At 41.4% G+C, this 72089-nt stretch overlaps 4 protein-coding genes across 4 annotated transcripts in view; 2 read left to right on the top strand and 2 right to left on the bottom strand.

The window, feature by feature from the left end:
* Positions 1-21352, top strand: part of ambra1b (autophagy/beclin-1 regulator 1b) — a 23691-nt gene extending 2339 nt beyond the window's left edge. The window contains 23 exon segments of the mRNA XM_054619735.1: positions 889-1095; positions 2332-2390; positions 2628-2811; positions 4036-4208; positions 6035-6101; positions 6179-6344; positions 6563-6838; positions 6841-6897; positions 6939-7066; positions 7069-7215; positions 7218-7696; positions 7929-8015; positions 8367-8552; positions 8922-9002; positions 9806-9906; positions 10552-10662; positions 11132-11320; positions 11469-11623; positions 12854-12993; positions 13890-13994; positions 15228-15415; positions 18070-18204; positions 19902-21352. Of these exon segments, the coding sequence (XP_054475710.1) occupies positions 964-1095; positions 2332-2390; positions 2628-2811; positions 4036-4208; positions 6035-6101; positions 6179-6344; positions 6563-6838; positions 6841-6897; positions 6939-7066; positions 7069-7215; positions 7218-7696; positions 7929-8015; positions 8367-8552; positions 8922-9002; positions 9806-9906; positions 10552-10662; positions 11132-11320; positions 11469-11623; positions 12854-12993; positions 13890-13994; positions 15228-15415; positions 18070-18204; positions 19902-20341 (3786 nt within the window). The 5' untranslated portion in view covers positions 889-963 and the 3' untranslated portion in view covers positions 20342-21352.
* A 5374-nt stretch (positions 21353-26726) lies between these two features.
* Positions 26727-28052, top strand: chrm4b (cholinergic receptor, muscarinic 4b). The gene has a single exon (XM_054620518.1). The coding sequence runs from the start codon at positions 26727-26729 to the stop codon at positions 28050-28052; it is 1326 nt and encodes a 441-aa protein (XP_054476493.1).
* Positions 28053-32609: 4557 nt separating this feature from the next.
* Positions 32610-36481, bottom strand: mdkb (midkine b). Its single transcript, XM_054620736.1, has 4 exons — positions 36400-36481; positions 34899-35069; positions 32986-33144; positions 32610-32817 (listed from the first exon to the last, which is right to left on the bottom strand). Exons 1-4 carry the CDS (start codon positions 36479-36481, stop codon positions 32798-32800), a joined length of 432 nt encoding a protein of 143 aa, XP_054476711.1. The 3' UTR covers positions 32610-32797.
* Positions 36482-42041: 5560 nt separating this feature from the next.
* dgkzb (diacylglycerol kinase, zeta b) lies at positions 42042-63493 on the bottom strand. Its single transcript, XM_054619731.1, has 34 exons — positions 62463-63493; positions 60911-61019; positions 60673-60768; positions 60379-60456; positions 60233-60289; positions 59142-59210; positions 58983-59054; positions 58597-58713; positions 57614-57688; positions 57206-57307; positions 56320-56402; positions 56168-56228; positions 55889-56002; positions 55332-55472; positions 55170-55248; positions 53974-54029; positions 53796-53858; positions 53149-53222; positions 52913-53024; positions 52327-52526; positions 51837-51937; positions 51625-51687; positions 51581-51593; positions 50896-50978; positions 50769-50809; positions 50486-50679; positions 50198-50290; positions 49212-49280; positions 49036-49070; positions 48735-48778; positions 48501-48621; positions 46274-46310; positions 46080-46179; positions 42042-43077 (listed from the first exon to the last, which is right to left on the bottom strand). Exons 1-34 carry the CDS (start codon positions 63485-63487, stop codon positions 42961-42963), a joined length of 3894 nt encoding a protein of 1297 aa, XP_054475706.1. The 5' UTR covers positions 63488-63493; the 3' UTR covers positions 42042-42960.
* Between the last annotated feature and the right edge of the window lie 8596 nt (positions 63494-72089).

Raw genomic sequence — 72089 nt, 5'->3', positions numbered from 1 at the left:
CTTAGATTGTTGTTAGATTGTTTCTGTGCCTTATTTCAGATGTGAGTCAAAAGCTTTGTGCTTTTATCTCGCAATGAACTACATTTCCCAGCATCACAGCGTTTCCCTCTGTTTTTGTTTGTGTCGGGTTAATTAACCCTCTGAACCTAAAGCAGTTTTGGGTGCTTTTTGTCTCCCGTCACATTTCACTCTCTGTGGTCTCGTTTGTCTCTGTAATATAAAGTTCTGCTCCTCTCTGGAAACAGAACAATCATGACTAGAAGTAGAAAGAACTCAAACATGTCTTTAGTGCAGAATAACACAGTTATAATGACATAAATCATGAAAAAGAAACACTAATTTATTTGATTCCCAATGTTGGAACAATAAATGGAGGCTCTACATGTTATAAATATTTATCTATTTACATTTCTACAGCCTCTCCTCTCCTCTCCTCTCCTCTCCTCTCCTCTCCTCTCCTCTCCTCCTCTCTCCTCTCTCTTCTCCTCTCCTCTCTGCTCTGTGTTCAGCAGCCTAAAGTTCAGTCACAGTTTCACAGATTTGTTGTCACATGACTGTTGGTCTCAGATGAATCAATCATGTCTTCATAGTTTCACTGAGGAGCTCAGAATTTAATGGTTTTTTTTACAGAATCTGGTTAAAGTGAACTGTTTATTTGTTTGTTTTTGATAAAATATCACAATTTGAAGCTTTGTTTTGGCTGCTTTTTCTGACGGAAGCGTTCGTCACACATGATGTGATGAAAATCTGACGATGATAACAGTGTTTACATCTTCTGGATGTGATAAACGGTGTAGTTTTGGCGATTGTTTTTGGGGTTCAGAGGGTTAGACAACGTGACCTGAGCTCATGACACTGAAGTTTTCCCTCTGATCATCTCCCCCTCAGCCTAGACTCTGCATGGCGACGGACTGGCAGCAGAGGGAGTGAGCAGCCAATCAGCCAAAGGCCGGCGGTAGCAACATGGTGTCCCGACAGAGGAACTCGGTGCGGATCCTGTCGAGCCGGGAGCGAGGCTCCCAGAGCTTCGGCTCCCAGAGGCTCCTCCAGCTGCTGGTGGAGGAGAAAGTCCGCTGGATGAAATGGCAGAGTCAGGTATGAAACACCAGCAGAGAGGCTTCTGGGTACTGATGCAGCACTCATTCAGGGATTCATTCATGTCTGTGTAAAAGACATTCTACAAAAGTCAGGACGGTCAGATTATTGTAAAAGATTGAACATGTTCCACCTTCTATGATCGTTGTATTCCCTCAGTCTACATCTGTAAGGCACAAATAAATTAAGATAATTTTAATAAACTAGGAAACAGTGTGAAAAACCCATTTTAAGATGTTGTTTAAGGAGACTTTTCTTATTCGGTCTATAAAACTATTCATCCTTTCTGCTTTAAATGGAGCATGAGAGCAACTGAACATGTTGTCATTAATGACAACAATATATTACAATATTACAGTCTGGAGAGAATAAAACCCCTTTCACCTCTGACCCTCTGATAAAGAAAAAATGTAATAAATGTGAAGAAGAGCAGCTGAGGAGGGATCCCTCTCTCTGGACGGACAGACAGGAAATAGATGTCTGTCCAGTAGGGACAGTCAGGATGATATCGTTATGAAAAGATTATGAACATGTGTTAAGAATGGAGGTCTGAGATGCACAAAGTCCTCTGTCCACTCTGGAAAGAAGACAGACTGAGAATAAAACAGAGAGAGAGACAGACAGAGACAGACAGACAGTGAGTGAGAGACAGACTCCTGGAGGACAGAGATCCATATCCAAACATCTGTATAGAGAGAGAGAGAGACAGACAGACCTAGAGAGAGACAGTGAGAGAGAGAAAGAGACTTAGTATAGTGACTTAGGTATCATTATAATATAGTATAGTGACTTAGGTATCGTGATAATATAGTATAGTGACTTAGGTATCATTATAATATAGTATAGTGACTTAGGTATCATTATAATATAGTATAGTGACTTAGGTATCGTGATAATATAGTATAGTGACTTAGGTAGTGACGTATTGAGGTATCGTGATAATATAGTATAGTGACTTAGGTATCGTGATAATAACGTATCATGACTTGGGTATCGTGATAATATCGTATGGTTGGTCCTCTGTTGATTCCCAGCCCTATCTGTGTATATTTTGGTTTTCCACCATGGTGATACTTTTTACTGCAACTGCTGCACCAGAACTTCCCTCAGGACAAATCAAGTTTCATCTTCTCTTAACGTCGTGTTGAGAGGTGTTGGCTGTTCTTTTTTTTTCTTTATTACTTTATCGTTTTGAATCCACTAAACTTATAAAAAAACGGTTTGTGTCCCTGACAGAAAGTGGAGCTGCCGGACAGCCCTCGGTCTACGTTCCTGCTGGCATTCAGCCCCGACAGGTGAGAGCTTCCACCCACACTCTGAAAGTAGAGGATATCTCACAAACCTCTTTATCAAAGTATTTATTTTGTCTGGAATGCCGTCTGTTTGTAGTAAAAGCACAGTGAGTATTTTAGTTCCGTCTGTTTTTAGCACCTTTTAGCTCCAACAGAGAAAAGCTTGTTTTTAATGATGAATTGTTTTTTCTGAGACATTCCTTTAATGAAAGCACTGTGAACTCCCTCTGCATCTCACAGAACCCTGATGGCTTCCACTCATGTCAACCATAACATTTACATAACGGAGGTGAAGACTGGAAAGTGCCTACATTCCCTGGTGGGCCACCGTAGAACCCCCTGGTGTGTGACCTTTCACCCCACCATCCCCGGCCTGGTGGCCTCCGGGTGCCTTGATGGAGAAGTCCGTATCTGGGACCTTCATGTGAGTATCTCTCTCTGAAGTGGACTAACCTCTGTGTTTACTGGACCACAGTACTGCTTCCCTGCTGGGAGGATCAACATGATGTAGATCAGGTTATGTTTCCTTTCATGCAGGCTGTATTTTATCCTGATGAAATGGGCCAAACTGTGTCCGTAGAGATTTAAAAGGAGCAGCTTCTCTGATAATCAATTAATGTTAAACTCGTTAACATTTTATGATTCACTTGTTTCTTTTCTTGGTTTTGTATTTCAGTAAACTAGAAAATCATAAGACTGTTGGTCAAGACTTTAGAGGACATCAACTGGGACTCTGTGATGTTGTGATGATGTGATTTTAACCATTTTAGGGACCAAATGATTAACCAGAAAATGAGTCAATAATAAAAATAGTCTGTTAATTAGTTGCAGCTCTAGAGATTTGTTGCCACGAGCCTCACGTTGCCCATCACTACTATTTAAGACAGTTTGGTCACTTTGTCTCACTGCGTTCAAAAGATACAAAACTACTTAAACAAAATAAAGTAATTAATACCAATTTAAGGATTCAGTCAATTCTGAAGCTCAGATAATAACGCTGTTTACCCTCTGAAACTCAAAACCGGCCAGCCTGATTGAAAAGCATGTTTTCCTTTAAACAAACTGCAAAACTACACCGTTTACAACAGCCAGGTTATCCTCAGATTCTCATCTTTCTGATGGTCCTTAAACACATCATGTGTAACAAACGCTTCAGACATAAAAAAAAAAAAAGCAAAAATGAAGCTCAAGATTTTGATATTTCATCAGAAATATATATATATATACTAAATACCATTTAAAATTTCGCCCCAAATAAACTGTTTGTTTTAACCAGATTCTGTTAAAAACATTAAATTCTGAGCCCCTCAGTGAAACTATGAAGCCATGATTGATTCATCTGAGACCAACTGTCATGTGACAACAAATCTGTGAAACTTTAACTGAACTTCAGTCTGCTGTGTGAATAGTTCAATAATTATAGCTAATTTCCAAAATTGATAACACTTGTTGAAACCTGGAAACATTTGGGAAAAGTAATGTTAGAGTTCTCTGTGCTTCTAGATGATTGTTCTGTTTCCACAGAGGATCAGGACTTTTCTATTACAGTGATAATCAAGTCCACAGAGAAAAACGCCCCTAAAGCTGGTTGTGGTTCGGAGGGTGAAAACAAACACCTATTGATTATCTGTACGTGTTCTGTCTGCAGGGCGGCAGTGAGAACTGGTTCACAGAGAGCAACGTGGCCATAGCGTCGCTGGCCTTCCACCCGACCGCTCAGCTCCTCCTCATCGCCACCAACAACGAGCTGCACTTCTGGGACTGGAGCCGGCCGGAGCCCTTCGCCGTGGTGAAGACGGGCAGCGACACGGAGAGAGTCCGGTGGGTTGGGCAGAACCGCTATGGTGTCGGTGACGTTAAGAGTTAGAGAGATTGATGAGAGAGAGGGGAACGCACTGAGCCTAACACGTTCCTCCAAATTAAAATAAACTATATTACAGATGAGATTAAACCAAAAACAGATTTCAATGTCACAACATTTTTTGTATATCAAGAGTTGCGTATCTGATAGTGATGGGGAAAAAATCCCAGTATGGTGACTTAAGCATTGGGATAATCCTATATAGTTACTTAAGTATCGTGATAATATTGTATTGTCACTTAAGTGGCGTGATAATATTGTATATAGTTACTTAAGTATCGTGATAATATCGTATAGTGACTTAGGTATCGTAATAATATCGTATAATGACTTCAGTATCGTGATAATATCGTATAATGACTTCAATATTATGATAATATCGTATAGTGACTTCAGTATCGTGATAATATCGTATAATGACTTCAATATTATGATAATATCGTATAGTGACTTCAGTATCGTGATAATATCGTATAATGACTTCAATATTATGATAATATCGTATAATGACTTCAATATTATGATAATATCGTATAGTGACTTAGGTATCGTAATAATATCGTATAATGACTTCAGTATCGTGATAATATCGTATAATGACTTCAGTATCGTGATAATATCGTATAATGACTTCAATATTATGATAATATCGTATAATGACTTCAATATTATGATAATATCGTATAGTGACTTCAGTATCGTGATAATATCGTATAGTGACTTGATAATATCGTATAGTGACTTCAGTATCGTGATAATATCGTATAGTGACTTCAGTATCGTGATAATATCGTATAGTGACTTCAGTATCGTGATAATATCGTATAGTGACTTAAGTATCGTGATAATATCGTATAGTGACTTCAGTATCGTGATAATATCGTATAATGACTTCAGTATCGTGATAATATCGTATAATGACTTCAATATTATGATAATATCGTATAATGACTTCAATATTATGATAATATCGTATAGTGACTTCAGTATCGTGATAATATCGTATAGTGACTTCAATAGTGATAATATGATAATGACTTCAGTATCGTGATAATATCGTATAGTGACTTCAGTATCGTGATAATATCGTATAGTGACTTCAGTATCGTGATAATATCGTATAGTGACTTCAGTATCGTGATAATATCGTATTGTTACTTAAGTATCGTGATAATATTGTATAGTGACTTCAGTATCGTGATAATATCGTATAGTGACTTCAGTATCGTGATAATATCGTATTGTTACTTAAGTATCGTGATAATATTGTATAGTTACTTAAGTATCGTGATAATATCGTATAGTGACTTAAGTATCGTAATATTATCATAAAGTCCCACCCTAATGCCCTGAAACACAGAGCAGCTCAAACTTCAAACCTCAAAATATCTTCATTCAGCCAGCTCATTAACTCAAACAAACCATGTCACAATGGAATTTTTTTCAGAGAGAACCAGGCCTTTATTTCAAATTTTCACCATAAAAGTGACCCAGCCTTTTGTTTGTAGGAAGGCTTTTAATGTGAAAAACTAAAGCAGTTGTTGACTTATGCTGACTACAGCTCCACAGTTAAATCTTTTTATTTCTGTTGAAATAGAAAGTGTTCTGAGTAGAGCGGTGAGTATGAATCTGTTGTTGTGCTGATGAGTAAGGTCTGTGATAATCTGTTGTTTGTTACAGATTACTGTATCACAGCTGGTCTTTATGTGTTTCTTCTGGTCACTATTACTTAAATATTGTTTCGAAGTCTGAGCACAGTCATTTATTTGTACCCATGTCCTTCCAGGCTGGTGAGGTTTGACCCTCTTGGTCACAATCTACTGACGGCCATCGTGAATCCGTCCAACCAGCAGGTGAGCCCCGTCGACGTTGTTTCTGTAGTGACTTGTGGTTGAGTGGCGTTCTCAGAGCCGTTGTTGCTGTCTTTCAGAACGACGAGGACTCGGAGGTTCCCATGGACAGCGTGGAGATGCCTCACTTCCGTCAGCGCTCCTTCCTGCCGTCCCAGCCGGTCCGCCGCACGCCCATCCTCCACAACTTCCTCCATATCCTGTCGTCTCGCTCCCCGGGCGCTCAGACGGGAGGCGAGCCGCCGCGCCCGCTGGGTGAAAACGGAGGCAACGTGGGAGAATCTCCCAGCATGCCTCTGGCCCAGTACCCTGGCCCCGAACGCGGGCCTCCCTTCCCGGGCTGCACTCAGCACCTGGGCATGGTGTGTCTGTGTAGTCGCTGCTCCGTCAATCGGAACCCTTCCCTGGCGGCCGATCCGACCCCGTCTGACCCCAGGGTGTCCGACGCCCCCAGCCCTCCCCAGCTTCCACCTTCTCCTCGGCCCGTACGGAGCCCCGGCAGCCCTCGGAGCGGCCCTCCGCCTTTACCTCAGTCTACTACAGCGCCGGCACTTCTCTGAACCCCCCTGCACCGAGCGCCGTGGAGCCGCTCTCCACCTCCAGGCCAGGACCCGACTGGACACGCAACCTTCTTAGTATGCGTGAAGGTGGGGTGGGTCCAGGTATGCTGCCTCCCAGGACCTCCTCCTCCTCCATCAGCCTGCTCTCAGTGCTCCGTCAGCAGGACGGCTCCTCTAACTCCCCGTCTACACCTCCGCCTCCGAGGGACGGGGTTTCCCCAACAAGGAGAGCCGGGGAGCCGAGACGCTGCCGGTACGAGCAGCGGACACCACCCGTTCTGGGACGGCTCTCGCAGCAACACGGCCTCCTTCCGCAACGTGCTGCAGTGCAACCTGAGCCGCTACTTCATGGAGTTTGACCGCATGCAGGACCTGGAGCCGCCACTGGGGGCGGCATGGCCGATGGAGGTCAGGAGCCGAGCCAAGAGCTGTTGAATAATAACATGGACCCAGATAGAGCTGGGCCTTCCTCCTCCTCCACCTCCACCCCTACTATCATCCACTACCAGCCTCCTCTCCCTCCTCCTCCCGCCCCCCACAACCTGGAGAACAATGTTCCTCCCCGGCCTCCCGAGGTCATCTGAACCGCTGCCGGGCCTGCCACAACCTGTTGACCTTCAACCATGACTCTCAGCGCTGGGAGCGAACTAACCAGGCCTCCTCCACCTCTGCCTCTACTCTGGAGCCCTCCTCTTCTTCCTCATCCACCTTTCCTTCATCTTCTTCTTCCCCTTGGCAGCCGGAGGAGGGCAGGAGGCCACTAGAAGCCCAACCCCAGGAGACTAGGGCGCCTCCGGAGCCCAGCGAGCAGCCCCCTACCCCCGGAGGTGGAGTTGGAGGAGCAGGAGCTGTGCCCTTCCCGATCGCCCCGACCCCCACCCAGACCGGAGAGCAGACCGTGGGCTTGGTGTACAACCAGGACACGGCGCAGTGGGAGAGGGTGTACCGGCAGGCCGCTGCCGGCAGAACAGCAGAGCCACCGGAGGCCTTAAGCCAAGAAATGCCTGTTGACCCCCCCGACGAGGACTCCCTGAGGAGGTAGGATCTTTGTGTCTTTCAGGAGCTGATAACAGAAAACCTACAGTCATGAGATTATCTGTGTGATCAGTAGATGATTATATCGGCTTTGGGTTAATCTTAGTTTAGGGGTGAGTTTCTCTGTTGAACATTTACTTTAAGCCACAGAGTAAGTTTGATATGAACACTTATCCAAATAGTTCTGTTCAGTAAGTATCTCTAATAACACCTGTCTTCTGTTTCTCTCATCCAGGCGACTGTTGGAATCATCTCTGTTATCGCTGTCTCGCTACGACATGTCGGGGTCAAGAGACCACCCCATTTACCCTGATCCTGCCAGGTAGACTGATACACCCCATTTACCCTGATCCAGACAGGTAGACTGATACACCCCATTTACCCTGATCCAGACAGGTAGACTGATACACCCCATTTACCCTGATCCAGACAGGTAGACTGATACACCCCATTTACCCTGATCCAGACAGGTAGACATTGACCCTGATCCACACCCCATTTACCCTGATCCAGACAGGTAGACTGATACATTTACCCAGGTAGACTTTACCCTGATCCAGACAGGTAGACTGATACACCCCATTTACCCTGATCCAGACAGGTAGACTGATACACCCCATTTACCCTGATCCAGACAGGTAGACTGACACACTTCATTTCCTTCATTGTCCAGGCTCTCTCCAGCTGCTTACTACGCCCAGAGGATGATCCAGTACCTGTCGAGGAGGGACAGTATTCGCCAGCGTTCGCTTCGCTACCAGCAGAACCGCCTTCGGGCCATGTCGTCTTCATCGGACAGTCCTGCCAGTAACCCGTCCAGCACCATGGACAACAGCGATGTGGACTTTGAGGAGCTGGAGTAAGTTTTATTTTTTTTCCTGTCGTTAAAATGGGTCAAACTATTTTTTATTACATGAAGCGTGACGACAAACTGCAGACATCACACCGTTGTATTTATACTGCTGTAACGTTACATGCTGCTCCATCGCCTGTGATCTTATTAGTAGTCCTGATCCGAGTCCTTCAACTCTGGACATATGCCGGTACAGAGTCTAATACCCAATATTAAGATTATGTATCTGACAAATACCAGCGGTAGATCCTAACATTGACGATTTCTCATGAGCTGTTTGATAGAAATACTTCCCATCACATATCCTGTCCTCTGTATGGACCAGGTCTAATGGTTTTGTTCTTCTGTGTGTCATTAACCGTTTTCTCCTTCCAGTGATAACGGAGACCGAGCAAGGCACCGGACTCCACGGAACGCCAGGATGTCGGCTCCGTCTCTGGGTCGCTTCGTCCCGCGGTGAGTCGGCTCTAATCCCAACCACCCCCTCCTTCTGAACTCCGTCACTGATGAGTTTTAGAAGATGAACTTTATATTTCCTGGATGAAGTTTTAGTTTTTGATGGTTTCCGTGTGCAGAATGTGGAAAACAGAAATTATGACCTGTTTCCAGTCCAGGAGTGTTTTTAAAGGAACAGTGTGTCAGATTTAGTGACATCTAGTGGTGAGGTTGTAGATAGCAACAACATGACCCTCTGCTCAGAGAACTACGGTGGCCTACAGGTAGGGAAAGGTATGTTTAGTTAGTACAACTAGAAGCTATTGTGATCAATACTCTGCTTTACATGACGAGATAATTATTTTTAAAAACAATACATTCAGAAAAGGATACTCAATATTGTTTATAGAGCAGCAACAGTTATGTTTACAACAACAAAGTCACTTTATAAAGTCATTAATAATCTCACTGGAAACAAATCTAACATGTCAATAAAATAATCCGATTGATTTAGGTTTCACTTTCGTTTACATGTTCACAGATGTATTGGTAAAGATTTGGCTTTTTATTTGCAAATATTTTATTGCACATAGAGTAACGAGCGTAGTCGCTGTCAACTCGAGTAAACTCGAGACTCCGTGGAAGACGACCTGCTCCCTACAGAGATGTGTTTTTCTAAGCTAACGAAAACACTACGATTCTTAGTTTCGGTTGTTTATACTCTGATAAAAACATATTTATGAATATTATGTTTCACTGCTGCCGATTAATCCCATAAATGTTACAAACTGTTCCTTTAAACCTTTCGTCCTGTCGTCCTCCAGGCGTTTCCTCCTCCCTGAGTACCTGCCCTACGCCGGCATCTTCCATGAGAGAGGGCAGCCCGGCCTGGCAACACACTCCTCCGTCAACAGAGTGCTCGCTGGTAAACAAACAAACACACACGCTTTGTTACCAAAATCACCTATTTAGGTTTTAAATCACCAGCAGCTGAATTAATCCAGTAAATACGGTTTGGTGCATGTTTACCTGTCAGCTTAAAGCTGCATTCTCTCTCCTGTCCATCAGGGGGCGACTCCTCTGGTTGTATAGAAGTCTATGAGAAAATGACTCTACTTCTCTCTTGATTTATTCCCTCAGTAAACATTGTAAACATGAGTTTATGGTCTCAATCTCTAGTTTCAAGTCTTCTTCAATACAGCATGATGTTCATTTAGTAAATGATGCTCCATTTAGAGTCAGACAGACCATAAAGCAGGGGATGCTTTAGGGCGGGGCTACACACTGATTGACAGGTCGACACCAGAGACGTATACGCCGTCTCTACGCCACTCATCCTCAGTCCATATATGGTCACTTCCTGTTCACTGGCTGCAAATAAAAACCAAGATGGCGCCAAACTCCATGCTTCAAAACGTCCACAAACCAATGAGAGACGTCACCATGATGTTCAGTCCATGTGGAAATGATCTGTAACTCCTGCATGTTAATTAGATTTGATCAGCTGTTCATCTGAACTCCTTTAGCTCTTACTCCTCCCCAGTGTTCAGCATTGACTGTTGTTTTTCAGGAGCGTCCATCGGGGACGGTCAGTCTGCGGTGGCCAGCAACATTGCCAACACCACCTATCGTCTGCAGTGGTGGGACTTCACCAAGTTTGATCTGCCGGAGATCAGCAACGGTACGACAGCGACTCCTTCACTGTGATCATTATTATGAGTTACACTCGTTGTCTGTTTGATTCTTCACAGTTCATTTTGTTTGTTCGTCCTCTGGTGTTTCAGAGAATAAAGCAGATCATTGAGTATAAATGCCTCCATGCTCTGAGCTTGCACGCCGTCTGCGGAGGCTTCACGCTACGGCGCCAAAACACGAGTATAAATCTTTAGAGTCTGAATCAGCGGGGCAACAGGTAGACTTTGTTGATGGGCCCAACGGGGGCGGGAAGAAACAGTTTCTGTGGTTTGAGGTTTGGGTTCTGATGGCCAGAGGAAAGAGGAGACCGACAACATCTGTAGCACGATGTTCTCCATCGGTCGACTTTAAACGTGATGATAAAGTTATAAAATGCTCAAAAACTCAGGAAACCCTCTCACAAGAAGCCTCTGCTCTCTCATGATGAATCATGTTTTTATTCGTCTCCTCTGCAGCTTCGGTCAACGTCCTGGTGCCAAACTGTAAAATCTACAACGACGCGAGTTGTGACATCTCAGCGGACGGCCAGCTGCTGGCGGTCTTCATTCCCAGCAGCCAGCGGGGTTTCCCAGACGAGGGCATCCTGGCCATCTACTCTCTGGCTCCACACAATCTGGGAGAGATGCTCTACACCAAGAGATTCGGTACGGAGTCCCACACCAGGAGTCAGAGGACACCAGTGTTGCACCACGCTGATCTCCCTGATGGAGCCTGATGGTGCAGATGTTCAGTCTGTGGGTGAAGCTTCCTGTCAGTAACAGTAATGATGGTTTGTTGTGTTTCCATGGACAGGTCCCAATGCTATCTCTGTTAGCTTGTCTCCGATGGGCTGCTACGTGATGGTGGGCCTGGCCTCTCGCAGGATCCTGCTGCATCCCACCACCGACCACATGGTGGCGCAAGTCTTCCGCCTGCAGCAGCCCCACGGAGGAGAGACCTCCATCAGGGTGAGACACATCCACCAGTACTGACTGTATATGACAGCAGACACATGCAGTGATAGAACCACTGATACACCTGAATCTAACACCATGAGTCATCATCTGAAGACGGCTCTGATCTTTGAGCGTTCACTTTTCACTTTTCTCACTCATTGCACATTCAACTTGTTTTCTCTTTTAAGGGAAATCTTCAGTATCTTTCTACATGGACCATATTTATGTTTTTGTGTCTATGTAACAAAGCTTTAAAGAACGATTGAGTGAGTGAGTGAGTGAGTGAGTGAGTGAGTGAGTGAGTGAGTGAGTGAGTGATAGTTGGAGAGAGGAGCTCTGGTTGTTGTCAACAGAAAGAGTACTTTAACCTCTGAACCCCAAAACTTGCAGGCAGGATTGATAAGCATGTTTTCTTTAAATATTCGGCTCCAAAACTACAGCGTTCATCACAGCCACAAACTGTAAAAAATGTTATTATGGTCAGATTTTCATCTTTCGGACCGTCCTTGAACACCTCATGTTTGATGAACACTTCGTCAGAAAAAGCAACCGAAACGACGATTAAAATTGTGATATTTCATCTAAAACATTTTATTCTACTTGTCTCATTTAAAATCTCTCCACACATAAACAGTTTAATTTAACCAGATTCTGTAAACGCATTAAATTCTGAGCTCCTCAGTGAAACTATGAAGACATGATTGATTCATCTGAGACCAACAGTCATGTGACAACAAATCTGTGAAACTTTGACTGAACTTCTGATGAACACGGAGAGGAGAGGAGAGGAGAGGAGAGGCTGTAGAAATGTAAATAGTTCAATAAATAAAAACACTTGGAGCTTCCATTTTTTTCCAACATTGATAACACTGTGAATATATAGATTCCATTGTTTTCCATTTTTGTAAAATGTATTTAAACTTGCCTTTTATTATTTTTTTAATGATTTACATTATTATAACACAGAATACTGTGTTATTCTGCACTAAGGACATGTTTGGTTCTCTACTTCTAGTCATGATGGTTCTGTTTCCATAGAGGAGCAGGACTTTATATTACAGAGACAATAAAGAACACAGAGAGTAAAATGTGTCAGGAGACAAAAACACCATGAAACTTGTTTAGGGTTCAGAGGGTTGAATGTCTGAAAGTTGAGATGATCTTCTACAACGTGGATGAGACTCCAGACTTCAGAGTGAGAGTTAAATATGAGTGTGTTAAATATGGTCCCGTGTGTTTCAGATGGTGTTCAACGTGGTTTACCCGATGGCTCCAGACCAGCGGCGTCACGTCAGCATCAACTCTGCCCGCTGGCTGCCGGATCCAGGGATGGGTCTGGCCTACGGGACCAACAAGGGAGACCTGGTGATCTGCAGGCCCGTGTGAGTCCTCTGAACTCCTCACACAGACCTGATGCTGCTGTCACACATTTAAATAAATGTTTTAAACATCAAACACTCAGATCTGTACGACGATATCTGAGTATTTATGAGGATCCACGTCACAGATATGTAAAGAATCATGACTCTGATTAACAAATCTCAGTGAGTCACATTGTTACAGATGCAGTTTTTGTTCAGTGCAATAAGTGATTGAAAAAACAATGAAATGTAAAATAAAAAGCTAATATTCCATATAACTTCTAGTACATAAGACACCTGCATGATTTAGAGATTAAAACAGTGACATCACATCAGCCGTGTCCAGTTTGTTCTACAGTTCCTCTTCATCCTGCATGTGTTCAGTGCTGATGGTCACCTCATGAAGAACATATGACCCGTCACAACCAAACACTGCTCTTAGATATCATAACTCATCAGAACAAACTCTCTGCCTCCTGTGAGGACGGAGCTTCCTGAAGTTTGTTTTTGGTCGTATGTCTAAAAGCAGCATCAGAGTGGCCGGTTAGGACTAATGTTCTACTTAGAGAAGTCAAATGAATACACATGTAGCTGAGTCATCAATGACCTGATTGGATTTACTCTCTGTGTGTCCTCTGTTGGACACTCACTCAGAGACAAAGCTCTGTGGGTGAATGAGACTGAGAGCAGCCGTCTCCCTGCTGTTGGTCGGGTTTCCCTTCCTCCTCCTCAGAGAGTCTCTCTGATGTGATTATGCTGATGGTCGTTCTGAACAGGAAGACCCTGATCGGAGAAGATCAATTAGTGCTTTAACGAGGTCGTTGCCTGTGTGATTCCACGAAGACCGCCCTCCTCTGCTTTTAAGACCTCCTGATGGAGGTGGACTAATGAGTGTGTGTGTGTGTGTGTGTGTGTAGGTTCTACCGTAGCGACGGTGAGAGCCCTGCAGAGTCAAGCAGCGAGCCTTTGTTCTCCGTCAACAACAGTGGAACCAGCCGGACCCGAGGTTCTGACCGACCCGGGTGAGAACGAGACCCAACAGCAGATGTCGTGTTTTAAGATGTTTATGTTCCACATTTACAGATCACATGGTTCTTCGTTGACGTCCAGAATCCTGTTGCAGAAAAAACACTTCAGTTTGAATCTCAGGATGATTTAGGAAGAAATGAGCTGGAATACAATAATCCTTTATTGGAGCCACAGTTCAACAAGAGACATCAGTAGAAAACTAAACAAGTTCATAAAACAGTCAAACAGTAGAGGTATAATAAATAAGTACATCTTTAAAATACAGTATAATCCAATATAGTGGTTGGATACAGATTTTCACATATAAAGTGTTTATATTTCTCATACACTGATATTAATGCTGATGTTCCACATGGATGAATGAGGGAGTTTTCTATACGTCTTATTTATTTGTATATGTTTTATTTATCTAGTACCATAAGGAACCATTGAGCTCCACAGGTTTGCTCTTAGCTTCTGAAACATTAATATATTATGTGTTGCTCAAAGGTCCTTAGGAACCATTTACATCAGAAAACCTTAAGGGACTCGTACCGGTCTCTTTAAGGTGAACTAGTCAGCGGAACATAAGTGGAGGGCTGAATGGATGGTGATGAAGAGGAGGCGATGACGAGGATGAATAACACCATCTCCACAGACTGAGAGTCAGAGAGTTTAGATCTCCACTAAACTTAAAACCATCTCCACAGACTGAGAGTCAGAGAGTTTAGATCTCCACTAAACTTAAAACCATTTAATCAGAGAGTTTCCACTAAACTTAAACTGATCAATTGAAAGGATTACGTCAGAGAGTTTAGATCCACTAAACTTAAAACCATCTCCACAGACTGAGAGTCAGAGAGTTTAATCTCCACTAAACTTAAACTGATCAATTGAAAGGATTACGTTTAATCTGATTATTTGTTTTCTCGTTCCATATTCTTTAAGGGGGACGACGTTCTCATGTTGTCCAGTTTCCTTCTTTTTGTATTCTCTAACTAGCAAATGCTAAAATAACCCTGAAGTAACGTTGACCTCTGAACCCTCTGAACCCTAAACCGTTTACCTCCAGAAGCTGTAAGGACGTCACTAACAAGTTTGAGCTTCTGTTGGTTTATGAAACGGGCTGTGTTCTCGTTATGTGGATATTTGAGCTGAGTGATATTTGATATCTTAGATTATAAAAGCTCCTCATCTTAAAGTGTTGTTATTTGTGCTCTAACCCACAAACTGTGGTTCTGTTCTAGTCCCAATCGCTCCGGCTGGAGGCTGGACAGAGACATGGGTCTGATGAACGCCATCGGTCTTCAGCCCCGACACCCGACCCCGTCAGTGACATCACAAGGAACCCAGACGCCCATCATCCAGCTGCAGAACGCCGAGACCCAAACAGAGAGGGACCTATCGGAGCCCAGCGCCCCGCCACCTGCAGCCAGTACTGATCCACTATAATACCTCTTTATTATAGTACTCTATTATAGTACTCTATTATAGTATTCTATTATAGTACTCTATTATAGTACTCTATTATAGTACTCTATTATAGTACTCTATTATAGTACTCTATTATAGTACTCTATTATAGTATTCTCTATTATAGTACTCTATTATAGTCTATTATAGTACTCTATTATAGTACTCTATTATAGTATTCTATTATAGTACTATTATAGTACTCTATTATAGTACTCTATTATAGTACTCTATTATAGTATTCTATTATAGTACTCTATTATAGTACTCTATTATAGTATTCTATTATAGTACTCTATTATAGTATTCTATTATAGTACTCTATTATAGTACTCTATTATAGTACTCTATTATAGTACTCTATTATAGTACTCTATTATAGTACTCTATTATAGTCTATTATAGTACTCTATTATAGTACTCTATTATAGTACTCTATTATAGTACTCTATTATAGTACTCTATTATAGTATTCTATTATAGTACTCTATTATAGTACTTTATTATAGTACTCTATTATAGTACTCTATTATAGTATTCTATTATAGTACTCTATTATAGTACTCTATTATAGTACTCTATTATAGTACTCTATTATAGTACTCTATTATAGTACTCTATTATAGTACTCTATTATAGTATTCTATTATAGTACTATTCTATTATAGTACTCTATTATAGTACTCTATTATAGTACTCTATTATAGTACTCTATTATATTCTATTATATATTCTATTATAGTACTCTATTATAGTATTCTATTATAGTACTTCTATTATAGTACTCTATTATAGTACTCTCTATTATAGTACTCTATTATAGTATTCTATTATAGTACTTCTATTATAGTACTCTATTATAGTACTTTATTATAGTACTCTATTATAGTACTCTATTATAGTACTCTATTATAGTATTATAATACTCTATTATAGTACTTCTATTATAGTACTTATTATAGTACTCTATTATAGTACTCTATTATAGTATTCTATTATAGTACTCTATTATAGTACTCTATTATAGTACTCTATTATAGTACTCTATTACTCTATTATAGTACTATTATAGTCTATTATAGTATATTATCTATTATAGTACTCTATTATAGTACTCTATTATAGTACTTTATTATAGTACTCTATTATAGTACTCTATTATAGTATTCTATTATAGTATAGTACTCTATTATAGTACTCTATTATAGTACTCTATTATAGTATATTATAGTACTCTATTATAGTATTTATTATAGTACTCTATTATAGTACTCTATTATAGTACTCTATTATAGTACTCTATTATAGTACTTTATTATAGTACTCTATTATAGTACTCTATTATAGTACTATTATAGTCTATTATAGTACTCTATTATAGTACTCTCTATTATAGTATTCTATTATAGTATTCTATTATAGTATTCTATTATTATATTATAGTATTCTATTATAGTATTCTCTATTATATAATACTTTATTAGTATTCTATTAAGTACTCTTTATTATAGTACTTTATTATAACACTCTATTAGAATACTTCATTATAATACTTTTTTATAATACTCTATTAGAATACTTCTATTAATACTTTATTAGAATACTCTATTAGAATACTTTATTATAATACTCTATTAGAATACTTTATTATAATACTCTATTAGAATACTTTATATTATAATACTCTATTAGAATACTTTATTATAATACTCTATTACTTTATTATAATACTCTATTAGAATACTTTATTATAATACTCTATTAGAATACTTTATTATAGACTTTATTATGATCCTTTATTAGAATCCTTTATTATAATCCTTTATTATAATACTTTATTATAATACTTTATTAGAATACTTTATTAGAATCCTTTATTATTTACTTTATTATGATCCTTTATCTTATCTTATCTCTTATCTTATCTTATTAGAATCCTTTATTATAATACTTTATTATAGTACTTTATTAGAATACTTTATTAGAATCCTTTATTATAATACTTTATTATAGTACTTTATTAGAATAATTTATTAGAATACTTTATTGTAGTACTTTATTAGAATACTTCATTAGAATCCTTTATTAGAATCCTTTATTATCTAGGGCCTCATTCATAACGTTCACATTCTAAAAACCAGAGTTTCTCTACTCTAATATTATTAGTATTATCCTATAGAATCACATTACAGTAGTGTCTGTGACTCCAAACATTTCCAATAAATCCAAAGCGTTTAAAAGGCATTTATTGAAAAAAGATAGATGTGATGATTTCTAGAATTCCCAACATGTTTTCATCCAACGGAATATTCTGCTTCAAGCCTCAAAAACAACTTTCTGACTGAAGTCATTAACTGTTTTCGAGAGTCTGCACCTGCATTCCAGCAGCAATCTAACAGCACCATACATTACATTTATATAACCACAGTAAGGACTAAATCTATTCCTCCTCGCCTATTTTAAAGGTGATGTCACTGATGTAAATACATGACATCAGTACAGCCCTACTAAAAGTATTATTAGTTTATTCAACACTTAATCTATTGTAGTTTACTAGGCAGTGTTTTCAGACTGACGTTTCCTCTAAAGGACCTCCACCCGTCCCTCTCTCCTCAGATGTTCCTCATGAGACTCCGTCCACCAGCCGAGCAGCTCCCGGGCAGCCGGAGGCGTCTCAGAGCAGCAGAGCGGCGGACGGCGTTCCGGGTGAAGCAGCGTCGGCGGAGGCCAACACCTCGACAGCTAGCACTGGTACTGCTCCACTGTCTGCTCCTCAGCCACACTGAGGGTTTCTCCTCTTTTACTTCACTACACAATACGTTTACTCCTGAGCATGAAGGTGAAACACGTTTTGTTTCACTGTCGTGTGTTTTCAGGAGAAGTGTCCTGGTTTTATCTCATTATTTAGCTTTGCTCTCACTTCTCTCTGTGAATAAAACTGTTGTTGGCCTCAGATGATCAGAGTAGCCTTCAGTAGAGGCTGATGTCCAGAGGTTTGTGCTGACGCCTCGGGGCTCGTTTCTTCACTGAGCTGTCTGATCGCTTTCCTGCGTTCAACCTAATTAATGCTCAGTTACCGATCTCCACTTTCTTTGATTAGAAATTCATAAAGGGCTTTTTCTACTCTTTCTTCCCGTGGCGCTCTGCTGTAGTCTCCGACTTCTCCAAAACAATAATGAATCTTAACCCAACCTGATGAATCTCTTTTGTATATTTCTCTGGTTTACAACAGAAACATTTGTGTACAGTTTTGTAGACTGACGGCGTTTATTCTCGGCCACTTTTCAAGTAAACTCAGATCAAGTGTTTAATATACTGATAATACTTTTGTTTATACTGATAAGTAGGGCTGTACCGATGTCATTTATTTACATTCAATGTCATCTCCCTTTAAAAAACGGGGGGAATAGATTTAGTTCTTACTGTGGTTATATAAATGTGATCTATGGTGCTGTTAGATTGCTGCTGGACTGCACCTTTAATACCGCTGCTGCTTCTTTGTCTGCAGCAAAAACATTTTATGACCTCAGTAAAAATGTTGTTTTTGAGCATTAAAACCAACTAATATTGATTGAAGAGGAATATTCCGTTGGATAAAAACATGTTGTGAATTTGTTCAATAAATGTTGACATTTTGAATTTACAGAGCTCTGGTGTTATTTGAAATGTTTGGATATATATAATATATATATATATATATAATATATATAATATAATAACTATTAGTGTATGAATGTCAAAGTTATGAATGAGGCTTCCAACTATTCGGTACAGCCCTAAAGCAGTAAAGACCTAATTAACTATATATATATATATATATATATATATATATATATATATATAACTGATAACAAAGTTGTTTCTACAAAAGCACAAAGCCGGTTTTAAACTCTTCTCCAGATGTTTTGCATGTGGATTGTGAAGAAGAAAACGTTAAATCAAAAATCGTCTCATTCTCATCGTATTCTGATTTAAGATCCAGATTCTAAGCCCCTCCCCCTTTAAACTGTGGTTGTTGAAATTGAAAGGGAAAGTAGTGATTTATGTCTTCAGAGACACCAGACTATTCACAAAAACATTTCACCTCTCAGAACTCTTCTGATGCCGCCATCAGTCAGTTAGTTTGGCACAAAGATCACAGAGCAGTTTAAGATAAGATAAGATGATCCTTTATTATCTTATCTTATTAAGATTCTTTATAATCACTCAGACAAACTGATGACATGTTTAGAGTCGGTGAGACTTCCACCTCCAGAAGAAACGCTCCCCTCAGTCTCTCAGTGATCCAGTGATGTGTGTTTACATCCATCAGCTGATCACAGATCAGTCTCTGTTAGTGGATACAGGTGGAGTAAAGGTGGAGCATGATGGGAGTTGTATTTCATGATTATCTGTGTGACTCCTGAACCCTGTGAGTAACCATGAGGTCTTGACTCTTGTTGGTCCAGGAGAGTCTCCAGAGTTCGGCTCGGGTGAAGACGCTCTGGCTCGGATCCGCCGGCTGATAGCGGAGGGCGGTATGACGGCGGTGGTGCAGCGGGAGCAGAGCACCACCATGGCGTCCATGGGCGGCTTCGGCAACAACATCATCGTCAGCCACCGCATCCACCGCGGCTCCCAGACCGGCGCGGGGGCCTCCAGGCCGCCGGTGGATCCCTGCATGACGGGCCCCTCCACCTCAGGGCCGCTGCTCCTCACCCAGACCTACGCCCCCCAGCCCTCCGGCCTCTCTCTGGTGGACTTGGACGACGACTCCCTGCCGGGCCCCTCCTCCTCCTCCATGCTGCTGTCTTCCCCCTCCTCCTCCTCCTCCTCCTCCCACAGCCCCCTCCCCGGCGGTGGGGGGGGCTCCTCCAACAGTTACCCCGGCGACCCGTACAGCAGGTAGTCCTCCTGTTGGTCCAGAGGAGCCGAGCTGCTCCTCAAAGCCTTATCTCTCAGACATGGGTGCTGCTTTGACTCTGCACAGGGTCTCCCGCCTGGAACAGAAGGGACTCAAGAAACCCCCCCCCATCCCATCAGTGGCGTCGGCGTGCGCTTCCTCTGACCTTCTACAAACTGGAGCTGAACCGCCATCATTCCTCGCCACAAAGGGCTTCTACTTGAACGGAGTCAGCGGAGCTCCTCTCTGAAGTATCAGCATGATGGAGGAGCAGGTTCATCAAAGTGCCATGTCTGTGGGGGGGGGCTTCACACACACACACACACACACACACACACACACATTTACTCCAACGTTCTGCATTCGGTGCCATGTGTCGTTGACTTTGATGTGAATAGTGATTGAAGTGTTTCAACAGTGAGTTCAGCACTACTTTATTTTGTACCGCGTGATATTATGATGTTAAAGAAGAAGAGATGGAGGCTGGACTCCATCAGGACTCCATCAGGACTCTATATGGACTCTGAATCCTTAATCATGACTGCATCCTGACTAAATCCTGACCCGTGATCCTGACCCCTGACTCTAAGTCCTGGGGGGCTGTGAGACGAGCGTCTGCTGACTGAACTGAATCGACTGCATGTCTTAGTAAAACGCTGCAGTTCATGAAACGAACACGCCGAACATGTTCCTCTTCTGAAGGCTGAAGAGGAGACGAACACTTCCTGTTTGAGGAGAGACTCTTGATGCTGCTCCAACCCCCCCACCCACAGACAACAACAAACACCAACCCTGTTGCACTAAAGTGTGTGTTTGTTGGAGAGGCCGACAGGAAGTTAATCTCCTGAGTGAGCAGCTAAATATCTACGACGGGACCATCGTAGGAAAACATATTAATTATTAAGGAGAAAGGACTCTACACCTACTGGATAAAAGATGTACAGTTACCAGAAAAAACTCAAATGTTGTTGCAGGTTTAAGTCACAGGCTTAGAGACAGAGTGTGTGTTGGGGGGGGGGGGGGCACGTTGCTTTTTTAACATGTATTTGTAAATGGTCGACAAAAATGTAAAATATAAGTGTGGAAGTGAACTCGACTGTTTGTGGATTAAAGATGGCCGCTGTAAACGGGTCAATTCTGACTGTGTGTGTGGCAGTGTGTATGGGGGGGGGGGGGGGGGGGTGTTCCCTTCAGGAACTTGAACCTGAACATCCAGAAGGTTTCAGATTAAACGTCTCTGGAGTTTAGACATGGTTAGTCAGAGGACCAATCAGAGAGCAGCTCTCAGTCCTTGCGATCATGTGACTCGTCGGTCAGATCTGACACCGTTCATATCTGGTGAACGCTCTGATCAATATTTATTTATTCCTTTATCGTTGAGCGGAAACGTGAAAATATTGAAGCTTTAGAGGAAGAGGAGACAGAGGAGGATGTCAGAATGTATTGACCGGTCTAAGAGCCAGAGCTCAGTCTGGGTTGTTGGGGTCCTGTGGTGGAGATGCCCTCTGATTGGTGTCTCCACACTAAGCCCCACCCCTCCTGACTCCACCCGCCTCCCTTCAGACTCCTGCAGGAGAGAACCTTGAATCAAGCGCTCTGTTCCTCTCCAACGCTCTGCTGCTCTATATCTTATCACACACACACACACACACACACACACACACACACACACACACACACACACACACACACACACCTGCAGAGGGTCATGGACTGTGTGTGTGTGTGTGTGTGTGGTGGGGGGGTAAAGGACCTATGAAGAGGAGGAGGATACCTGGAGGAGGATACCTGGAGCTGTGCAGAGACTGTTTGATGACTGTTTATTTAATGTTTGTTTGGGCAGCTGAGATCATGTGACATCATGTGACATCATGTGACATCATGTGACCTGTAGACGGCGGCGGATGAAACAAACAAACAGAACTCCTCGTGGTGTTTCTACTTGACTAATGAACATTTAAAAACAAAGTGTTGCTGATCTGGAGTCTGTTTTGTGTGTTTGTTTGGCTATCGGGGGGGTGATGAACTGATCACGGATCAATAACGGAGGTGCAGCTGTGTCAGCAGGCGGTTCTTGAAGCTGATCCTCTGCTTTGACTTTTACACGTGATGTCATTAAAGAGCTTTGAGAGCTTCTGTGTGTTTCATCAGTAATCTGACCAATAACACGCTCAGGAGACACAATCCTTCATCAGCTCTTTGAGTTTAGGAAGTTGTGTTGAACATCAAATATGTTTTTTAACGTTCTCTTTTTATAAAATACCTTCAGACTCTAAGAACGTGCTAAACACACTGGATCCTACATTTCCCATGATGCAGCTGTGTAACATGAGGACTGAAGTTCCTCTCCATGAGGCGTTCACATTATTTTGTCCACCCTCTCTGCTTTGACGCCGTCTGCTGAATGTTGTGTTCAGTTTGTGTTCATAAAGTTTATACAAACGTCCAAACTGTGCTGCACACACTCAGTCCTGAATCTTCATAACTCCCACTTTATGAACAAGACCTTGAACACAACATCTTCAGCCTAAAAGGTTGGGAGGTCATTAAAGGTCATTAAAGGAGACAAAGCTGCTGATCAACAGTCTGATCTGATCTGAGATCTGATCTAAGATCTTAGATCAGATCTTAGATCTGATCTGATCTAAGATCTGATCTGAGGTCTGATCTGAGATCTGATCTAAGGTCTGATCTGATCTGAGGTCTGATCTGATCTGAGATCTGATCTAAGGTCTGATCTGATCTGAGGTCTGATCTGATCTAAGGTCTGATCTGATCTGAGGTCTGATCTGATCTGAGGTCTGTTCTCAGCAGCAGGAGGAGCGTCGTCTCTTAATGAGAAGGAAACGATATAAACTGCTGCTGACGACTGAAGGAGGAGACGGAGCTGAGGAGGTGAAGAGAGAACAGACACAGCAGGTCCAAGACCATCTGGTCCAAGATCATCTGGTCCAAGATCATCTGGTCCAAGACCATCTGGTCCTGAATCTCTGGTAAGTCAAACCAAACTCACTTTCTGCTGTTTTTTCTCGCTTCATATTTTTAGGATAGTTATGTTTTCTCTTTGAATGTTCAGAATGTAGAATGTTCTTTAACGTCAGAGTAGATGTTGTGTGATGAACATTCAGGTCCTTTAGTTTTGGGGTTTCCTGACTGATGTTTGAGGACCTGAAGGCGTCGTAGAATATAAGTTTAAACATATTTATTTATCATCTACAATTTCAAGTGAAAATCTTTGATTTCAGCTCCTCAAACGTTTCCTCTACAGGATGTAAAAATAAAAGTATATGATTAAAATACAGCAGAGGATAAACCAGGAATAAAATAAATATAATACTGCAACTGACAATTATTTGAATCATCCATGAATCATGATTAATCGGTAGTCAATAAAACACCAGAAAACTCTTCATATGTTCAGAAAACAGAATCAGTTTATTTATTAATTAAACAAGAAACAGAACTTTGGAAACAACTATTTATGACAAAATGTTAAAACAGTTGGTTCTCAGACATCTCAGATGTTCTGTTTTATTTGTGTTTTCTTTTCAGTAATCTGAATATTCTGTTTTTTACCATTGGTCGGATTAAACGAGACGTTTAAAGACATCGCATATGTTTCCCTACATTCTGTGAAACTGTGACTTCCTGGCGTTTATGAGGCGATGATCTGAGGCTCCAGCCGTCTGGAGGAGATCCTCCTGATCTGTTTATCTCTGAGTTACTGTCCTGCTTTTTATTGCTGTCCCTGAACACAACTCATCAACACACTGTGGCTGTGACTCCTTATTAGGAGGCAAAGAAAAGAAATACCTCTTTAAAGAAACTTAATACTTACCAATACTTCAGTATTTTAGAAGACAGAGTTGGTGAGAAGTTATCGTTCTTAATGCGCTGTAATCCTCACTTTATAGATTTAACTCTGTTGAATCTTTTTATAAACTTCAGTTTGTATTTGTTGAAAAATCTACTTTTTAGCAAAAATGGTTAAATTGTTTATGAAACCGAGAAAAAAAAGAAAAGAAAAAAGTATTAGAATCAAGAGGGATTTTTCTTGATTATATCTTTGTATAAACATAAATAACAAAAGATAAAATGTAATATATCTTATATATATACATATATATATATATATATATATATATATATATATATATATATATATATATATATATATATATATATATATATATAACAGTCAATGATTATGAAAGGTCCTCCCTTATCTCCAAATATACAAACATGTCAATCAAATATTTCTACATTAAAACAAGTCTGTAATTGATGTTTACTGAATCTTGTTTCTGTTTTTTACCATAAAATGAGCTTGTTTGGTAATATATAATATATAATATTCAACATATATAATATTCAACATATATAATATTCAACATATATATTATTCAACATATATAATATTCAACATATATAATATTATATATATTATTCAACATATATATTATTCAACATATATATTATTATATATAATATTCAACATATATATTATTCAACATATATAATATTCAACATATATATTATTCAACATATATAATATTCAACATATATAATATTCAACATATATATTATTCAACATATATAATATTCAACATATATAATATTCAACATATATATATTATATATTATTCAACATATATAATATTCAACATATATAATATTCAACATATATAATATTCAACATATATATTATTCAACATATATATTATTCAACATATATAATATTCAACATATATATTATTCAACATATATAATATTCAACATATATATTATTCAACATATATATTATTCAACATATATAATATTCAACATATATATTATTCAACATATATAATATTCAACATATATATTATTCAACATATATAATATTCAACATATATAATATTCAACATATATATTATTCAACATATATAATATTCAACATATATATTATTCAACATATATAATATTCAACATATATATTATTCAACATATATAATATTCAACATATATAATATTCAACATAAATATTATTCAACATATATAATATTCAACAATATATATATAATATTCAACATATATAATATTCAACATATATAATATTCAACATATATATATTCAACATATATAATATTCAACATATATATTATTCAACATATATAATATTCAACATATATATTATTCAACATATATAATATTCAACATATATATTATTCAACATATATAATATTCAACATATATATTATTCAACATATATAATATTCAACATATAATATTCAACATATATTATTCAACATATATAATATTCAACATATATAATATTCAACATATATATTATTCAACATATATAATATTCAACATATATATTATTCAACATATATATTATTCAACATATATAATATTCAACATATATAATATTCAACATAAATATTATTCAACATATATAATATTCAACATATATATTATTCAACATATATATTATTCAACATATATAATATTCAACATATATATTATTCAACATATATAATATTCAACATTCAATATCTTCTGCTAAATAATGACAAAAGCAAACTAACCCCTAACCCGAATGAATCAAAAGTATGAGACGCTGAATCTGAAACACTGAGGCCCTCTCAAAGCTGGAGATGGACTAGTTAGCTAGTTAGCTAGTTAGCATGTCCCTCTCTAGAGCTGGAGATGGACTAGTTAGCTAGTTAGCATGTCCCTCTCTAGAGCTGGAGATGGACTAGTTAGCTAGTTAGCTAGTTAGCATGTCCCTCTCTAGAGCTGGAGATGGACTAGTTAGCTAGTTAGCATGTCCCTCTCTAGAGTTGGAGATGGACTAGTTAGCTAGTTAACTAGTTAGCATGTCCCTCTCTAGAGCTGGCTCGTTAGCTAGCTAGTCTCTGGCTCTCCTACGTTATTCCTCTCTGAAACAGTCTCCTAGCGACGGGTCGTAGACTCAGAGCTGCTGCTGTCACCAGACTGCTGTTGGGCTAATTTTCTGTAACCAGCGTAACATGAAAATATGCTGGAATTAGCAAGGTAGCTAGCTAACTAGCCAGCCGCTAAATGAGTAAAGTTACAAAACAACTCAGCGCTCGTCACAGCGTAGGAAAGCACATTGCTATCAACAATGAGTGACAACTTTGTTCAAACGTAACCAGTGTAGCATCAAAGCATGGTGGTATTAGCAAGCTAGCTAAGTAGCCTGCGGTCCACCAGTTAGCTTGGTAATTCCCACATGCTTTGATGCTACACTGGTTAAAGAAGCATTAACTGCTCATGGTGGACAGTTTTCAAAAATCAGAACCAGAGATATTCGCTCTTAATCTTGTGTCTACATTTCCCACAATGCAACTGGAGCTGTGCGTGTGTTTGCGTGTTTTTAGGGAACATGGGAGGAGCAACTGAACCCGCCCTGAACGCCTCCCTTTGGCTCCGCCCCTGCGCCAACGCCTCCTGTCGGCTTCCAGTCAGAGGGGCGTGTCCGTACAGCACGGCTCAGCTGGTCCTCGTCGCCATGGTAACCGTCTCCCTCAGCGTCGTCACCGTCCTGGGCAACGCCCTGGTGATCCTGTCCATCAAGGTGAACCGACACCTGCGCACCGTCAACAACTACTTCCTGTTGAGCCTGGCGGTGGCCGACCTGATCGTGGGCCTGCTGTCCATGAACCTGTACACGCTCTACCTGCTGCGGGGCCGCTGGCCGCTGGGCGCCGCCCTCTGCGACATGTGGCTCGTGGTGGACTACGTGGTGAGCAGCGCCTCCGTCCTGAACCTGCTGATCATCTGCTTGGACCGGTACTTCTGCATGACGCGGCCGCTCAGCTACCCGGCGTGGCGGACGGGCGGGATGGCCGGCGCGATGATCGGCGCCGCCTGGCTGCTGTCCTTCGTCCTCTGGGCGCCGGCCATCCTCTGCTGGCAGACGGTCGGAGGGAAACGCGTCGTCCCCGACGGCGAGTGTTACACTCAGCTCCTCGCCAGCCCGGCCGTCACTCTGGGCACCACGCTGCCGTCGTTCTACCTGCCGGCGCTCGTCATGGTCGGTCTGTACGGCCGTCTGTCCGCCGCCAGCCGCGATCGACTGAGCGCGCTCCAGTGGGATCAGGGCACGCTCAGGACCTCCAGTCCGTCCATAAAGGACTTCCTCTTAAAGCGGCGGAGCTCGGTGACCCGACGGAGCTCGGTGACCCATGACCCGGCCTCAGACCTGTCTCAGAACCAATCAGAGTCCAGCACTCAGAAGTCCAGGAAGAACCGGAAGTGGTCCAGAAGTGCAGAGGCCACCTCGGAGCCTCAGCAGCATCGCACCCGGTCCGCCACCCGCCACGCCGGGGACGAAGACGACACCAAGATCGAGACCGACTCCTCGTCCAACACTGACCCCCACAGGACGGCGTCTGCGGCCTTCTCCACCTGCCCAAGCTTCAGGTCTCAGGAGAGACGGAGACGGAGAGTGATGGCGAGGGAGAGAAGGGTCACCAAGACCATCCTGGCCATCCTGCTGGCCTTCATCATCACCTGGATGCCGTACAACGTCCTGGCCATCGTGGCGGCCTTCTGTCACGTCTGCATCCCCGGCGTACTGTGGAACACCGGCTACTGGCTCTGCTACGTCAACAGCGCCATCAACCCCGCCTGCTACGCCCTCTGTAACGTGACCTTCAGGAAGACCTTCTGCAGCCTGCTGCGCTGCCGAGGCAGGAAGCTGCGATGAGAACGCCGCGAGGCAGCAGCTCGGACTCACGGAGGACGTTGATGCAGTCCTCTGGTCACATGACACCAGACCTGAGGAGTGTTTCTCAGCTGCTGGTTCCAGAAGTTTTCTCTTAATGATCTCCTCGCTGATCCTCAACACCACACAGGAGTCTGATGGATCCTGACCATCAGTTTTATTTCTTACACCTCAGGAGCTCACTGTCGTTATGCAACACGAGGATGCACAACGACGTTCAGCCCGTTTGTGACACAACAAACACATGAGGAACAAAACAAAACAAAAACAGAAGAACTTTTCTTCTGAATTTAGAATTTGCATCATAAGGAATGTAAACAGTAGAAACAAAAACGGTTCTCTGAGCCGACATCTGAACATTAAAAACTCAACATGACGAAAACATCGTCCATGAACTGTGACTGTGTTTGAGCACCATGATGTAAACACAGTCCTGCTGTCATGAACAGCTGATCCGGGATGAACGATGGATCCAGGTCTCTGTGAAGATCATCAGACAGCCAGGGGCATGCTGGGTAGTTGAGTAGCATCAGGTCCTAGCTGGGTTCGCTTAGCTTCCAGCAGCATGTAGATGCATTACCTTTTGACTTTTTAATGAAAGCACCGTATATTTTCTAACTGACGTTACACTTTTCTTTTCAAAGAGACTTTTGTGATCAGACATACAGCGGGTAAAATAAGTATTGAACACGTCACCATTTTTTCCATGCCTTTTTGCACCTCCCTTTCTTCATGTGTTCAATACTTTTTCCCTGTGCCATTCCATTTTATTACACATAACTTAATTTCTGAACTTATTTGTTTGGTTTTCTTTGTATGTATGGGTTACTTGGGTTGTTACCGACATCTGGTGAAAATTCCATGTCAATAGCACCTTTAGAAATATATTTACTGAGAAAAATGGTGACATGTTCAATACTTATTTTACCCGCTGTATATTTTCTGGTCCAATGAGGAGCTGTAAAAGGCAGATGAACATATTTCATATCCTAATAATAATTTTCACAATAAAAGTCCCTATTATTTTGTTATCCTTCTCTCTCCTATCCCCCGATACTGCTACTGATCTTCTCCTCTCCACCCTTTCCTCCTCTTTGGACAACCTCTGTCCCTTCACCTCCAGGCCTGCACGCCCAACTCCTCCTGCCCCATGGCTGTGGGACTCAGTGCGTACTGATAGGCGGAGCCTAAGAGCGGCGGAGCGTAAATGGAGAACTCTTTGAAACCCCCACCCCCTCCTCCTACTTCCTCCCTTCTCCCTGATGATTTCGCCAACTTCTTTGACAAGAAGGTAAACGATATCAGATCCTCCTTCTCTCAGCCCCCCTCTCCCTGTCCACCCTCTCCCTCTCTACCCTCTCCAGCTCTTCCCCCTCAGCTCCCCCTTCCCTCTCCACACCCAATCTTACCCTATTTTGCTCCCCTCTCCCCTAACGAGGTCCTCGACCTTGTTACATCTAACCGCCCCACCACGTGCTCCCTTGACCCGATCCCCTCCCCTCTTCTTCAGTCTATTGCCACCGAACTCCTTCCTTTCCTCACCCACCTCATCAACACATCTCTCGTCTCGGGATGCTTTCCCTCGGCTTTCAAGACTGCCAGAGTCACCCCCCTTCTGAAAAAACCATCACTTGACCCCTCTGATGTCAAGAACTTCAGACCGGTTTCTCTTCTACCCTTTCTATCCAAAACACTTGAACGCGCTGTCTCTAAACAACTGTCTTCCTACCTCCACCAGAACAACCTCTTGGACCCCCACCAGTCCGGGTTCAAGGTGGGTCACTTGTCAGAGACGGCCCTCCTTGCGGTGACAGAGTCGCTTCATGCTGCGAGAGCGAACTCTCTCACCTCTGTCCTGATTCTCCTGGACCTGTCAGCGGCGTTTGACACGGTGAACCACCAGATCCTCCTCTCCACCCTCGAGGGGATGGCCGTCTCAGGGTCTGCACTCTCCCTGCTTGCATCCTACCTGACAGGCCGATCCTACCAGGTGACATGGAGGGGGGCCGTGTCGGAACCATGCATGCTGACTACGGGGGTTCCACAAGGTTCAGTTCTGGGCCCCCTTCTCTTCTCGCTCTACACAACATCTCTGGGTTCTGTTATTCGCTCACATGACTTCTCTTACCATTGTTATGCCGATGACACCCAGCTGGTCTTGTCATTTCCTCCCGGTGACACCCAAGTGGAGGCACGCATTGCTGCGTGCTTGGCTGACATCTCAAAGTGGATGGCGACACACCACCTGAAGCTGAACCTGGACAAAACCGAGCTACTGTTCCTCCCGGGGAAGGGTTGCCCCGCTGAGACCTGTCCATCACCATTGATGATGCCGTGGTGACGCCAACTGGGACTGTGAGGAATCTGGGTGTGACCCTGGACGACCAACTGTCGTTCTCAGCAAACATTGCATCGGTCACACGCTCCTGCAGATTCCTCCTCTACAACATCAGGAGGATTCTCCCCTTCCTCCCTGAGGAGACGGTGCAGGTGCTCTACAGGCTCTGGTCATCTCCCGCCTGGACTACTGCAACTCACTACTTGAGCCCCGGCGTCGGCCATCAGACCTCTGGAGCTCGTCCAGAAAGCTGCAGCTCGTCTGGTGTTCAATGACCCAAGTTCTCCCACACAACTTCCCTTCTCCGTTCTCTACACTGCTCCCTGTAGGAGCATCCAGTTACAGACTCTGGTGCCTACAGGGCAGTGAGAGGAACAGCTCCTTCCTATCTCCAGGCCATGAAGCCCTACACCCCCCCCCACCACTCCTCTCTGCTGCCTCGGGGTGACTGGTCCCTGCGGCTGATCCACCCGGTCACAGCTTCTTTCTGTCCTGACCCCTCAGTGGAGGAATGAACTCCCCACTGACCTCAGGACAGCAGAGTCACTGCCCATCTTTCGGCGCAGGCTTAAAACTCAACTCTTCAAGAAGTACTACCCTGAGCCTTCCTCGTAGCACTTATTGAATTCGTATTCATTTACTGCACTTATCCTATTCGTAGTAGTTTGTAGCACTTATTGTATTCATATTAGTTTGTTGCAATTATTGTTTTCATAGTAATTTGCCTCTGCACTATACTTTTGCTCTGGTTTATGCTTTAAGATGCTTGTTTAAGAAAGGAGATGCACTGATGACTTCTGGTGACTAGTAGTTCTCTTGAATACCTATGTTGAATACACTTCCTGTAAGTCGCTTTGGATAAAAGCGTCTGCTAAATGACTGTAATGTAATGTAATGTAATGTTATTTAGAAGCTTTTATTTTGAATAAATGTGGTGTTGTCTCAGCTGAGCTCCTGGTTCTCCTCCTCTCCCCTGATTTCCTCTGTATGGAGCTACTTTGTTGGAGAAGACGATGGAGGACGTTTGATAGACGGTCCTGGTTGTGTCCTCATGACATCATGACGTCCTCATGACATCATGACGTCTCATGACGTCCATCAGAGACGTAAAGAGACAGAGCGGACGGTGATCATCAGTGAAACGAGTTCAGACTGACAGTCAGTTTAACACGCAGAGTTTGTTTTTGTGTCTAAATGTTCTTCATCTTTTGTCAGCTGCTCAGAATCATGAACGTCATGAAGGATGTGGATGTTTTATTCTGAAACTGGAGGACTTCCTGTGTGTTTAAGGCTGTTTAAAGAAGAATGTCTGTTTGTCTCTGTGATCAATACTGCTGATCGGTTTGATGTGTATAGTTTCAGTGATTACAGCTGATAGGTGTTCAGAGTGTCTGATCAATAATACTGATTAAATCCTGTATCAACAGTTTATGATGTGTGAAGCTTTTCCTGTTTTGTACGGAAACTGAATTTATTCTTTTTATCATCTGCGGATCAATTCACTGCTTTCTGTTTCAGTAGTCTTCATTTAACACTTTCTGTCAGGACATGACAACTTGTAGAAAACTGGTTACCATGGAAACTAGTGCCATCTCAACAGGAACTAACATGCAGTAAAACATCCAAAAATAAATAAAAGTCATAGTATAGTATGTCATAAAAAAATCATAGTTTAGTATGTCATAAAAATACAATAAAAAATCATGGTATAGTATGTCATAAAAAACAAAATAAAAAGTCATAGTATGGTATGTCATATAAACTGAAAAAAACCTCATAAAATTCTACTGGTTGTCATGGCAACTAGTTGTACCATGATACAACTAGTTGTAGAGATACAATACTGGATCTACAAACATGTAACCATGGTAACAGTTTTATCTGAAGCACTAAATGAATATTGATGGAGAACAAAGAGGAGACTCTTCACCAGAACAATGTACAGTATTTATTTTGTTCATTTATACAAGTCTTTTCTTGCAATGTCAACAATCTATAGTTCAAAAAAATAGATTTCATAGAGGATTTTTTTTTTTGCCATCACAGATTCATTAAAAGGTTTTCTAATAATTTTACAAATTTTAAAGGTTCTGAATCAAAAGGAGAGATTTGAGAACGGATGGATGTTAACTCAACATCAGCTACTGTAAAAAAGATTTAGGACTAAATTTACTGTTCAAACAAACTATGAGCTACAAGGACAGAAATATTATTATTATTATTATTATTATTATTATTATTATTATTATATTCTAGTGGAGAATTCTTTAATCCAAATAAACACAAAAACATCAAAAGAGAATAAACAGTCAAAGGTTGGTTGTTGAGGAGTCTCGTTTTATTTTGAGTTGTTTCTGAAGAAGACGAGTTCTTCTTCTTCTTCTGTCCTTCAGTTTGACTTCTTCCCTCCTGGAGACGGAAACAGAGAACGAGGGGTTAATTTATGCAGACGAGTCGATCTGAAATCAATCATAATTTAATTTAATTTAATTTAATTTAATTTAATTTAATTTAATTTAATTTAATTTAATTTAATTTAATTTAATTGATGGATGCTAAAGGGCCGTCAGCTCTCACCCGTGGTCTTCTTGGCTTTGGGGCTGCAGGGTTTGGACACCTTGACGCTGGTCTGACAGTCGGCGTTGAACAGCGCCCTCTTCAGGGTTCCTGAGCGGCTCTTGGTGTTTGTGTCGGCGTCGCAGGATCCCCACGGGCCGAACTTATACTTACAGTCACCTGACGGAGGAAACATAATGTATTATATATATATACATTTCTTTATGTTATATTATATGTCAGACAGGTGGACATGTTATACCTGTGGTTTATTAAAGACGAGCTAGAAAACATTCTGCAGCGTTATGAGGATGAACTTTGACCCAAACTGAAGATTGACTCACTCATAAAAGATGAGTCAGCTTTAAATTATTATTTATGAGCACAAAGCAATGACTTTAAATGAGTTCATCCTGAAATAAATAACTAACGTATTGAGTGTTATGTGTTTAAATGTGTCTCTAGAGGAGTTTGTCTTCAATCATTTGTATTTTTGAGGAGCAGAACACGCAGCGATCATTAAAATGTTTTGTTTATATTTAATATTCTTTTAGATTCATGATTTTATTTAGTTTATTTGTTTTCAGTCTCATCTAAAGCTTAAATTACTTTGATTGTATCCCAAACTAATCAATAACTGTTGATGAATTCTTTATGGGTTCAAAGAGTCAACAGCGTTTCTATTCATCATCAGAAGATAAACTTTATGGACTTATTGAACTAAATATCTCCTAAACAAGCTTATTAAAATATTTCCCGTTAGACTTCTTGTCATTATTAATATTAATTATTAATATAATATCTACAGAACATCCTCCTGGTCGTCAGTGTTTTGGATCAGAAGTTTGGTTCAGTTTCAGGTGTTTAAACTTCTGATTTCTGATTTCTGTCTCTATATTTATTGATGAGCTGTTTGCATTGATTGGTTTCTGTCGGTGCTTCTTCTCTGCTCTGTGCAGCACTTGGGTTTTAAATGTTCTTCATCAATACATTTGATTGACTGATTCATTGAAATATGTTTTTGTGATTAACTTATTTTTTAAAACCTTTCAAAATATACTAAACATGATCTCTTTCCTCTCTTTCCTCCTGAAGAAGTATTATTTTAATAGTATTATTTTGAAGTACTATTTTATTTACTGTAGATATTAACAGATATTTAATAGAATATATTATTCCTCCTCCGTCCTGTAGAGGGCAGTGTTCAGTGTTACAGTGACAGCATTCAAGCTGTGACTCTCTTCTCTTATTGCTGTTATTGATTAATTGACTAATTGATTAATGAACTCGTGTTTTCAGCTGTTTTGTCAGCTGACTTTAAACATATTTGATTTTAACTCTTTATTTGTTTCATTTGCTCAAATCAGATAAATGTAGTAAAGAGTACATGATCCAAAAACACTCAAATGAAGTACAAGTACCTCATATTAGTAGAGTTTTACATGATGATTAAAACAGTGTGTGTGTGTGTGTGTGTGTGTGTGTGTGTGTGTGTGTGTGTGTGTGTGTGTGTGTGTGTGTGTGTGTGTGTGTGTGTGTGTGTGTGTGTGTGTGTATATGTGTGTGTGTATGTGTGTGTGTGTGTGTGTGTGTGTGTGTGTGTGTGTGTATGTGTGTGTGTGTGTGTGTGTGTGTGTGTGTGTGTGTGTGTGTGTGTGTGTGTGTGTGTGTGTGTGTGTGTATATGTGTGTGTGTGTGTGTGTGTATATGTGTGTGTGTGTGTGTGTGTGTGTGTGTGTGTGTGTGTGTGTGTGTATGTGTGTGTGTGTGTGTATATGTGTGTATGTGTGTGTGTATGTGTGTGTGTGTGTGTGTGTGTGTGTGTGTGTGTGTGTGTGTGTGTGTGTGTGTGTGTGTGTGTGTGTGTGTGTGTGTGTGTGTGTGTGTGTGTGTGTGTGTGTGTGTGTGTGTGTGTGTGTGTGTGTGAGTCTCACTGATGTCCTTCTTCCAGTTACAGGGGATCTTGCAGTGGATCTGGTCCGTGTGGCCCTTACAGGTGGCGTCTCTCAGTCCGTCTCCACAGTCTCCGTGCTCGGGGACACATTTCCCGTAGTGAGTTTCTGAAGAGGAGCACTCTGAGGCCGGACGGGACTTCTCATGTTTAGCTGTTGGAGGAGCAGAGGAGGCTTTAGAACAATAATAATAATAATAAATAATAATATAAATAATGTCATCGTGCCACCTGCTGAGGCCCTGCTGACACCCACTGCTACCACCATTATCATTATTACCAGTCACATTACTATTACTATTACCTGTACCATTAAGCATTTTAGCTTTACTTCCACCCTGAAGCCCTTTTGCTTTCTCGTTCTGCAGGTTTCCATGAATCGTTGTGGTACCTGGACCGTAGTCGTGCCTCCTGCTGTGAGCCGACTGACACCCACTGCTACTTCCATTATTATTATTAGTCACATTACTATCCCTATTTTCATAATTATAATTCTACTATAATAATTGCTGCTGTTATTATAAGTAGTCTTATTATATGAATCATTTATGTCATATACATTGAATGTGTTGTATCTCTGTTATGCTGCTCATTCTGGTCACATGACATCTATTGCATTCTGTCCATCCTGGAGAAGGATCCCTCCTCTGTCGTTCTCCCAGAGGTTTCTTCCTGTTTTTTCTCCCTGTTAAAGGGGTTTTTAGGGGGGAGTTTTTCCTGTGCCGATGTGAGGGAAGGACAGAGGATGTGAGGGTGTAAGGACAGAGGATGTGAGGGTGTAAGGACAGAGGATGTGAGGGTCTAAGGACAGAGGATGTGAGGGTCTAAGGACAGAGGATGTGAGGGTGTAAGGACAGAGGATGTGAGGGTCTAAGGACAGAGGATGTGAGGGTCTAAGGACAGAGGATGTGAGGGTCTAAGGACAGAGGATGTGAGGGTCTAAGGACAGAGGATGTGATTCTGGGCTCTACTAGATGAACTGAATGAACTGTATTAACAGTTCATCACCCAGCACTTCAAACTGTGGCGCAGTGAACGTGTGGTTAACGTGAATTCAAACAAAATCTTGCTTTTGTTCAGGAAAAGATCGTGCTTTGGGTTAAAGATTTGATAAATGTAAAGAGAAAGTGAGACACAGGTTTCACAAGGGACACAAACAGCCGTCTCCTGGGTGAAAGTCATGTGTTCGTTTGTCTGTCCTGTAGAGACTGAAACTGATCTGGAGTCTGACCGGTTGAACCAGACGAGGATGAGTCTTTAGTCTAAAGACAGAAGTGAACTCGGGTTAATCAGTTCATGCTCATCATCACTCAACAGGAAGATCCTCACAGATGAGTTTAACCAGCTGTGCATTCCTGCTGTCATGGAATGCATTCTGGGAAACATAAAGTTCAGACAGAAGCAGACGGACAGGTTGAAGAAATGTCGTTTCATCCAGAATGATAAGTTATGACGCATGACTTCTCTGTTTTTAAGTCTCTGACCTTTGTGGCTTTTGGCTTTCCTGTTGGCCTGGCTGAGCGTCAGCAGCAGCAGCAGCAGCGTCACGGACAACAAACTTCTCATTCTGCACAAACACAAACATGAAGACAAAGAGATGACCATGAAACATGACAAAACAAAACCTGAGAGATGAAAACACACCGCAGACATCAAGGTTATTATATAGATTATTACCCACGGTTTGTTGTTATATGCAATATCAAGGCTTCTCCACCAGCTTTTACTGTCATTATGATGAAAACATTACTATGAAAATATTAGATCTGGCTGATGATAGTTTAACAAACTTTTCATCATACCAAACAAATACACATCATTGAAAAATAACTAGAAAGAGACTTAAAAAACAAAACAGCTGCAAAGAGTGTTATAAGAGATTCAAAAGAACTACAGAAAGATTAAACAAAGATACTACAAAAAGAGACAATAAACTACAAAGAGATTCAAAAGAGATGCAAAACAACTACACAGAGATGCAACTACTTGAAATACAACCACAAATAAAAGTTCAAAGACATGCAAAACAATAAAAATAAACTACAAATAGATGCTTAACAACTACAAAGTGACTTAAAATAGATGTAAAACAACTACACAGAAATGGAAAACTACAAAGAAAGACAAAAAACTACAGAGATGCTTAACAACTACACAAAGATGCAACATTTTAAAATACAACTAGTTCAAAGAGATGCAAAAAAGTACAAAATTACTTAAAAGAGACGCAGAAGAACTACAAAGAGACGCAAAAGAGTTGCCAAACAACAGCAAATAAGACTACAAACAGATGCAAATAAACTACAAAGTGACTCAAAAGAGATGTAAAACAACTACAAATAAAGACAAAAAACTACAATGAGACTACAAAGAGATTCCTACAAGTAGATGGGAAAATCTGCAAAGCAACTACAAAGAGACTTAAAAGGGATGTAAAACTACAAATACATGCAAAACAACTACAAAGTGATGTAAAGCAACTGAAAATGGATACAAAGAGACTACAATGATGCAAAAAACTACAAAACAACCACAAGGAGAAGCAACAGGACGACAAAGGGATCTGAAGTATAAAAGAGTTGAGCCTCTTTCTCTCTGGGGGGGGGGGGGGGTTCTGCTGCACCTCCTTCAACACTTCTATCTGAACAAAAAAGTTGTTTTAAATCTGAATATGAATTTGGCTGAATTTACAAAGAGAGCGTTTCTATTTCTGTATTTTGTTCTGGTCTAGTTTTTTGCGTTGAACCGGATCTGGTCGTGGAACCGTAGCGCGATACGAGCCGCTCGGCCTTCTGGGGCCAGATGGTCCACGTTTAGACCAAATCTGCTCTCTTTACAGCTCAGACCCCCAAACCTCAGAGCGCTTAAGCCCAATAATCTGACTATTGTATCGGAGCAGCATCAGGATTATAGAAGTAGGCTAATGTATTCGGATATTGTTCCTGTTCTCACAGACTCTGTTGTTCTGCACAGTTCTCATTCTTTTCTCTCCTCGTCATTAAAACGTTCTAAACATCCATCAGCTCAGAGGAGAGACGTAGCGCGATGCTCAGGGCTCTACTTTAAAGAAGAGAGAGTCAATTACCCACAAAGCACCTCTTCCCCTCTCTGTTATTGTGCTGAGAAGTGACAGAGACTCTTTCAGGACTCATTTAAAGCAGAGCTCCTCTTTCACATGTCAGCTCCTCTCGCTCCTCCTGAGGCCTTTCATGAGGAGAGAACCGGCTCTCAGCAGGCCTCCAGTCTGTCCTCCATCAATGAAGAGGAGGAGGAGGAGGAGGAGGAGGAGGAGGAAGAGGGGGGGAGGCAGCAGCGTCTGAAAGAGCCCTTTAGATTCCCCCTCAAAAGAATACTGATTCATTGGCCCAGAACAAAGCCTCCTGTAGCCTGGTTTCATTCCTCTAAAGCCCAACACAGATTCCACACCACGCTGACCCCCCCCCCCGCCCTCAATAGAAACTAATTTGCATAAAAAAACAATGAGATCTCAGCATGAAGAAAAGGAGAGGGATGCTCCCTTTGGTTCAGAACGAGGAGCAACATTTAGAGGAAGTTCCTCCTGAATCTGAAGGTTCGCTCTCACATCCGGAGGAAACATGAAACTAAAGTTTAAACATGGGAAGAGTAGAGGAGAGGAGGCGATGAAGAGGAGACGATGAAGAGGAAACGCTGAAGAGGAAACGATGGAGAGGAGACGATGAAGAGGAGACGATGAAGAGGAGACGATGAAGAGGAAATGCTGAAGAGGAAACGATGGAGAGGAGACGATGAAGAGGAAACGCTGAAGAGGAGACGATGAAGAGGAGATGATGAAGAGGAGACGATGAAGAGGAAACGCTGAAGAGGAGACGATGAAGAGGAGACGATGAAGAGGAGACGATGAAGAGGAGACGATGAAGAGGAGACGATGAGAGAAGACGATGAGAGGAGACAATGAAGAGGAAACGCTGAAGAGGAGACGATGAAGAGGAGACGATGAAGAGGAAACGCTGAAGAGGAGACGATGAAGAGGAGACGATGAAGAGGAAACGCTGAAGAGGAGACGATGAAGAGGAGACGATGAAGAGGAGACGATGAGAGGAGACGATGAGAGAAGACGATGAGAGGAGACGATGAAGAGGAAACGCTGAAGAGGAAACGCTGAAGAGGAGACGATGAAGAGGAGACGATGAAGAGGAGACGATGAGAGAAGACGATGAGAGGAGACGATGAAGAGGAGACGATGAGAGGAGACGATGAAGAGGAAACGATGAAGAGGAGACGATGAGAGGAGACGATGAAGAGGAGACGATGAAGAGGAAACGCTGAAGAAGAAACGCTGAAGAGGAAACGATGAAGAGGAGACGATGAAGAGGAGACGATGAAGAGGAGACGATGAAGAGGAAACGATGAAGAGGAGACGATGAGAGGAGACGATGAAGAGGAGACGATGAGAGGAGACGATGAAGAGGAAACGCTGAAGAGGAAATGCTGAAGAGGAGACGATGAAGAGGAAACGATAAAGAGGAGACGATGAAGATATCTAAAGCACGAAATAACTTCAGGTTAACTCCTCCAGCTGACTTTAACACAACAACAACATGAAGCTGTTGTAAACTGAGCCAGAGGAAAAACATCTGCTCATCTCTGTTACAGCATATTCCGTTTTGGACCAAATGAAAAACCACAGAACTGATTAAAAACATATATATATATATATATATATATATATATATATATATATATATATATATATAAACATATATATATACTATCTTTATATATATATTAAGATATTATTTATAACAAACTCTTTGTTGTTTGTTTTATATTAAGAGACAAACGGTAAAAATATCTATACAAACAGTAAAATCACACAAAACCAGAAACAGAAGAAGTTATAGAAATATAAGAAAACAGAAGGTCCAACAACATATTTAGGAAATTAACTGAACATAAGAAGAAAATAAAACTCTGATACAGTACAATAAACTTTAACCACGTTTTAACATATAATATCCTTATATTAATTAATTAAGTTTAGCATTATGAATTCAACAAATCCAGCCTTTAAAACACACATCATCAAAATCAGGATTTTAAACATAAATAATAGAAGTTAGCTTAAAGATTTTTTCAAAAGCAACTTACAATTATTTTAATAATCACTGATTATTCTGTTAGTTTGTTTTGTGCCACAGTTTCGAGGTTAAATATATTCTATAATTTAATAGAAATCATCACATTTAAGAAAGAAGCATTTTAGATTGAAAAAGTGACTCAAATTATTTAATTATCGTTTAAACAGCAGCAGAACAATAAATCAGTTAATCAGCTTTAATCTTTACAGAGACTATAAATATATATAAATGTTAATATGTTATTAATATGTTAAATGTTAGTAAAAAGTGTTAAAATATCAAAACTCACTTGCTGAGCTCAGAGGAGCAGCCGGTCGACTGAAGAGAGGAAAGAGTCTGAGGCTGCTGCTGCTCTACACACACACACACACACACACACACACACACACACACACACACACACACACACACACACACACACACACACACACACACACACACACACACACACACACACACACACACACACACACACACACACACACACACACACACACACACACACACACACACACACACACACACACACACACACACACACACACACACACACACACACACACACACACACACACACACACACACACACACACACACACACACACACACACACACACACACACACACACACACACACACTCACACACACACACACACACACACACACACACACACACACACACACACACACACACACACACACACACACACACACACACACACACACACACACACACACACACACACACTCACACACACACACACACACACACACACACACACACACACACACACACACACTCACACACACACACACACACACACACACACACACACACACACACACACACACACACACACACACACTTCACTCTATGTTAATGAGCTGGGCTTGTTTGGTTCTTCAGTGTTTGGATTAAAGCCTGTGATGTCAGCATGAGGCGTGTGTGTGTGTAATGTGTGTGCGTGTTTTTGGTGTGTGTGTGTGTGTGTGTGTGTGTGTGTGTTTGAGAGGGTGTGTGTGTGTGTGTGTGTGTGTGTGTGTGTGTGTGTGTGTGTTTGAGTGTGTGTTTGAGAGTGTGTGTGTGTGTGTGTGTGTTTGTGTGTGTGTGTGTGTGTGTGTTTGAGAGGGTGTGTGTGTGTGTGTGTGTGTGTGTGTGTGTGTGTGTGTGTGCGTGTTTGAGTGTGTGTGTGTGTGTGTGTGTGTGTGTGTGTGTGTGTGTGTGTGTGTGTGTGTGAATCACAGGTGTGTGTCGGTGACTCCTGGTTTAACTGGTTCAGAGTTCATCACTGACTCTCTGCTGAACTTGTTTATCTCAGGTCCCGTTCTGTTTCTGTTTCATATTTCATATTTAAATCAGACTTTGTTTCTTTGGTAGAAAGAAGCTCAGATCAAACACTTTTATTTTGAAGGGATGAGTTTCTGTGAATCTAAATTTCCATCAAAGCTGAGATCAAATTTAATGAATTATTAAAACAGAAATCTGAAGATTAATAAAACTGAAACTGATAAAATGAGTTTAGTCTTATTTAACAAATATTAACTATTATATTTATATTACTCTGTGTTAAACCTCAAACTCCTCATTAAAGGAGGTCAATGGGTTCAAGCCTGCAGAGGAGGAGGGAGGAGGACATTCAGGTCCTCCCTTCCTGCAGGTCCTTATTGAGGTCTTCTTTCAGATCCTTCAAGTCCTCTTTCAGGTCCTCCTTTATGGTCTCCTTCAAGTCCTCCTACAGGTCCTCCCTCAGCCCTCAGGTCCTCCTTCAGGTCCTTCAGGTCCTCTGTTCCCTCTTCATTGTTTTTTTTCTTGCAGTGTTTAAATAAAATATGTTTAAAGATTTTTGAAAATGTGATATTTGTCTTTTTTCTTGTGAATCAGTTTGATGTGATGATGTTGATGTAAATGAATAATTGATTGATCTGCTGATTTTGATATATTTTGATTGATTGGCTCTAAATGGAGTTTCTTGTGTGAATAAATTCATTTCCCGCTCATAAACAGTTCCTGACATGCTTTTATTGCAGGTCACTCAGAAATGATAAAACCAAACAAACAGTTATTACTCAGATATCATACAGCATAAAGTCGTTCTGACTCTTAATCTCATTTATTACTAACACAGGCTGCTTTGGCAGAAACACTGACGCGTCTATCTCAGCTATGAACACAAACAACCAAAGCTTCCTGCTGGCAGACGTCCAGCTCTACAGTTATGTAACAGACAAAAGTATTACAAAAAAACAACAAATCTCATATGTTGACTGAAATAGCTAAAAGTGGGTTTGAAGCAGTCGCTGACGCTCCTCACTGAGTTTGATCACAAAGCAAAACATTTTTTTTAATCTCTACATATAAATCATAAATAGCTAAATTCATCAGTGTCTAAGTTAAATATCCAACGAGTGAACAAACACTTATTTCTGTCGAGTAAACAAATACATCCAGAAGGTCACTAGAAGACACGTTCTATCAGAAACGACTTCATCACGTTCAGCTGCAGACTCATGAATACAGTCAGTGTTTCTCTCTAACAGAACATTCTGTACGGTTAACACAGAGGTCGGAGCGTCGTCTGCATAAAGACACATTCAGAACGCCGTCTGCAGCAGATCTCAGGTCTGTGAGGCTCCAGAGTTTAAATCCACTTTAGTGTCCGGAGGCTTTTAGTTTGGACTCCAGCTGAGGATGTTTTCAAGTCATCTACAAACCCGACTTTATCCACAACAAAACATCATTTCTGCTCACTTAAAAGGGGACAAATGAATAATAATATGAATAATAATAATCATGTTTATGTGTCTCCGGTCCTCTCACAGCTCATATGTGTCTGTGGAGTTAAAAACACACTTTTCTCCTTTTGAATCTAAAGAGGCTTAAATAACAGAGAGACAGACGGGTGTTCAGACAGACAGGGTGGACCTCAGACCGCCGTCTCCTGGTCCTCCCTCTGGATCATCTGGTAATGTTGGCGGCCCTCCAGATATTCACACAGCTCCTGGTCCTCGGCCTTCTCAGCGCGATGTTTGGGAGTTTCACCCTGAAACACACAAACATTCACTTTAAATGGGGACTTTAGACATTCTGATACTTCAGTCATCTGAATAAATATGTATCTGACATTCTAGAATAATGAGATGGATGGAAAGAGAGTGTGAGAAATGAAGGAGATCCTCTCTAACCCGGCAGTGAATCTGGGCTTCACACCAACGTTTACACACTGAGTAACACATGAGCTCTTTTCATTTACTGGAGAGAAGAAGAAGAAGAGAAAACTCAGATTATGGGCTGCTTCCTGTTACCACTACCTTCACCATGGCAACGGTGAGCAGCGGCCTTTGTGTGTGTCGGAGCGAGGCCGGGGATCCTGCGGCGCTTCGTTTCTCAATGACACACAACATTAATCACTTTAGAGAAGTGGGTCAAATTCTGACAGAGACCCTTTAAAGTGTTGGTGGGACAGCTGAGGCTGAGAACGGCTCACGGAGCGCCTCAGGAAGCTGGTCACTGCAGCAGGAAGCTGGTCACTGCAGCAGGAAGCTGGTCACTGCAGCAGGAAGCTGGTCACTGCAGCAGGAAGCTGGTCACTGCAGCAGGAAGCTGGAAGCTGGTTACTACAGCAGGAAGCTGAATACTGAAGCAGGAAGCTGAATACTGAAGCAGGAAGCTGAATACTGAAGCAGGAAGCTGGCTACTGAAGCAGGAAGTTGGTCACTGCAGCAGGATCTGGATACGGGGTTCATCCCAAGTCTCTTAAATTGCCTCCTCGATTCCCTCACTTGCGTCGTTTCCTTGCGTCCTTGTCCCGCCCACCAGGGATGCATGGAGAGACGCAAGGAAACCAGGCGAGGAGAGAGGAGACGAGGAAATGTGTTTAAAGAGACATGAGACGTCCTTTCCTCTGAAGCGTCACGTGAAGCCACGTCTGTTCCTGATGACGACACCACTGATCACATGATCACTGTACTAATATTAATAATGACACAGTAATCATCACTGTAGTAATATTAATAATGACACAGTAATCATCACTGTACTAATATTAATAATGACACAGTAATCATCACTGTACTAATATTAATAATGACACACAGTAATCATCACTGTACTAATATTAATAATGACACACAGTAATCATCACTGTACTAATATTAATAATGACACAGTAATCATCACTGTACTAATATTAATAATGACACAGTAATCATCACTGTACTAATATTAATAATGACACAGTAATCAGCCTGTTACTGTTTAACAAACTGCACTGTGTATTTATACTGTGTTCTGTGTATTTATACTGTGTTCTGTGTATTTATACTGTGTTCTGTGTATTTATACTATGTTCTGTGTATTTGTTCTGTGTATTTATACTGTGTTCTGTGTATTTATACTATGTTCTGTGTATTTATACTGTGTTCTGTGTATTTATACTGTGTTCTGTGTATTTATACTATGTTCTGTGTATTTGTTCTGTGTATTTATACTGTGTTCTGTGTATTTATACTATGTTCTGTGTATTTGTTCTGTGTATTTATACTGTGTTCTGTGTATTTATACTGTGTTCTGTGTATTTATACTGTGTTCTGTGTATTTATACTATGTTCTGTGTATTTGTTCTGTGTATTTATACTGTGTTCTGTGTATTTATACTGTGTTCTGTGTATTTATACTGTGTTCTGTGTATTTATACTATGTTCTGTGTATTTGTTCTGTGTATTTATACTGTGTTCTGTGTATTTATACTATGTTCTGTGTATTTATACTGTGTTCTGTGTGCAGAACGACTTCCGGTTCAAGTGAGGATCGAGGAGCGAGGAGACGACAAATAAGAGACTTGGGATGAACCCACATAAGCAGGAAGCTGGCTACTACAGGAAGCTGGTTACTACAGCAGGAAGCTGGTTACTACAGCAGGAAGCTGGTTACTACAGCAGGAAGCTGGTTACTACAGGAAGCTGGTTACTACAGCAGGAAGCTGGTTACTACAGCAGGAAGCTGGTTACTACAGCAGGAAGCTGGTTACTACAGCAGGAAGCTGGTTACTACAGCAGGAAGCTGGTTACTACAGCAGGAAGCTGGTTACTACAGCAGGAAGCTGGTTACTACAGGAAGCTGGTTACTACAGCAGGAAGCTGGCTACTACAGCAGGAAGCTGGCTACTACAGCAGGAAGCTGGTTACTACAGCAGGAAGCTGGTTACTACAGGAAGCTGGTTACTACAGGAAGCTGGTTACTACAGCAGGAAGCTGGTTACTACAGCAGGAAGCTGGCTACTACAGGAAGCTGGCTACTACAGCAGGAAGCTGGCTACTACAGCAGGAAGCTGGTTACTACAGGAAGCTGGCTACTACAGGAAGCTGGCTACTACAGCAGGAAGCTGGTTACTACAGCAGGAAGCTGGCTACTACAGCAGGAAGCTGGCTACTACAGCAGGAAGCTGGCTACTACAGCAGGAAGCTGATTTCTGCAGCAGGAAGCTGGTCACTGAGTAGCAGTGTCACAATAATGTTCCACTGATGACAGATATCTACTATTATCAATAATAAGTTATTATGTCACAAGCAAAGAGTGAAGGATGCTCTATAATTTTACGAAGAGTTACAAAAAATGAGTTCTTCATCCATAAAACTATCAATCATAGTACAGTGCAGTAAAGAAACGCAGTTTAGTGCAGTAAAGAAGATCGAGATAAACATCAGGAGGCGATAATTCTACATTTGATGCATTTAAAGAGGACAAAACAAGATGACGTTTTTAAAGACTGTCAAACCCCAAATGGTGAGAAACAAAATGTAGAAATAAAGATGCTCTTTTATTTTATTTATGTACTCTATCTAGAGCTGCTTTCAGGTTTCATGAAGTTAACGTTAACTGGAACAGTTTAATACATTAACTTCCTGACTCCTCTGAGGGATTCAGGCTTTGTGTTCCAGACGTTTGTTCGTTCAGGGGGAGGAGTTATCCCCTCGCACCTGGCAGGAGGAGCGTGTTTCTCACTGTGTGAACATGTGAGTGTGTTACAGGTGAGTGATGGTTTACCTGCAGGTCTGTCTTCATGAGCGACGCCCCGGCCTCCACCAGGTAGTGACACATGCTCCTCTGACAGGAGGAGGCGGCTTTATGGAGCGCCGTCTCCCCTCTGGAGAACACAACATGAATATTAATAACACAAAAACACAATAAAGTATTAAACTAGTGTATAAACAGGTCATTTAAAAAGGAACTTGACTCACGTCTCCTTCTCTGTTATGTCCAGGTGAGACGTGGGCACTAAGTAACGAAACAAATCAAAAGACATTTAGAAACATCCATAAACTGTACGAGCCATTATCTTATGAATATAATATGAACAATTAGTAAAATGCTGTAATAAATGGACTACACAGTTTTAATCTAGATAAAAACTGTTCCTTTACAGGTGTTCTAAAGGAAAAATGCTAAATATTAATGAGTTTTAATGTAAATAAATGATCATTCATTCTGAGTTAAACTAAATGAGTTGTTTTGGAAATTGATTAGAAGTAGAATATCAATAGATGGAGTTAATACTTAAAGGGTGTCTGAAGTACGGACATAATTTATACAAAAGAATAAACTGTCTCCACTCTGAACAAAGAAAGGCCAGTTGGATTTTAAGAAACTGCTCCTTCTCGCCTATTTGACGTTCTTTTAGTTACTTTGTGGAGTTGTGGGGAAACATATGTACAACTAAAATAAACTACTAGAACAAAGAACTATAAAATGATTCAAGTGAACAAACCAACAGACTGTTCATAAAGTCGAAGGTAATAAAAGGGCAGGAATTCAAAACTTAGTTATATTTATAGTTAAAAACTTTAAAATGATCGTCTGAAGATGTTTAAAGGTTGTTTGACTTCATATTTTATCAGTGTGTGTGTGTGTGTGTGTGTGTGTGTTTTGATGAAGGTGTGTGTGTCTTATAGAAGTGTTTTCAGACCTTGTCACATGTTTTGAGAACAGAACCGGTCATATGACATTCTTCTCTCTGCTCCATCAGGGTGGAGGTTATGAGAATGTTGTGTAACTGTGTGTGTGTGTGTGTGTGTGTGTGTGTGTGTGTGTGTGTGTGTGTGTGTGTGTGTGTGAAGAAGTGAAATGTTCTGCAGCTCCAACAATCCGTCCTAATCAATCACTCTTAAAGTGATTAACGGAGTCGTCTGCTGAACAGAGAGCCTTCAGATAAAATGTAACTTTAACAAAAACACTTTGGAGAAACTGAAGCTGGATTCATTTCTCCAAATTCAAAATACAATCAGGTGGATGTAGAAAGAGAACAGCTGGTCAAATCTACTAACAAACCACCATCTTTACATGTTAAACACACCGGAGCAGAGAGGAAGTCAGTGATGGTTTTATCTGTTTTACTCCTTTAACTTAATACTCTGTTAACAGTCTTTGTTTTAAGCTTTGACAATCAGCTTACTATTATTACAAATCAGTCTTTATTTAATACTTTTAATAACAGTTTTTAAAAAAAAACCTTTTGATGCTTAAAGTGTTATAATTAGACTCATAATTAACAACAGAAAAAGACCCTTAAATGTCAAAGTGAACAGTTCTTTTCTGTTGAACACAGATAAATAAATGTGACTCAATGTTGTGAAAAAATAAAACAGAAATAAATCCATGGGGGTGAAAACTTGAATCACAAGAACACAAATCAATGAATAAACCCTGACAGACGGAGACACTGTGAGCTGCTGGCGCCCCCCAGTGGTGAACACTGCTCATGACCTCACTGGGACCTTCTCTACAGTGAAAACTTAAACCATGAGAATCCTCTCAAACAAAAATCAAATAGAAAATCAGAAACAATCAAACACGAGAACAACAAACATTTACTTCATGTATTATCTAAAAATGTTCTGTGTGTTGATTTTATAAAACATTAATATTTAAACAGGTTTATTAAAGTCACAACGACTTGTTTTAATACATTTAAGTTTTCTGGACTAAATAAGAGACAGAATGACGAAAGTTAAATATCCTCTAAACTCATCGTCAACGTTTGGAACCAAACTATAGTTTTAATTACTGACTTTTATCTAAATACAGTGTGTGTACAGTGTGTGTGTACAGTGTGTGTGTGTCAGTGTGTGTGTGTACAGTGTGTGTGTGTGTGTGTACAGTGTGTGTGTACAGTGTGTGTGTGCAGTGTGTGTGTACAGTGTGTGTGTACAGTGTGTGTGCAGTGTGTGTACTGTGTGTACAGTGTGTGTGTGCAGTGTGTACAGTGTGTGTACAGTGTGTGTGTACAGTGTGTGTACAGTGTGTGTACTGTGTGTACAGTGTGTGTGTGTGTGTGTACAGTGTGTGTGTACAGTGTGTGTGTACTGTGTGTACAGTGTGTGTACAGTGTGTGTACAGTGTGTGTACTGTGTGTACAGTGTGTGTGTACAGTGTGTGTGTGTGTGTGTTACTGTGTTCCCGTCCTCTCACCGTGGTCGATGAGGTACTTGAGGATCTCTTTGTTTCCGGCCTCCACAGCGTGATGCAGCAGAGTGCAGCCGGCCTCGTCCTGCAGCAGGATGTCTGCCCCCTGCTGGTGGAGCTCCGTCAGCTGCACCAGCACCACAACAACGACGACAATGATGACAAGAACATTGAGTTTTTTAGAGACAACTGTTGCTCCTCTCCATGAACGTCTGGACTTTGAAGGGTTAACAGACTCACTCTGTTCAGGTCTTCAGTCTTGATGCAGTCGATCAACTCAGCATCTAGAAAACAGATCAGACTTTCAGTGAAGGAGCCGCTGAGCCGGATCAGAACCTCGACCTTCCGACCTCCAGACACGGAGAACAGTTCATGTTGATGTTGGAGACGTTCAGGAGCTCTGTGTTCATTTATGACTCTTCTTCTCCTCATTTAGTTTGGCTGTGTTTTAGGAAATACTTCTATAAAACATGTCGTCATAAACAACCAATGACATCACATCACATCGTTATTGGAAGAGGAACATCTGGAGAACGTTTACCTTGTTGAGGGTCACGTGATGAAGCTCTGGAAGGACTGAGAGAGAGACGGAGAAGGTCAAAGGTCAGACGGGAACATGAAGCAGGAGAGTTGATAACACAGTGATGATGTCATACCACACACACTGATGATGTCGTACCACAGTGATGATGTCATACCAAAGTGATGATGTCATACCTAACGATGGGTCTGAAGTCAGCCAGCGTTGTGTTGGAGCGATGAACATTGACAATCTTTGCTCCTCTTCTTCAGAGGAAAGAGATGGAGACAGGATGAGGAGGTACTACGTATGAGTACTACGTATGAGTACTACATATGAGTACTACGTATGAGTACTACATATGAGTACTACGTATGAGTACTGTGTGTGTACTGTATGAAGTACCATGAAGTATTTCAAAGCTGACAGACAGAGCTCAACAAAAAGATTCACAAATACAAGTATGTATATATAGTACATATATATACACTATATATATATATATATATATATATATATATATATGTACTATATAAATGTATGTGTGTGTGTGTATATATATATATATATATATATACACACACACGCACACACACACACACACACATTTATATAAGTACACATGATGATGAGACAAACTTTTATGTAAAATAATGAAATAATTTATCATCACAGTGAAGTAAAAATCTCAAAGTGGTGGAAAGTAACTAAATACATTTACTCAAGTACTATACTTAATAACAAATTCAGTACTTTTACTTGTGATACTCTAAGTACATGTACACAGTTTGTGTCGGCTGAACACCAAACAATCAAAATGCATAAAAGCATAACTTCTTTTTACCAGCAAGAGAACTTTATTTATTTTTATTAATATTTATTAATGTGAATATGTATTAATATATATTTTAAATATGTTGATTATTGCTGATTATTTAACACAACCAGAAACAGCTGAGACCCAATCATTTACCTGAATAATTGATTTTAAATACCTGATTTATTAATTACTGATTGATTTATCTGCTGCTGTTCTGGACCCTTTGGTTCAGGTCTGGTTCAGGTCTGGTTCAGGTCTGGTTCAGGTTCAGGTCTGGTTCAGGTCTAGTTTTACTTGTATTATATCTTATTTATTTGTGTTTTTTGTTCTTTGCAGCGGTTAGTTTAATGTGAGAGGTTCTACCTGCAGAGAACGTTCTTAGAGGAACTCTGAGACAAAACATCAACCACAGAACTGTCACTGGAGATCCTCTTCCTCTGGAGGTCTCTCACTCTGAGACAAGAGGACAGACAGGCAGACATGGAGACAGACAGCAGAGAGAGAGACAGGCAGAGAGACAGAGAGACAGACGGGTCCAGTGTTACTGTCTCCTCTCCGTTGACATTCATATAAACTATAATAACTAAAAATACATATAAATGTCTTTATATGAATAAAGTGTCTCTCTGGATGTGTCTCACCTCGGGGGGAGGAGGAGGGGGGGACCTCGGTGAGCCGGGGAAGGAGAACTGTCTCTGCTGGTCCCGGTGCGGGTCCCGGTGCTCCTCAGAGTCCACCAGGTCTGGGACGCCGGGGGAGGTGCCCACCGTCTCCTTGACGACCAGTTCCGGGTCCAGGATGTAGAGCTCCTCCTGAGAGATCTCCGTCACGTAGTTCAGGTGCTCCTGGAAAAAAAACCGACAACGTAGCGTTCATAAAACGAGTCCACAAAGATAAAGGAGGTTTGATCCGGTCTGATCAGACCCCGACCCACCTGAGCCCGGTCGATCCTGTAGAAGCGGTCTGCAGTGGTACCTGAAAGAAAAAGACCAGGAGTCAGGTTTTCTATGGGGGACGGACTCTGAGGAGCTGTGGGAGGGCGGGGGGACGGGGAGACTTACAGTCCAGGAAACACCACCTCATGGACAACTTGTGAGGAGACGGAGCGTCCTCCTTCATCAGGTCCTCGTCCTGAGGAGGAGAGAGACGAATAATTAATGAAGAATAAATCTGAAATAATGATGTGAGGAGATCACATGACTGACATGACATGATTGAATTTATTATTTTAATAATAATACCTGGTCCTCACTGATACCTGTCTCTGATGGACCTGGTCCACCCTGATACCTGTCTCTGATGGACCTGGTCCTCACTGATACCTGTCTCTGATGGACCTGGTCCTCACTGATACCTGTCTCTGATGGACCTGGTCCTCACTGATACCTGTCTCTGATGGACCTGGTCCACCCTGATACCTGTCTCTGATGGACCTGGTCCTCACTGATACCTGTCTCTGATGGACCTGGTCCTCACTGATACCTGTCTCTGATGGACCTGGTCCACCCTGATACCTGTCTCTGATGGACCTGGTCCTCACTGATACCTGTCTCTGATGGACCTGGTCCTCACTGATACCTGTCTCTGATGGACCTGGTCCTCACTGATACCTGTCTCTGATGGACCTGGGACCTGTCTCTGATGGACCTGGTCCTCACTGATACCTGTCTCTGATGGACCTGGTCCTCACTGATACCTGTCTCTGATGGACCTGGTCCTCACTGATACCTGTCTCCAGGTACCGTCTCATGGAGACGCTCTCGATGGAGCAGGCGGTCCCTCACTGATACCGATCTGTATTAAGGTCTCCAGGTCGCTGTCGCCGGGGACGGTGATGACTCCTAGAGGAGTCGCTGCAGAGAGGAGGACACGTCAAGGTCACAGTAACTCTGGCCCTTTAAAGTCTGGCCTCATACGACTATAAGATAACTGAATGATCATTAATAATCAATCGGCTGATTCCTCTTCATTGATCGTCACAGTTAACCCCTCACTGACTCACAGGCCTCCTTCAGCTGGTCCTTGTCGTAGTGCAGAGCCTCGTAGGCCGCCATGCTGATCCGGTTCACCCTGATCTGGAGCTTCTCAGGAACCGGCTGCTGACTGCAAAGGAGTATTTTCAGAGTGTGTATTAGCACGTTTACTGCAGTAAAGGGTGTGTATTAGTACGTTTCCTGCAGTAAAGGGTGTGTATTAGCACGTTTCCTGCAGTAAAGGGTGTGTATTAGTACGTTTCCTGCACGTTTACTCCTGCAGTAAAGGGTGTGTATTAGCACGTTTCCTGCAGTAAAGGGTGTGTATTAGTACGTTTCCTGCAGTAAAGGGTGTGTATTAGCACGTTTCCTGCAGTAAAGGGTGTGTATTAGTACGTTTCCTGCAGTAAAGGGTGTGTACGTTTTGCAGTAAAGGGTGTACGTTTCCTGCAGTAAAGGGTGTGTATTAGTATGTTTCCTGCAGTAAAGGGTCAGAATGTGTGATGGATGGGTGTTTACTCGTTGAGGTGGGGCATGGATATCCTCCTCTTGGTCTTCTGCACCATGTTGGCCTGGCTCCTCAGGTTGATGTGGATGATGGATGGAGCCAGTTTACAGGGTTCTCCGTCCACCTGCATGGGGATGGACTTGAAGGTGGTCAGGGTCACTTCTTTACACTGATGGAGACGCTCGCCGTGACCGCCCACCTGCAGCGTGGCCTGGACACAAACAACGAATACCAAAGGTCACCAACACAAACAACCAAAGGTCACCAACACAAACAACAAACAAACAACCTCAGGTCAACAACATAAAATACCACAACACAACAAAAGGTCACCAACAGGTGGAGCTGTTGCTTCTTGAGTCATGACTCATGTAAGACATGGTTTGGTGTCTTTAGTATAATTTATGCCACCGAAAACATGTGGTCTGACGTGGTCTGACGTGGTCAGATGTGGTCTGGTGTGGTCTGACGTGGTCTGGTGTGGTCTGACGTGGTCTGACGTGGTCTGGTGTGGTCTGACGTGGTCTGACGTGGTCTGACGTGGTCTGGCGTGGTCTGACGTGGTCTGACGTGGTCTGGAGTACAGCTGGAGCTCACCAGAGACGTCATGGTGAAGCCGATGACTTCGATGCAGCCGTCGTCGTGGCGCTGCGGTTCAAAGTCCTGGTGTTCTCCGGGGTGACCCCACGGCACGGTGCCGGCACAGTACCTGCAGCATAGAGACCAGTTAGAGATCTCCATACTGGTCTACACTGGAACCAGTACGACTCTGTGTGTTAGTGATCCTCATACTGGTATTTGAGGTTATTGTTCATGTTTCTATATTTAGTGACCTGGGGATGTTGAGGAAGAGCAGACATTGTAACTTCATGTCCTGGACTTTGGCCGTCAGGTCGGTACCATCACACTGAGGAGGGAGACACACTGAGTACAAGTACACAGACTGTACACACAGTACACACAGTACTCACACAGTACACACAGTACACACAGTACTCACACAGTACACACAGTACTCACACAGTACACACAGTACACACAGTACACACACAGTCAGTGTGTTCTGCAGCAGGTCGATATTATATTTTATTATATACACAATCTCAGGTAAATATTGGGGAATAAAACATATAATAAAACATATAATAATAAAACATAATAATACGGAACAGCAACCTGTTTTATTTCTTCAAAAAGAAAAATATTTATATAAAAAGTTTAAAATACATTTATTCTTTGAAAGGGTCTGAATGCAGGACTTTTACTCATAGTGTAGTATTTTCTCAGAGTGTATTAGTACTTTTACTGAAATAATGCCCCATGGGACTTCTATATTGAGAGATTAAATTCAAACATTGTTGGTTTTGGTCTTAAAATGGGATTTGATGATGATAATAATAAAAAATATGGAAAAATGTATCATTTAACAATCAGAGTAAACATTGTCTCTGTTTCCGTTGACACGTCGGTCTGGACTCACCACCACTCTGATGTGCTTGGCGAGGTCTTTGGAAGTCCCACTCAGGAAGTCAGAGAAGGCCGTCTGAAAACACACACACACACACACACACATAATGAATAATAATAATAATAATAAAAAATGGACATAACAAACGTGTCAATGTAAACAGACAGCAGGGACCGGAGAGGACACTTACTCCTGCATAGAACATCTTATTCTTGAAGCGGCTGTTAAACTTCTCTGGATTCGCCTCTGAAAGAAGAAACAGAAACATTCAACCTGTTTCTATTTTTATATTAAAACCATCGCTGACATTAAACACAGAATAATAATCCACTTTATCTGGATGAAACAAACTCAGCCTGCTTACATTTCCATCCATCATTGGGTTTCTCAGTTTCATCATATGAGTTTTTAATTTAATCATAGAGGTTTTTATTGATTCCTGTCGGGTAATAAGGTGACTGAGCAGCAGAGAATAGGAAGTGGATAGGAATAGAACAAACACAGGAGGAGCAGTAAAGATAAGAGGAGCAGAGCGAGGATGATGAAGGACGCGTTAACTCCAGTCTTTGTTTGGACATTTAAAGGTCAGCGGATATTTAGTAGAGCTGCAACGGATCAGAGAACTCACGGTTCGGATCAGTACAGGAGAAAAAAGAGATGAAAATATAACTTTTATTGATCCATGATCAGGTTGATACTAATTACTGATCATTGATAATCCATATTGTCGGATACAGATCCCTTTGTTGTTTGATTATAGCAGCTGGTCTACAAAGATCCAGACTTTATTTTTTTTGTCAACGTCCAAGAAATCTATTTAACGCTCTAAAGTTAGTAAACAATCAAATATTGTAAATGTTGTACTTTTACTTTGTTATAGTAATTTATAGTGTTTATAACAATTCAAATGATTAGCATCCCCTGCTTTATGGTCTGTTTGACTCTAAATGGAGCATCATTTACTAAATGAACATCATGCTGTATTGAAGAAGACTTGAAACTAGAGATTGAGACCATAAACTCATGTTTACAATGTTTACTGAGGGAATAAATCAAGAGAGAAGTAGAGTCATTTTCTCATAGACTTCTATACAACCAGAGGAGTCGCCCCCTGGTGGACACTAGAGAGAATGCAGCTTTAAGACAGGAAGAGGGGATTTCACTCTGAAGAACAGGAGGTTTGCCGTCTGTCCCCTACAGAAGTCCAGACTAAACCCTGAATGTTCTGAAATCCTAGACAAAGGTGAGTTATGCCCATTTTAATGTTTATTCTTCTTATCTGACAAATGGTGTTGATGTTTGTGTAATTACTTGAACCTGGCCTCCTGTCATTTCACAGAGTTTGCCCCTAAAGTTGCGTTTTCCTTCTCCAGTGAGTGGACTGACCTCTGGATTCATGGAAGCCCAGTGTGACGTGAGCATCGAAGCCCAGACTGAAGTAGTTGTTGAAGACGTCAATAGGAAGCTGAGAAACAGCAGAGATCGCTGATCATTAAAGATGTCAGACTGAATGTGATCTCCAGTGTGAGTGACTGACTCTCTGCTGACCTTGTCGGTCTGATGTTCGTCCCTGTCCTCCGGCCGGGCCTCGGGGTTCGCCTCCACGTTCAGGTTCCATCGGTCCAGCTGGACGATGTTTCCGTCCTCCACGTGTGAGAGGATCTTTGTTATCGGTTCGTCGGTGTAACCCTGAGAGAGGAGAGAGTTTAAACCCGTCCTGTCAGCTTATATGTGGAGTTATCAGCAACAACAACATCTCTCAAATACTTTGTGATGTTCTGAAATGCTGCTGTGATTTATCTTTCTTTTTTATGCTGATAATACTCAACAAATTAAAGTTTGGAATGCAGAACTTGTAAGGGACTATTTTTAGACTCTATTAGAACTTGTTTTACTAAGTAAAAGATCTGTAACCCCAGTAGAGCTCCAGTTAAACCCCAGTTAATCCCCAGTAGAGCTCCAGTTAAACCCCAGTAGAGACCCAGTTAAACCCCAGTAGAGACCCAGTTAAACCCCAGTAGAGCCCCAGTTAAACCCCAGTAGAGACCCAGTTAAACCCCAGTAGAGACCCAGTTAAACCCCAGTAGAGCCCCAGTAGAACTCACCCCTCCCCAGTTGAGAGTCCTGGCCAGGTCGTTGCCGGTCCCCAGAGGAAGGATCCCCACAGGAGGCTGGGGGTGGAGCTTCAGCTCATCCAACACTGACAAGATCCAGCCCACCTGAACACACACACGCACACATCAAGTATTATCTAAATGTGAGCTCGGGCATTAGTTTTCTTCCATTGCGTGAAAATGATTTTGTTGATTTAGTTTGTAGTAGTATTCTGCTAGTATTAGTAGTAGTATTAGTAGTACTGCTTTAAGTGTTGCAGTATAACTCACCGTCCCGTCCCCCCCACACGCCAGGATCCTCAGGTTGGGCACTTTGGCGTACAGCTCCAACCTGAAACACAAAGTAAAGCCTGAACATCACGTCTCCTCTACAAACGGAAAGAAAGGAAATGGAATGCACCCCAGAGACGGTCTGGTCTTACCCCTCTCTGGGTCCTCCCTTCGTCAGGTCAAACACCTGCCGAGGGTTCAGGTACCACATGAAGGACTGGATGATCTTGGCTCCCTGAAAGTAAAAATATAAATATTAAAATAAAGACTTTTTTAACGACATTTGAGCAGAGAAGAGTAAAACCCAGTAAAGCTGAAACAGTTAGTCCATTACTCTGTTTATCAATTAACAAACAATTAACAGTGGACCATTTTGGTAATCAATTCATCGTTAAAAAGAAATGTTGAACATTCTGTGGTTCCAATTTTAAATATGCAGATTTGAGCCTTTCGTCTTTCATCATTAATTAAAATGTATTTTACTGGTCGGACAAAACAGAAGATTCGATGAAGGAAATTTACAGACTCAACACTACTAGTTATCATTTTAGAAACGATACTTGAGGGTTCTTTCACAAAAACGAAATAAATATGATCATCTATTTTCCTGATATTATAAAATAAAAATGCTCATTAAATTGCTGCATGATGCATAGTGTAAAGATGCTTGAAGAAATGTGGAAAGATTGTCACAGGATACTTTATGTACATGAGGTAGGTGGAATATTTATATATATATATATATATTATTTAGTATATAAAGGTCCTGGATTATTGCACACAGATTCAGTCTAACTGAAGTAAAAAAAGGTTGCTCTCTATGCCGATGAATTGGTGATTTATAATATCACTGTATTCTTGTAAAATAGCTGAGGGCTGTGTGGGGGGGGAGGGTAAGAGATCTGTCTGCATCTGTTTATTTGTATCTTATGTTATGATATCTAGTGATGTTTTTGTGTTTGTATTTATGCCTAAACTGAGATGCTACATCTGTCCCGAGGAAATGAGGCCTCTGTGAAGCAGGAAACGTGACTCCACCTGGTTTCCTCCACTCTTCGGGTTCACAAACACCAGCAGAGGCTTCATGAGCTGAGACGGGAGATGCTTCACCAGGAAGGGCTTCCAGCGGCCATCTTGGATCTGACGGACAACGCAGAGTAGAAACACCCGAGAGACGAACACATTTACAACCTCATCACATAACATCATCCCAACTCATTAACCTTAATACAACAGATATTCTTTTTATACCACAACATCTCAAAGGACTCAGAGTCATTTTTAAAAGTTCAGGTTATTAAACTCCGACTCAAAGGACGCATGATTCAAAGCAGTGAAGACTGCTGTACCAGTTAGCTAGAAGCTAATTAACATCTGTCGTCCCTCTCAACCCTGAGCATGCTTAGCTTTATAATTGTAAAATGTTGGTTTTCGTGACTTCCTCACCTCTGATCCCTTCTTGCTCGACTTGTTGCATTTCAACGACGTCCTTTTCTTCTTTTTACTCGACTTTAGAGACGACTGCGCAAAGAAAGACAAACACAACAACATCAGAAGAGATATGACTTAGTGGATCTATGTTTATTTATTGTACAGTGTGAGGACCTGATGGCACACTGACAATGTGGGGACCAACCTCCCTTGTGGGGACCGGAAAAAAAAACTAAAGATACACACAGTTTAAGGTTTATGACCAAACAAAACAAAACAATGAGTGAAAGACTTTTGTTTTGTTTTACTTTCTATTCATATTTAGAGGAGGCGACTTCTACAAACTGACAAGAAAGAATTCTTTGTATTTGTATATGTGTTTGAGGAAAATATGACTGTTTGGACCATACAGACTTACAAAGAAGAATTGTATTAGTTAGTCAAGTAAATTAATTTAGAGAACCATTTTAAAACAATGATTGTTGACCAAAGTGCTGTGTAGAGAAATTAGAAATGAATGCAGAATGTTTCTGCAATTGCCAGTTGTTTAACGGTGTTATGTAAAATAAAGTGTTGGTCATAAGAAAATACATACAGTATTAATAATTAAAATGAAAATACAGTGCTAAAGACCTTAGTGTAGTACCCAAAATACAATCGTCATGATAATAATCGTGGTGTTAAGTGCTAAATTAGTAATAAGGACTAGGTTTGAATGAGTGGAAGAAGTACTGTAGCTGTTGAATGAAAACATGTTATGTCCACATTTTATGATTTTGAATTTTGCAGATAAACTGAGGGAATAAAGAGTAATTAAATTTTACAAGGACATGTTGGACTGGTTGGAGGTTTAGATTTGGTTTAGTTAATGTTGGAATCAGGTCTAGTTTAGAGTTATAGTAAGAGTCAGAGGGGCATTCAGGTGTGACGGTCAGGTTTAGGAGCTATTGAATACATAGGGTCCTCACAGGTACATAGAGACGAACACATGTGTGTACCTGTGTTCTGCGGACCCTGATGATCCAGGTAGGAGGGATGATGACGGCAGCGTGAGCTCCCAGAGAGCAGCACTCCTCTATCTGCTGCAGCATGAAGCATGTCACCTTATTGTGGTACTGAAACACAGACAGAGGATACATGTTCATAATGTTAATGTATTAGGAATAATACTGTTAATAATGTTAATGCATTAGGAATAATAATGTTAATATATTAGGAATAATACTGTTAATAATGTTAATGTGTTAGGACTTTAACTGCAGTAAAGAATCTGAATACTTCATGTTCACACTGAGGCGCTTCACATTGTCTCTGATGTTTGGATCTTTAAATATTTCACTGTCAGACATGAGGAACTTCCGGTTCCTGTTCTCTAAGAACTTACCGCCTGTTTGCACCACGAGCAGCTGATGGCAACAATCTCTTTGCTGTGAAATGAAAACTTCTGTTGAAATCCCTGTTGGTGATAAAGAGGAGACTCTGTTATCGCTCAGACTCCACATCTTACCAGTAAAAGAGCTTTGAGTGACGGACGGAGACTCACCTTCCCACACTGTCGACACTTCCCAGTCTGACGTCTCCTGTGGACCCAGTGGTGTCGCACAACGTTGGACTGGAACACAACCAATGATTTATAAGAGTTCACTTCCTGTTCGATTTTCTGAGCCAAAACTTTTCACACTAAAGTGTTCTGATCATCTTGTGGATTAAAGAAGTTATAGACAGACATTACAACAACGATGGGCCGCATTCACCAATATCTTCATGACTTTTTCATGAATTTGTTCTTCAGAAAGGTCCGAAGAGAAGCTTTTGTCAGATTCATGACGTGTTCTTAAAAGGTAGAATTGTTACATGTGGATAGTAGAATATGTAGCCGATTTAAAATAACTAAAGAAGATGCATGGGATGCTTTTATAAGTGGAAACCTCTTATAGTGATCACATTAATCATGGTCAAATTGATCCCCATAAGCGGATGATTATTTACATTTTATGTTTATTTATTTATTCATTTTTTCCCCTTATTTCTCATGCAGATTACCATCTGATTGACATTTGAATATTCATTACATGAATATGTAGAAATTAAAGCTTCACTATTTACTGAATTGACCATTTCAATCACTTTCAAATTACTGTACTGTTTATAATTGATAAAACTATAATAAAGTACAGTACTGTAAATTAAATATATATAACTGTAGTTTAATTAAATTAGCCATAAGCCTAGAACAGTATTGTGCTGTTTACAGATACGGTAACGTCAGAGGGGTTAACGGGCGACTAAGTCAAAGCTTGGCAGAAGTTTCAGTGTGTTTCTAAAGAGTCAATAAATAATTCTGTTTCCACTATAATGAAAATAATATATATATATATGTATAATATTATACATGATTAAAATGTTATTGTAATTTAAAGTGTAGAATGAAGAAAACAGGATAACCAATTATTTTGCACAAACATGTCAGCTCTCTCATATGTGGGTAAGTGTATAAATACATATAAGTGTGTTCTTGATGATGCGTAGATTCTGTTTTGTCCTTAAGAACAAATCCAAAATAAGAAAACATTGGTGAATGTCAGAAGGATATCTGTGTAAGTGGGCTCTAGGAAGAAATGTTCTCAGACTGACCTCTCGAACAGCCCGACATCCTGGTTCTCTAAATGACGGCTTGCACCTGAAATTAATCTGAACAGAGAGACGAGAGACTGTGAGGAGACACTTAATAATAATATAATAATAATGTGAGAGAAGATGTTAATGCAGAGAGGATTTACCTTCTCTAGCTGCTCCATGCACATCGTGTGGACCGATATCTTACATCCAGCACATTTCTTCCTTGCCACTGACTTTTGCTGCAGAAAATAATTATATCATTGTGATACATATGAAAAGCTTCTAGTATTTTTTTCAATATTTAATTTCTTAGTCAATAGAGGGTCTAAAGCCTTTTAGTAAAGTGAAACATAATGGTCTTAACATGTGGACAGTTCCTCTAAGTTGAGACACCATCCTTTGTTTTATTAACAGGCAGTACAGTGTTTGTGACCACAGGGGGCGCCCTGACTCACCAGTGATTTAGCGATGCAGTACTGCTCTCCAACATAACAGAAGTCTCCAGATCCACTGGTCTCAAACCAGATGTGGTCCCCGAACTGGGCGTTGTCCTGCGATAAACATAAATCATTTCTACAATCTTTTGTTCAACGGAGTCAAGTATAAACCTGACGTCTAACTATGAATCTAACAGCCTCATTGATTGAATCATTTGATGCTGAATGCTGATTGGCTGGTTCAGCAGCGACTCACGCTCCAGTCCACGGTGCTGTTGGGCTCCTGCAGCGGGTCGGTCTGTCCGGACGTAGACGCGTTGGGCTGAGTCGTCACGTTCTGCAGACCCGACTTGGCGATGGCTTTCCTGAAACCACAACAGGACAGAAGACCTTTTAAGGAAACAGACTCCAGATCGGTTTATATGTTTTATTAGTTGTAGTTTTGTCATGTTATGTTTCCCCTTGTAGTCTGTAAATGTTTGTTCATTTTCCACAAAGCTGCAGTTTTATGGAGCAAAGTAAATTCACTCACTTCACTTAGTATTTTTTATATCAAATAAACAGCACTGTTAACATAATTATGTTTTACCTCAGTTAGTTTAGCTGAATTCAACCATCAATGTAGTGGACTATTGTGGTTGCTATGGTTACCTGAAGCCTAATGTAAATGAAGCACTGATATACAGAGATGTGTAACTAGTTTTATTATTTTGGAGAACAATAAACTGAACAGAAACCTACCAGACAACCAGCTCTCTGTAACTATTTTAATATGAAATCCCTGTTTATTTGCATTTTTAACACATAGTGTGCTAAACATTTCCTGCACACCTGTTCTTTTACCTTTGAGAGGATGCTGACATGAACCTGAACCTTTAAACCAAGTCCGAACCCTCAAACTGGCCTTAGATGAAGAGAGGACCTGATAAAATGTCCTCATTTCAAAAACTGTCCTCACAAGGTCCATGATTCTAATTGGTCCCCACAAAGACAGTTGTATAAGAACGACACACACACACACACACACACACACACACACACACACACACACACACACACACACACACACACACACACACACACACACACACACACACACACACACACATTCTTTGACCTTAGCAACAGAGCTGCTCTGTTGATCAGTGATCAGTCAATGAGCTCCATGGAGGACGTTTGTGTCTCCAGCTGAGAACCTTCTTAATCATCTCATGACTTTTAGTAACTTTTCATATTTCCTGCAGGACGAAGTCGGACTCTGAACGTTACCAACAAACCAAATGTACACCAAAAAACCCCACTGTTGTCTTATGACATTGAACACATCCAACAAAATAAAAGAAGAAAACATGGGAGTGGGAGAGGAATTCTGTTTACAAGGTACACCTGAAAGCACCATGAACTCCCCGCAGGTGGTCACATGCTTCAACTTACAAAGAGATGTAGACATAAAACCAGCTGGCTATCTAACCTGTTATAATGTGGATTTCACAGGTTTGCAGTTTGAATTCTGTTTTAGGAGACTGCGACAAATTTTCCACATTAAGAAAGAATGAAAACATATTAAAGATTGTGTTTCACCAAATAATGTGTCCTTATGTGGGACAATACTTCTTCTATAGAGTGAGAGGACGAGGTGGAGACATTTATACGTGTTTAGTGTTTTAAGATGGACTTGATGGAACCTGAATCTATCATTTAAAACGCTCTTTGAGGTTTGTTGTTATCAGTGGATTAAATCTGCCTCCTTTCTCTCTGTAACATTCAGACAAACTCCAGCCGCCATGTTGGATCTCTGGTCTACATACAGCAGGAAGCCGCTCCAGCTCTCCAGGTGGGAGTCGCAGCCGCGGGCGCCCAGCGGGCTGAGGGCTCCGGGGCCCCGGTAGAAGGCCGGGTGGTTGAGGTAGTGGACTGAAGTCCTGCGGCTGGGCAGCAGGGGGCCCCGTCCTGGCCAGGGGCTCCCGGCCTTGGAGATGGTGGAGATCCTCCTCCTCTTCCTCTGGCTGGAGGCCCGCTGGCGGCCGAGAGGAGCGGCGTCTCCTGAGAACACCTGAGACGAGTTCCTCCTCAGGCAGCGGGGGGGCCTGATGAGGGGCCGTGACGCCGGCGGGCGCTGAGGAGGGTCTCTCGTCGCCTCCAACCCGGAGGAGGAGGCGTGGTTGGAGGAGAAGTGCGACCAGGAGGCGTCCTCCTCCTCCTCCTCCTCCGCCAGCTGCTCCGCCTCCGACGGCTGGTTGGCTTCTGATTGGCTGGCTTCTGATTGGCTGGCTTCTGATTGGCTGTCGTTGGCGGTGGAGTAGTCGCTGCTGTCGTCGTCTCCGTCCGAGTGGAGGCTGCTGGAGCGGGAGAACATCCTCCTGCTGTTGGCCCCGCCCCTCACCTCCACCTGCTGCTCTCCGGCCAGTAGCCCCGCCCCCTCCCCCTCCTCCTCCTCAGCCATCTGGATGAGGCTGGCGAGCAGCATGGAGGGGCCCAGCAGGTGGGTGTCGATGGTCCGCAGCTTCCCCACCTTCCTCCGGCACACGGCGAACCGTGGGTTGAGGCTGGGGGTGGTGGTGCTGGAGCGCCGGCGAACGTGTCCCGCCCACCTGCTCTGCCGGGCCGTTTTGCCAGACGCCCCCTCCGGCGCACGGCAGCGCCCCTGCAGCTGGACGCTGGGGCGGCGCCGCTGGGTCAGCGTGGAGGACGGCAGCCCGGCGTTGGACCGCCGGCGGGCCTTGCTGGTCGGGACGGCCACGCTGGGCCTCCGCTGGCGGACGGAGTCAGCCTCCGCCTCCGCCGGCAGAACCGCCTCCTTCCTCTTAAAGTGACGGCGGAAAAACGTGTCCATGTTGGACGGAGAGAGGAGGAAGACGTCTGAAATGATCCTCTCTGGCTGTTGGGCGCAAAAAGTAGTTAGCTTTGAGTTCAGAGCTGACGGAGAAGCTCAGATATATTATCAAGAAAACTACAGGAAGTGTAGTTCATACAACAAAAACCAATAATCTGTTTTAAAGAGAGCCAAAGTCAAACTGTGACCTCAAGGTTCTAGTTCTTCTGGAGTCTGGGGTCAGTTCAGGTGTCTTAATAAAAATAGGACAGTAAAGTGTCTGTGGTTAGTTCAGGTGTCTGTAACAACAGTAGGACAGTAGAGGCGGGTTGATATATTTTAGAAAGTAAACTCCAGGGACATGCTTCTTGTTTTCAGATTGATGAAACAAACCCTGATTTCATTGAGACTAGACAGGAAGTGACATCATGACTTCAGCTCTCCATAAAACCACTGGACCACCTCAGTCTCTGGTTCTGATTCACTGCTGTTGTGATGCGTTCAAAGCTTCTTAGAAAAGTTCTGTATTCGACTACAGTTTGTAAACCTGATCATAAAACGGTTTGGATCGTCATGGAGTAAATGTATCTTTTATTGATCCCTGATCACGCTTTTTTGCCACCGATACTAGTTCCAGATCATTGATGATCCATATTGGCAGACACAGATTGTTCCTATTAGCCGTTAGAGGTGCTGCTAACGTTACTAGCGCTCCTCCTGTTAGCCGTTAGCGGTGCTGCTAACGTTACTAGCTCTCCTCCTGTTAGCCGTTAGCGGTGCTGCTAACGTTACTAGCTCTCCTCCTGTTAGCCATTAGCGGTGCTGCTAACGTTACTAGCTCTCCTCCTGTTAGTGCTGCTAACGTTACTAGCTCTCCTCCTGTTAGCCGTTAGCGGTGCTGCTAACGTTACTAGCTCTCCTCCTGTTAGTGCTGCTAACGTTACTAGCTCTCCTCCTGTTAGCGGTGCTGCTAACGTTACTAGATCTCCTCCTGTTAGCGGTGCTGCTAACGTTACTAGCTCTCCTCCTGTTAGTGCTGCTAACGTTACTAGCTCTCCCCCTGTTAGTGCTGCTAACGTTACTAGCTCTCCTCCTGTTAGCCGTTGGCGGTGCTGCTAACGTTACTAGCTCTCCTCCTGTTAGCCGTTGGCGGTGCTGCTATCGTTACTAGCTCTCCTCCTGTTAGCCGTTAGCGGTGCTGCTATCGTTACTAGCTCTCCTCCTGTTAGCCGTTAGCGGTGCTGCTAACGTTACTAGCTCTCCTGTTGGTTTAAACACAGGTTGGTTGTTTACACTGTAACATTATCAGAGATCAGAGACTAGAGAAGAATAAATAATAGAAATGTGTCGTCACTTTTTCTTTCATAATGAAAGAGAGGATACTTTGTTTCCCATAAATAAACAGTTTTGATTAAACTTTGCTGCAGTCAAAAAACCTATATATAAATATAAATTAAATTCAAATCAGATTCATTCATTTCCAGAATCAGCCTGAACATTTCATCAAAAGAGGATGTTGTGGAAGACAAACTGCTGTTTCTATGACACATGAATTATAAAACACTCAGAGGAAGTGGGGGGGCAGAATGTCAACAGGAAGCAACAGTAGTTACGGCCATGACTACCTGCTGCTTCTCTTCCTCCAAACAACAACATCACTCCAGTAATTAGTCTGGGCCGACATCCTGACTGCTTCAGTTTAAAGCTGTTTAAGAGGAGAAGATGTTAACTCTAGATCATTTGATGGTTCTTTATTAAAGTGACAGTGAGGGTCTTTTAACTGGTCCTGAACCAGTCTCAGTTTAGTCCTGGTCCTCTATAGACCTCCATCAGTAAACGAGACCATCAGAGAGAAGATCGTCTGTTTCTATAAAATTATTCTTAAAGCTCGTCATCGGAGCCACCGGGTCGGATTCTGGAGAAACCAGATGAACTCATGCAGTAAAACGAGAGGTTTTCTAAAGGGACTCTGGTGAACGGAGACACTTCAGCTTTAGTCCACAGGGGCCGTGAGTCTTCTGTGTACCGCGATGAGACAAACACCTTCATCACCAAACACCTCAAGTTTAAACAGTAACCAAACAAGAGGTCCTCGACCCGGGACGAGGGACGGACCATGAGACCAGGACCCATTCAGGTGTCCTCGTACAAACACCAAGGTGTCCACATAGACGACGTAGAGAGGATCGTAGATATGAATTACAGCTCGGGTTGAAACCAAACAGTGCAACTGGGAACAAGTAAAATACTACGAGACTATAAAGAGCCTGAACGCCTCTCTGGATCTGAGCGCCTCCCATCAGGAAGAAGAACCAGAACAACTCTGAAAGATCAACGTGCATGAATAGAAAATCACTTCAGCACTTTAATCTGCCGTGTTGTCAAATGTTTCTGCCTCTTAGTTTTGTGTTGTTTTTTTGCAAAAGACAAATTTTCCCTCAAGGACAATAAAGTTTTTCCATCAAAACATCTGTGAGACAGTAAAGTGACTCTAAACGTCTCTGCTTCACACTGAGCCTCCTGCTGCTCTAATAATACAGATTATAATATATATGTCGGTGTTTTGCATCTTTCTGCACGTTTTTAGTATTACCTGTGGTAAATGATCTCAGTGATAATCAATAACATTCATCACTACACATGAAAAAACAAACTAAATGTGTATTAATGTGTTCTGCCCTCATATTTAAGATAAATGAATAAAGTTTGTCTGATGACAGCAGCTGATCTGCTTCACACCTCCCTATTTAAAGCTCCTCCTCCTCCTCCTCCTCACTCTGCAGCCTCACCTGTCTGACCAGCAGCCAATCACAGATCAGGCCGACAAAGAAACCAAACAAACACAATCAGAGAGCAAACAGAGGAGAGGCTCAGTGACGATGACGATGATGAAGGTTTGACAAACAGCAGCAGATGTTCTGTAATAAACAGCAGCGTGTGGACAAACAGAGACAACCAATGAGAGACTCAGTTTAGATAAATGTCTCTGATGGACAAACAGCTGGAGGAGAAGAGAGACTCTATAACTTCCTGTTGATCATGTGACATCATAATAAACGGTCCAGAGGACACGTCCAAACAGACAAGAGTCCTCATGGGTTGATTAATGGAGTAAAGGAACCAACAGACCGGACTCTCATCACTCGTTTGAGATACGAGACACATAGATAAATCATTTTTTCATAATTCAAACAATCCAAAGTTTCCTATTTTATTTTTCTAACAAATGTCTTGTGTGAGAAGTTCTCACAGAATACGATGCTAATGTTAAACGGATCACATATTAGCATGCTAATGTTAAATGGATCACATATTAGCATGCTAATGTTAAACGGATCACATATTAGCATGCTAATGTTAAATGGATCACATATTGGCATGCTAATGTTAAACGGATCACATATTAGCATGCTAATGTTAAACGGATCACATATTGGCATGCTAATGTTAAACGGATCACATATTAGCATGCTAATGTTAAACGGATCACATATTAGCATGCTAATGTTAAACGGATCATATATTAGCATGCCAACGTTAAACGGATCACATATTAGCATGCCAACGTTAAACGGATCACATATTAGCATGCCAATGTTAAACGGATCACATATTAGCATGCTAATGTTAAACGGATCACATATTAGCATGCTAATGTTAAACGGATCACATATTAGCATGCTAATGTTAAACGGATCACATATTAGCATGCTAATGTTAAACGGATCACATATTAGCATGCTAATGTTAAACGGATCACATATTAGCATGCCAATGTTAAACGGATCACATATTAGCATGCTAATGTTAAACGGATCACATATTAGCATGCTAATGTTAAACGGATCATATATTAGCATGCCAACGTTAAACGGATCACATATTAGCATGCTAATGTTAAATGGATCACATATTAGCATGCCAACGTTAAACGTCAAACATTCAGTGACTAGTCTTTAAATACTTCCACTGCATGACGTCAATATGTTAAAATATGAATATCACAGATATTAAAGTGTCTTCAGACCTGAAATAAATGATTGATTGTATAAATTATTACCAACAATCTTTAATGGACAAATTAATATTGAATTAAAGACAAAAGGCACCAATAAAAGAGTGAATTGTTAAATTTTAAAGTTCAGTTTCCTCCTAACTCTTCACAGTCTTTGTGTTTAAGTCACGCATGATGATAATATTAATAATATTAAAACAATATAATAATATTAAAGATAAAATGGCAAATATACCAAAATAACAAGATTCAATTTAAATGTAATGCAAAAAATATCTGTTTGTGTCAAAAGGAAGATTTTTATTTTGGCTCTTTTTTGATGATTATTTTCAGCAACATATTGTGTTATTAATAAACAGATATGAGTCACACATCAACAGCTCATGTTACATCATGTAACAAACGTATTTGTACACTAATCCACATTCAGAGCAAAACTGAACATCCAGAAAATCATCACTAAGGTTTTGTTTTCCAGTCAACAGGACGCTGCTGTTAAACTGAATAAAAGATCTCTGGTCAGATTTATAATCTCACTTTGTAACATTTTATTTTTTAACCTGAAAAATCCTTTTACAATATTCAACAAACAAACAGATTCTTCCACAATCAACAACTAGAAGAGAAATAAACTGACTAAGGGCATCGTGTTGAAGCATGACAGAGATAAAAAAACATTAAAACTTCAGATTTGAATCTAAACTTTGATCATTTATTTCAATTAATAAAGCTTCATATGGTTTGTTTTATAAAAACATATATTCATTAAAAACCAGGTTTGAGTTCTGCAGCGTTTTGACAGCAGCCTCATAGATTCACATCTCAACAGCTGTGAAGTTAAAAGATCATAAAGATCATAAAGAGTGATGTGGTCCACACACACTAACACACACAAACACACACACACACTAACACGCACACACACACACACACACACACACTGAATCCAGCAGAATAAATCAAAGTACAGAAACCTTCAGAGAGCTCTGATACAACCTGAGAGAAGGAGTCGGTCCAGGAGGATGAGGAGGAGGAGGAGGAGCAGAGAGAGGAGAGACGCTAAGCTGCTGTTTAAAATAACTCCTTAACTCAATCTGATCCCAGAGCAGCTTCACGAGGCTCTCTGAGGTCTGACGGGACCCCAGAGCTGACCCGGGACCGGCTCTCTAACAGAGCTGATTCAGGACCAGCTCACTCACTTTAAAAGAGCAGATCCAGGACAAGCAGATCCAGGAGCAGCTGATCCAGGACAAGCAGATCCAGGAGCAGCTGATCCAGGAGCAGCTCCTCCTCTCAGGCCGTTTTGTCAGAGATGAGTAGAGCCGCCCCCTCCAACATCCCAGAATACTCTCATTAACACTTCAAGGCTGCTGCTGAATTATGGATCCGGATCAACAACAGATCAGAGACGAGCCGCCGCAGGTTGAACCGCATTAACATGCAGGGCCGTCACTAATTAGTGCAGGACCACATTCTGCGGGTCGCTTGTGTGGTTGCTATGGAGTGAACGTCATGGCAACCGATCCTCGAGCCCCTCAGGATCCGGATCAATGAGCATCTTCAGGACCACTTTCATGATCGATTCATAAATCAGATGAATTATTAATAAGAGAACAGGATATGTATTTATACTGGTGCTGGTGATTAAAATGATTTATTGATTATGAAGATATCTGATAATCTGATCAATTAATAATCATTTCAGATTACTCAATAAAAAAAATGCCACAAATAAACAGAAAACGATTCAACTGAATAATAATAATCTCACCACAAAACTAAATAAAATTAAACATTATTACATTCTAAAATATTCGTTTCTCCGGTTACAGAGTGAATTAAAAATAAAAGGCACCAACAAAATAAAGAATTGTTTTCTACTGATGACTGATTCTAATACGTTTATCATAATATAGATCATATGAAAACATGATTAAATTTGATTACAAATAAAAGATAATATCTGTATTTGTGAAAGGACGACTTTTATTTTGGCGGTTTTTGATCGGTTCATATCATGTTATTACATTTAAATCATTTTAACACTTTTCTGTGTTTTACATTAAATATTACATCATCTTTAGATCTCTCCTTTTATAGAACAAACCATTCAGATTAATCAATAATAAAAAAATATTGTTTGTTTCTTTTTGAATATAAAAAAAACCACAAATCAACATTTAAACGTGTTCGTTGTGATCAAACTGGAGCCTGATTAGTCGACAGCAGAGGCAGCTCTTCTCAATGAAACTGATCAACGTGATCAATAACTTCAGCAGTAAAATCAATATGAACATGGAGAAGTGGAACCAATCAGACTGATCAGATCCTAACGTTGAAAGAGGAGATTTAAATCAGGATGACTTCCTGACTTATAGTCCTAAAAACACTGGGTACTACGTTTCCAACAATGCACCCGGATGGTGTCTTTCATTAACAGCCTCCCTGTCTTTCAAACTCCACCTTGATGACATCACTATGACATCACTATGACGTCACACGACGCGGCCCTTTAAGAGACATTAGACTGAAGAGGAGTCTCTCTGTGACTCATCCTCTTTAACATGAGTTCTTCTCCTTCCTCTTTGTCTTCTCCTCCTCCTTCTTCTTCTCCTCCATCTTTGTCCTCCTTCTCCTTCTTCTCCTCCCTCTTTGTCTTCTTCTTCTCCTCCTTCTTCTTCTTCTTCTTCTCCTTCCTCTTTGTCTTCTCCTCCTTCTTCTTCTTCTTCTTCTCCTTCCTCTTTGTCTTCTGTCTTCTCCTTCTCCTCCTCCTCCTTCCTTCTACTTCTACTTCTCCTTCTTCTCTCCTCCTCCTCCTCCTCCTCCTTCTTCTTCTGTGGTTTTGGACGTGCGTCTTCTTCGTTGGTGCTTTTTAAACAAGGCGTCAGATTAGCTGGAGGATTAAAAGATCAGCAGCCGTGTGACTGACGTGATGCCTTCACTGACCTGTCAGGCTATTTACAACCAACTGCGCCGCGTTACTACCACTAGTACTGCATTAAAGTACTACACTCATGTGCTGCATTCAAGTACTGCATTCAAGTACTAGTAGTGTAACTGATTCATGTTGCTGTATGCTTCTGCTCCACTACATCTTCTACTTTAATTAGTGACTCACTTCAAAATCTATTAAAATACAATATTTCCCTCTGGATTGAAGTGAAGTAGAAGTATAAAATAGTGTAGAACGGAAATATACAAGTAAAGTATAAATATACCTCAAGACTGTATTTAACTACAGTACTTATTTACTGGCCTCTGATTGGCTCTTGGCTGCTTGCATCATGAGAGACGACATGTTGATCCCAGTGATGACGGATGAAGCAGAGCAGGATTATTAATGAGCATTATTTACATTTGTTGTTTTATAAAGTGGTTGATTTTGTAGAAATCTGAAATTTGTATCAAAGGTTTGAAAATATGGAAACGTTTCCTCTCGTCTGCTTTAAAAAGGAACCAGAGAAACCTGCTGACAGACTCTGTCTGACTGATGAATACTTCATTAATCCTCCGGATCAGATTCCCCTTAAATAAAGACGACATCCATCATCAAGACCAGAGACGCATACACACCAAAGACTACAGAGACACAGAAAGACTACAAAGACACAGAATATATAGATATATAGATATATAAATAATATAATAATATAATATAATATGAGAGGGGCGTTCAGGTGAAACAGAGATTGAGGTTTGTAGATAAAGATATTTATGATGTCATTTTTTTATTGCCCTCAAATGTGTCATTCCACTAATTAATGATTTCTCACTAATCCATAATCAGAGGAGGATCTGGAGGAACGGGGTCTGGTAGGGGGTTGATGTGGTCCTGGTGCTGGTCTGCGTTCACTGACAGGAAAACTGATCCTGGACCAGCTGAGATATCAGCTTTCAGAGCGAGAGCACGACTAAACTAATGAGGTTCAGTCAGTGGAGACAAATGTGATCAATACATGTGATCACTAACATACTACTGATACTAATAATGAGTAATCACAAACAGCTCTCCACGAGCTCATCCTGTTATTTAAATGAAAAACATGAGTTCTGTTCTCAGCTGGCGAGCTGTCCTCAGACTCCGGTGCTGCTCCGCCCCCTGCTGGTCGGACCCGGTACCACGGTCCTGTTTCCTCATCAACCATTTAAATCCTCTTTGTTAAGCAGCGTTTGTGTTGAGGATGTTTTTCTTGACCTTTGAGTTCTTTCCTTCCTTCCTTCCTGACCGCCCACCTTTCACTCCTCCTCCATCACACCTCCTCCTCCTCCTCTTCTTCTTCTTTCCTGCTGCTGTTGTTGTTTTTTACTTCAAATCTCTCTCTGAGAAAAAACGGGACAATCGGCTGCTCCTCCTGCTCCAGTCGACCTCCTCAAAAGGAGGAACAGCTTTTTGTTACTATTCCTCCTCTGGTCTCTCCTTTTCCTTCTTTTTGTCAGCACTAAATCTTCTTCTCCTTATTTCCTCCTCATGAGCTCCTCCTCCTTCTGATCATCTACTTCTCCTACTGTCCTGTACTCCTCATGCTCCTCATGCTCCTCCTCTTCCTCTTCTAGTTCCTCCTCCCTTTGACATATACTTTTTTCAATTTTTTCTCATCATGGTTCTCC

This window comes from Anoplopoma fimbria, chromosome 19 (genome assembly GCF_027596085.1).
Source record: "Anoplopoma fimbria isolate UVic2021 breed Golden Eagle Sablefish chromosome 19, Afim_UVic_2022, whole genome shotgun sequence".
NCBI lineage: Eukaryota > Metazoa > Chordata > Actinopteri > Perciformes > Anoplopomatidae > Anoplopoma > Anoplopoma fimbria.
Note: the sequence above shows the minus strand (reverse complement) of the source record. Positions and strands in the feature narration are given on the sequence as shown.

What these genes read in the sequence shown, in the direction of transcription:
- dgkzb (XM_054619731.1), bottom strand. Translation starts at nt 63,487, where the DNA reads ATGGACACGTTTTTCCGCCGTCACTTTAAGAGGAAGGAGGCGGTTCTG. An exon ending in ACTGCATCGCTAAATCACTG is followed by an intron (nt 60,457 to 60,672) that starts GTGAGTCAGGGC and finishes TATTTTCTGCAG; the next exon opens with CAAAAGTCAGTGGCAAGGAA. An exon ending in CGTGTGGGGGGGACGGGACG is followed by an intron (nt 56,003 to 56,167) that starts GTGAGTTATACT and finishes GTGTGTGTTCAG; the next exon opens with GTGGGCTGGATCTTGTCAGT.
- mdkb (XM_054620736.1), bottom strand. Translation starts at nt 36,481, where the DNA reads ATGAGAAGTTTGTTGTCCGTGACGCTGCTGCTGCTGCTGCTGACGCTC. An exon ending in TAACTGGAAGAAGGACATCA is followed by an intron (nt 33,145 to 34,898) that starts GTGAGACTCACA and finishes TTCCTCCGTCAG; the next exon opens with GTGACTGTAAGTATAAGTTC. An exon ending in CAAAGCCAAGAAGACCACGG is followed by an intron (nt 32,818 to 32,985) that starts GTGAGAGCTGAC and finishes TTCCGTCTCCAG; the next exon opens with GAGGGAAGAAGTCAAACTGA.
- chrm4b (XM_054620518.1), top strand. Translation starts at nt 26,727, where the DNA reads ATGGGAGGAGCAACTGAACCCGCCCTGAACGCCTCCCTTTGGCTCCGC.